The sequence below is a fragment of the Hemiscyllium ocellatum genome, chromosome 21, assembly GCF_020745735.1.
Source record: "Hemiscyllium ocellatum isolate sHemOce1 chromosome 21, sHemOce1.pat.X.cur, whole genome shotgun sequence".
NCBI classification, from domain to species: domain Eukaryota; kingdom Metazoa; phylum Chordata; class Chondrichthyes; order Orectolobiformes; family Hemiscylliidae; genus Hemiscyllium; species Hemiscyllium ocellatum.
Window position 1 is genome coordinate 13,966,284 of NC_083421.1, and position 72,089 is coordinate 14,038,372.

Consider the following 72,089-nt stretch of genomic DNA (forward strand, 5'->3'; position numbering starts at 1 on the left):
GGATGCAGTGTGTTGCTGGGTGAGCAGTGTGAGTGTGGTTATGCAGTGTGTTGCCAGAGGAACATGTGGGTGTGTGGGGATGCAGTGTATTGCTGGGGGAGCAGTGTGGGGTTTTGGGGATGCAGTGTATTTCTGGGGGAGCACTGTAGGATGTGGGGTTGTAGTGTGTTCCTGGGTGAGCATTGTGGGTGTATGGGGATGCGGTGTGTTGCTGGGGGAGCAGTGTGGAGAATTGGGATGCAGTGTATTGATGGGGGAGCAGTTTGGGTGTGGGGATGCAGTGTATTGCTGGGGGAGCAGTGTGGGGTTTTGGGGATGCAGTGTATTTCTGGGGGAGCAGTGTAGGGGTGGGGTTGTGATGTGTTGCTGGGGCAGCATTGTAAAGTAGGGATGCAGTGTGTTCCAGGGGGATCATTGTGGGTGTCGGGATGCAGTGTGTTGCTGGGGGAGCAGTGTGGGGATGCAGTGTGTTGCTGGGGGAGCAGTGTGGGGATGCAGTGTGTCGTTGAGGGAGCAGTGGGCGTCTGGCCATGCAGTTTGTCATTGGGGGAGCAGTGTGAGTGTGGGGATGCAGTGTGTTGCTGGGGGAGCAGTGTGGGTGTGGGGATGCTGTGTGTTACTGAGGGAGGAGTGTGCGGTTGGGGATGAAGCGTGTTGCTGGTGCAGCAGTTTAAAGGGTGGGATGCAGTGTGTTCCTGGGGAATCCATGTTGGTGTGGGGATGCAGTGTGTTGCTGGGGGAGCAGTGAGTGGGTGGGGATGCGGTTTGTTGCTGGGGGAGCAGTGAGTGGGTGGGGATGCGGTTTGTTGCTGGGGGAGCAGTGTGATGTTGGGGACACAGTCTGCTGCTGGGTGAGCAGTGTGGTTGTGGGGATGCAGTGTGTTGCTGAGGGAGCAATGTGTGGGTGGGGATGCAGTGCGTTGCTGGGGGAGCTGTGTGTGGTTATGGGGATGCAGTGTGTTGCTGGGGGAGCAATGTGTGGGTGGGGTTGCAGTGCGTTGCTGGGGGAGCAGTGTGTGGTTATGCGGATGCAGTGTGTTGCTGGGGGAGCAATGTGCGGGTGGGGATGCAGTGCGTTGCTGGGGGAGCTGTGTGTGGTTATGGGGATGCAGTGTGTTGCTGGAGGAGCAATGTGTGGGTGGGGATGCAGAGTGTTGCTGGGGGAGCAGTGTGGGGTTTTGGGGATACAGTGTGTTGCTGGGGGAGTTGTGTGTGGTTGAGGGGATGCAGTGTGTTGCTAGGGGAGCATTGTGTGGGTGGGGATGCAGTGTATTGCTGGGGGAGCAGTGTGGGGTTTTGAGGATGCCGTGTGTTTCTGGGGGAGCAGTGTAGGGGTGGGGATGCGATGTGTTGCTGGGGGAGCAGTGTGGATGTGGGGAAGCAGTGTGTTGGTCTGGGGCAGCAGCGTAAAGGGTGGGGATGCAGAGTGTTGCTGGGGGAGCAGTGTGGGGTTTTGGGTATGCAGTGTGTTGCTGGGGGAGCACTGTAGGGTGTGGGGTTGCGGTGTGTTCCTGGGTGAGCATTGTGGCTGTATGGGATGCGGTGTGTTGCTGGGGCAGCAGTGTGGGGGTGGGGATGCAGTGTGTTGCTGGGGGAGCACTTTGTGGTTGTGGGGATGCAGTGTTGTGCTGGGAGAGCAATGTGGGAGTGTGGGGATGCAGTGTGTCGTTAACGGAACAGTGTCGGGGTCTGGGCATGCAGATTGTCATTGAGACAGCAGTGTGGGAATGTGGATGCAGTGTGTTGCTAGAGGAACATGTGGGCGTGTGGGGATGCAGTGTGTTGCTGGGGGAGTAGTGTGGGGTGGGGATGCTGTGTGTTACTGGGGGAGCAGTGTGGGTATGGGGATGCAGTGTGTTCCAGGGGGATAATTGTGGGTTGGGGATGCAGTGTGTTGCTAGGGGAGCAGTGTCTGGGTGGGGTAGCAGTGTGTTGCTCGGAGAGCAGTGTGGGTGTGGGGTTGCAGTGTGTTGCTGGAGGAGCAGTGTGGGTGTGTGGGGATGCAGTGTGTCGTTAAGGGAGCAGTGTGGGCGTCTGGGCATGCAGTTTGTCATTGTGGGAGCAGTGTGGGTGTGTGGATGCAGTGTGTTGCTGGGGGAGCAGTGTGGGTGTGGGGATGCTTTGTGTTACTGGGGGAGCAGTGTGGGGTTGGGGATGAAGCGTGTTGCTGGTGCAGCAGTTTAAAGGCTGGGGGTGCAGTGTGTTGCTGGGGGAACAGTGTGATGTTGGGGACACAGTCTGCTGCTGGGGGAGCAGTGTGGGTGTGGGGATGCAGTGTGTTGCTGGGGGAGCAATGTGGGTGTGGGGATACAGTGTGTTGCTGGGGGTGCATTGTGAGTGTGTGGGGATGCAGTGTGTGCTGGTGGTGCATTGTGAGTGTGTGGGGATGCAGTGTGTTGCTGGGGGAGCAGTGTGATGTTGGGGACACAGTCTGCTGCTGGGCGAGCAGTGTGGGTGTGTGGATGCAGTGTGTTGCTGGGGGAGCAGTGTGGGGTGTGGGGATGCAGTGTGTTGCTGGGGGAGCAGTGTGGGATAGGCCGGATGCAGTGTGTTGCTGAGGGAGCAGTGTGGGCATGTGAGGATGCAGTGGGTTGCTGGGGGAGCATTGTGGGTGTGGGGTTGCAGTGTGGGGGTCTGGGCAGGCAGTCTGTCATTGGGGAGCAGTTTGGGTGTGGGGATGCAGTGTGTTGCTGGGGAGCAGTGTGGATGTAGGGATGCAGTGTGTTGCTGGGGGAGCAGTGTGGGGGTGGGGATGCAGTGTGTTGCTGAGGGATCAGTGTGCGGGTGGGGATGCAGTGTGTTGCTGAGGGAGCAATGTGGGGGTGAGGATGCAGTGTGTTACTGAGGGAGCTGTGTGGAGAGTGGGGATGCAGTGTGTTGCTGGGGGAGCAGTGCCATGGGTGGGGATGCAGTGTGTTGCTGGGGGAGCAGTGTGAGTGTGGGATGCAGTGTGTTGCTGTGAAGCAGTGTGGGGGTGTGTGGATGCAGTGTGTTGCTGGGGGAACAGTTTGGGTGTGGGGATGCAGTGTGTTGCTGGGGGAGCAGTGTGGGGTATGGGGATGCAGTGTGTTGCTGGGGGAGCAGTGTCGGGGTGGGGATGCTGTGGGTTGCTGGGCTAAGAATCCTCCAACTCTGGCAACATGCTTGTAAATGTTTTCTGAACCCTTTCAAGTTTCACAACATCGTTCTGATAGAAAGGAGACCAGAATTGCTTGCAATATTCCAACAGTGACCTAACCAATGTCCTGTACAGCCGCAACATGACCTCCCAGCTCCTGTACTCAGTACTCTGACCAATAAAGGAAAGCATACCAAACGCCTTCTTCACTATCCTATCTACCTTTGTCTCCACTTTCAAAGAGGTATGAACCTGCACTCCAAGGCCTCTTTGTTTAGCAACGCTCCCTAGGACCTTACCATTAAGTGTATAAGTCCTGCTAAAATTTGCTTTCCCAAAATGCAGTACCTTGCATTTATCTAAATTAAACTACATCTGCCACTTTTCAGCCCATTGACCCATCTGGTCCAGATGCTGTTGTTATCTGAGGTAGCCCTCTTCACTGTCTACTACACCTCCAATGTTGGTGTCATCTGCAAACTTACTAACTGTACCTCTTATGATCACATCCAAATCATTTATGTAAATGACAAAAAGTAGAGGACCCAGTACCGATTCTTGTGGCACTCCACTGGTCATGGCCTCCAGTATGAAAAACAACCCTCCACCACCACCCTCTGTCTTCTACCTTTGAACCAGTTCTGTATCCAAATGGCTAGCTCTCGTTGTATTCCATGAGATCTAACCTTGCTAATCAGTCTCCCATGGAGAACCTTGTTAAACTGAAGTCCATATAGATCATATCTACTGCTCTGCTCTCATCAATCCTCTTTGTAACAGTGGGACTACATTTGCCAACCTCCTGTCTCCGGCACCTCACCTGTGACTATTGCTGATACAAATATCTCTGCGGAAGGCCTAGCAATCACTTCTCTAGCTTCCCACAGTTCTCGGGTACACCTGATCAGTCCTGGGGATTTGTCCACCTTTAACTGTTTCAAGACGTCCAGCACTTCCTCCTCTGTAATATGGACATTTTGTAAGGTGTCACCATCTATTTCTGTACATTCTATATCTTCCATAAACACTAATGCAAAATACTCATTTAGCATCTCCCCGATTTTCTACGGCTGCACACAAATGTGGATGCAGTGTGTTGCTGGGGGAGCAGTGAGGGGGTGGGGATGCAGTGTGCTGCTGGGGTCCAGTGTGGGGGTGAGAATATAGCGTGTTGCTGGGGCAGCAGTGTAAAGGGTGGGGATGCAGTGTGTTCCAGGGGGAGCTGTGTGTGGTTGTGGGGATTCAGTGTGTTGCTGGAGGAGCAGTGTGGGGTTTTGGGGATGCAGTGTGTTGCTGGGGGAGCGCTGTAGGATGTGGGGTTGCGGTGTGTTCCTGGGTGAGCATTGTGGGTGTATGGGGATGCGGTGTGTTGCTGGGGGAGCACTGTGTGGTTGTGGGGATGCAGTGTGTTGCTGGGGGAGCAGTGTGAGAGTGTGGGGATGCAGTGTGTGGTTGAGGGAGCAGTTTAGGGGTCTGGGCATGCAGTTTGTCATTGAGAGAGCAGTGTGGGTGTGTGGATGCAGTGTGTTGCTGGGGGAGCAGTGTGCGTGTAGGATGCAGTGTGTTACTAGAGGAACATGTGGGTGTGTGGGGATGCAGTGTGTTGCTGGGGGAGCAGTGTGGGTGTGGGGATGCAGTGTGCTGCTGGGGTCCAGTGTGGGGGTGAGAATATAGCGTGTTGCTGGGGCAGCAGTGTAATGGGTGGGGATGCAGTGTGTTCTGGGGAATCATTGTGGGTGTGGGGATGCAGTGTGTTGCTAGGGGGGCAGTATCTGGGTGGGGTTACAGTGTGTTGCTCGGAGAGCAGTGTGGGTGTGGGATTGCAGTGTGTTGCTGGAGGAGCAGTGTGGTGTGGGGATGCAGTGTGTTGCTTGGGGAGCACTGTGGGAGTGTGGGGATGCAGTGTGTTGCTGGGGGAGCAGTGTGGATGTGGGGATGCTTTGTGTTACTAGGGGAGCTGTGTGGGGTTGGGGATGAAGCGTGTTGCTGGGGCAGCAGTTTAAAGGGAGGGGATGCAGTGTGTTCCAGGGGAATCAATGTGGGTGTGGGGATGCAGTGTGTTGCTGGAGGTGCATTGTGAGTGTGTGGGGATGCAGTGTGTTGCTGGGGGAGCAGTGTGGGTGTGTGGATGCAGTGTGTTGCTGGGGGAACAGTTTGGATGTGGGGATGCAGTGTGTTGCTGGGGGAGCAGTGTGGGGTGTGGGGATGCAGTGTGCTGGGGGAGCAGTGTGGGAGTGGCCAGATGCAGTGTGTTGCTGGGGGAGCAGTGTGCGTGTGGGGATGCAGTGGGTTGCTGGGGGAGCATTGTGGGTGTGGGGTTGCAGTGTGGGGGTCTGGGCAGACAGTCTATCATTGGAGAGCAGTTGGGTGTGGGGATGCAGTGTGTTGCTGGGCGAGCAGTGTGGGGGTGTGTGGATGCAGTGTGTTGCTGGGGGAACAGTTTGCGTGTGGGGATGCAGTGTGTTGCTGGGGGAGCAGTGTGGGGTGTGGGGATGCAGTGTGTTGCTGGGGGAGCAGTGTGGGGTTTTGGGGATGCAGTGTGTTGCTGGGGGAGCACTGTAGGATGTGGGGTTGTAGTGTGTTCCTGGGTGAGCATTGTGGGTGTATGGGGATGCGGTGTGTTGCTGGGGGAGCAGTGTGGGGGTGGGGATGCAGTGTGTTGCTGGGGGAGCAGTGTGGGGAATTGGGATGCAGTGTATTGATGGGGGAGCAGTTTGGGTGTGGGGATGCAGTGTATTGCTGGGGGAGCAGTGTGGGGTTTTGGGGATGCCGTGTGTTTCTGGGGGAGCAGAGTAGGGGTGGGGATGCGATGTGTTGCTGGGGGAGCAGTGTGAGGGTGGGGGTTATGCAGTGTGTTGCTGGTGGAGCAGTGTGGGTGTGGGGTGCAGTGTGTTTCTGGGTCAGCAGCGTAAAGGGTGGGGATGCAGTGTGTTGCTTGGGGAGCTGTGTGTGGTTGTGGGGATGCAGTGTGTTGCTGGGGGAGCAGTGTGGGGTTTTGGGGATGCAGTGTGTTGCTGGGGGATCGCTGTAGGATGTGGGGTTGCGGTGTGTTCCTGGGTGAGCATTGTGGGTGTATGGGGATGCGGTGTGTTGCTGGGGGAGCAGTGTGCGTGTGGGGATGCAGTGTGGGGGTCTGGGCAGGCAGTTTGTCATTAGGGAGCAGTTTAGGTTTGGAGAAGCAGTGTGTTGCTGGGAGAGCTGTATGGGGGTGGGAATGTAGTGTGTTGATGGGGGTGCAGTGTGGGGAAGTGGGGATGCAGTGTGTTGCAGGGGGAGCAGTATAGGGTGGGGATGCGGTGTGTTGCTGTGGGAGTAGTGTGCGGATAGGGATGCAGTGTGTTGTGGAGCAGTGGGAGTGTGGGGATGCAGTGTGTTGCTGGGGGAGTACTGTGGGAGTGTGGGGATGCAATGTGTCATTGGGGGAGTCCTGTGGGGGTATGAGGATACATTGTGCTGCTGGGAGAGCAGTGTGGATGTGGGGATGCAGTGTGTTGCTGGGGGAGCAGTGTGGGAGGGTAGGGATGCAGTGTGTTTCCAGGGGGTGCAGTGTGAGAGTGGGGATGCTGCGTGTTGCTGGGGGATCAGTGTGGGAGTGTGGGGTTGCAGTGGGTTGCTGGGGGAGCAGTGTGGGTGTGGGGATGCAATGTGTTGCTGGGGGAGCAGTGTGGGGGTGTGTGCATGCAGTGTGTTAAATGGGGGAGGAGTGTAGGCTTGGGGATAATGCAGTGTGTTGCTGGGAAGTAGTGTGGGTGTGTGGGGATGCAGTGTGTTGCTGGGGGAGCATTGTGGCTGTGTGGATGCAGTGTGGGATTCTGGGCAGGCAGTTTGTCATTGGGGAGCATTTTGGGTATGGGGATGCAGTGTGTTGCTGGGAGAGCAGTGTGGGTGTGGAGATGCAGTGTGTCGCTGGGGGAGCAGTATGGGAGTGTGGGGATGCAGTGTGTTGCTGGCGGAGCAGTGTGGGAGTGTGAGGATGCAGTGTGTTGTTGGGGGAGCAGTGTGGGAGTGTGGGGATGCAGTGTGTTGCTGGGGGAGCAGTGTGGGGATGCAGTGTGTTGCTTGCGGAGCAGTGTGGTGGTGTGGGCATGCAATCTGTTGCTGGGGGAACAGTGTGGCAGTGAGGGGATGCAGTGTGTTGCTAGAGGAGCAGTGTGGGATATGGGGTTGCTGTGGGTCGCTGGGCTCAGAATCCTCCAACCCTGGCAACATCCTTGTATATTTTTTCTGAATCCTTTCAAGTTTAACAACATCTTTCTGATAGGAAGGGACCAGAATTGCATGCAATATTCCAACAGTGGCCGAACCAATGTCCTGTACAGCCGCAACATGATCTCCCAACTCCTATACTCAATACTCTGACCAGTAAAGGAAGGCATACCAAAAGCCTTCTTCACTATCCTATCTACCTGTGACTACACTTTTAAGGTGGTAAGAACCACCAAGGTCTCTTTGTTCACAACACTCCCTAGGACCTTACCATTAAGTGTATAAGTCCTGCTAAAATTTGCTTTCCCAAAATGCAGAACCTTGCATTTATCTAAATTAAACTACATCTGCCACTTCTCAGCCCATTGACCCATCTGGTCCAGATCCTGTTGTAATCTGAGGTTGCCGTCTTCGCTGTCCACTACACCTCCAATGTTGGTGTCATCTGCAAACTTACTAACTGTACCTCTTATGCTCTCATCCAAATCATTTATTTAAGTGATAAAAGTAGAGGACCCAGTACCGATTCTTGTGGCACTCCACTGGTCACAGGCCTCCAGTCTGAAAAACAACCCTCCTCCACCACCCTCTGTCTTCTACCTTTGAGCCAGTTCTGTATCCAAATGGCTAGCTCTTGTTGTATTCCATGAGATCTAACCTTGCTAATCAGTCTCCCATGGGGAACCTTGTTAAACTGAAGTCCATATAGATCATATCTACTGCTCTGCCCTCATCAATCCTCTTTGTAACAGTGGCACTATGTTTGCCAACCTCCTGTCTTCTGGCACTTCACCTGTGACTATGGCTGATACAAATATCTCCGCGAAGGGCCCAGCAATCACTTCTCTAGCTTCCCACAGAGTTCTCGGGTACACCTGATCAGTCCTGGGGATTTGTCCACCGTTTACCATTTCAAGACATCCAGCACTTCCTCCTCTGTAATATGGACATTTTATAAGGTGTCACCATCTATTTCCATTTATTCTATATCTTCTATATCCTTTTCTAAAGTAATAACTAATGCAAAATACTCATTTGGTATCTCCCTGATTTTCTATGGCTCCACACAAAGGTGGATGCAGTGTGTTGCTGGGGGAGCAGTGTAGGAGTGGGGATGCAGTGTGTTGCTGGGGGAGCAGTGTGGGAGTGGGGATGCAGTGTGTTGCTGGGGGAGCAGTGTGGGAGTGGGGATGCAGTGTGTTGCTGGGGGAGCAGTGTAGTTGTGGGGATGCAGTGTGTTGCTGGGGGAGCAGTGTGGGAGTGGGGATGCAGTGTGTTGCTGGGGGAACAGTGTGTTGCTGTGGGAGCAGTGTGGGGGTGGGGATGCAGTGTGTTGCTGGGGGAGCAGTGTGAGGGAGTGGATCCAGTGTGTTGGTGAACAGAGTGGATGTGGATTTGCAGGTTGTTGCTGAAGGAACAGAATGGGTGTCTATACAAAGCAATGTTGGGGTTAAGCAGCCAGGTTTTGCCGGAGCAACAGTGTGGCAGGTGAACTGAAAGGCGTTGCTGTAGAACAGTGTGGGGCTTGAGCCAAAGCCTCCTGCTCAGGGAGCAGACTGGGCATGGCTTAGCAGACCATTGCTTGGGGAACAGCTGCGGGTTCGGCCAGAGTTGCCCCTTGGCCAGCAGAATTGTGGGGGAATCTTTTGTGGGGGAAACTGAGTCATGTTACGCCACTGGACATTACTACAGACAAATTGAGGGAGTGGGACCACTGGTCATTCATAGGGAATAGGGAATGATGCACAGGCCATTGCTGAGGGAACAGATTTGGTGTGGGACAACTAGCTGTTGTTCAGAGAAATAATCGGTTTGGGTCCACTGTCTTTTGTCAGGGGAACAGAGGAAGTGGGGCTATTGGGCGTTGCTAGGGGAACAGTGTGGGATTTGGGTGAAATAGTTCCACAGTGAACATAACACCCATACTTTTGGAAAAATCCAAGTCACTCAATAATGCCTGTTAGGGAGGAATTCTGTCATGCTAACCTGATACCTTCACATGTAAAGAAATGTGAGGCTTTGTTCTTTCGTTTTAGCCTTAAAGGTGTTTCGGAATATTGTCAAACGTCTAGATGGATAAAACTAGTCCTACACTTAGAAGTAGCAAGAGGCCTTTCTGCCTATCTACTCCAGCAGTTTCCATTATTATCTTAAACACTTCCATTAATTTTGATAATTCAGGAATATGGTCCTGGGTTGGTGTCATTTCAGGGAGAAAGTGAGGACTGCAGATGTAAAAATGTGTTGCTGGAAAAGTGCAGCATGTCAGGCAGCATCCAAGGAGCAGGAGAATCGACGTTTCGGGCATGAGCCCTTCTTCAGAAATGAGAAAAGTGTGCCAAGCAAGCTAAGATAAAAGGTAGGAAGGAGGGTCTTGGGGGAGGGATATTGGAAATGCGATAGGTGAAAGGAGGTGATAAGGTGAGGGTGATAGGCCGGAGTGGGAGTGGGGGTAGAGAGGTCACGAAGGTTAGGAGGCCACTCCGTAGCTCAACACTTCAACTCCCCCTCCCAATCCACCAAGGACATACAGGTCCTTGGACTCCTCCATCGTCAGACCAAAGCAACACGACGGCTGGAGGAAGAGCACCTCATGTTCTGCCTAGGAACCCTCCAACCACAAGGGATGAACTCAGATCTCTCCAGTTTCTCATTTCCCCTCCCCCCACCTTGTCTCAGTCCCAACCCTCGAACTCAACACCATCTTCCTAACCTGCAATCTTCTTCCTGACCTCTCCGTCCCCCACGCCCACTCCGGCCTCATCTTAACCTCCCTCCAACTATCGCATTTCCAACGCCCCTCCCCCAAGTCCCTCCTCCCTACCTTTTAGCTTTACCTGCTTGGCACACTTTCTCATTCCTGAGGAAGGACTCAAGCTCAAAACGTCGATTCTCCTGCTCCTTGGATGCTGCCTGACCTGCTGCGCTTTTCCAGCAATACATTTTCAGCTTTGGTGTCATTTCACTTCCATACCATTTGCTCCTTGCTGTCCAGCTATTATTCTTGTGAATCTATGTTGCACTCAAGTAGACTTGATCTCCCAAGTCCCCACTCTTTCTTCCCTTTCTCTATTTGAATGTCAGTGAATGTCAATGCTATGCTATGAAATGGCTGCCATGAACAAACCTAAAATGCCTGACTGACTGGAAGGTGAGGGGCATCACAGTACTGTCCCATTTTCTCATCAACATTTCATCAGGAAAATGTGGGAATTATCTGATTAATGCAAATTATGTTACAGATGGTTAAACTCAGGGCAGTGCCAGTTATTACACACAGATAATGTCTGTGTTGTATTTTTGTCTGTCGATCTGCATTTCTGTGTGTTTGCATGTATGTGCATGTGACTGTATATCTGTATGTTTCTATGTGCTTGACTGTGTCAGGGTTTGATTAGAAGTAGCCAGCATGACTTTGTGTGTGGGACATCATGCCTTACAAATTTGTAAGAGTTATTTGATAAAGTGAACATGGCAGGGTGGTAGATGACATCTGTATGGTTTCGGTAAGGCCTTTGATAAGGTTCTACATGTTAGGCTGCTCTGGAAGGTTAGATTGCATGGAATCCAGGGGGAGCTGGCAAATTGGATACACAATTGGCTTCATGCCTGGAAGTAGAGAGTAATAGTGGAAGGATGCTCATTGGACTAGAGGCCTGTGACATATGGAGTGCCTCAGGGTTCAGTGCTGGGTGCATTACTGTTTGTTACCTATATCAATGATTTGGATGAGAATGTACAAGGCATGATTAGTAAGTTTACAGATGACACTAAAATAGGCGGTATCGTGGGGTTCAGTCAGAGAGAGAAAAAAAGAGTAGCTCACGCATGCACGCATACACACACACACACTCACACGCACACACACACTCACACACACAGTGCTGTTATGGAGAGGATTGCAACTGTACTGAAGCTCCTCGGAGTGAAGGATGCTTATCTTCAGAAATGTACCCATTCCCTCTGCAATGTGTAAGTGGTTTGTCTTCGCTAGTGTTCCTGACATTATGTACATGAAACAGAGTATTTCCAATGCAACTGTGGGCAGCATGGTGACACAGTGGTTAGCACTGCTGCCTCACGCCAGAGACCCAGGTTCAATTCCCGACTCAGGCAACTGACTGTATGGAGTTTGCACATTCTCCCCATGTGGGTTTCCTCCGGGTGCTCCGGTTTCCTCCCACAGTCCAAAAATGTGCAGGTTAGGTGAATTGGCCATGCTAAATTGCCTGTAGTGTTAGGTGAAGGGGTAAATGTAGGGGAATGGGTCTGGGTGGGTTGCTCTTCGGAGAGTTGGTGTGGACTTGTTGGGCTGACGAGCCTGTTTCCACACTGTAAGTAATCTAATCTAATCAAAACTGTATCCAGACACTTCTGAGTGGACCGTTTAGTCAGGAGTCTTCTGGGACCTCATCTGGAGCTAACGATGATGCAAAAGCATCAGCCAGGCCCCCACAAATTCTTCTCTAGCCTCTTGCAATAATTCTGGGTATATGTGGTCAGGATAATGAGTTTTATCCACCTTCATATGTTCTAGTACACCCAGCACCTCCTCTAATGCGACATGGACTGTTCCCAGGTTATCACTGCCCACTTCCCCAAGTTCTCAAGTCTTATAGAACATAGAATAGTACAGCTCAGAACAGGCCCTTCAGCCCACAATGTTGTGCCCACCATTGATCCTCATGTATGCACCCTCAAATTTCTGTGTCCATATGCATGTCTCCTAAATGTCCCCAATGACCTTGCTTCCACAACTGCTGCTGGCAATGCATTCCATGCTCTCACAACTCTCTGTGTAAAGAACCCACCTCTGACATGCCCTCTACAATTTCCTCCAATCAGCTTAAAACTATGACCCCTCGTGTTAGCCATTTCTGCCCTGGGAAATAGTCTCTGGCTATCAACTCTATCTATGCCTCTCATTATCTTGTAAACCTCAATTTGGTCCCCCTCTCCCCCTCCTTTTCTCCAATGAGTCTTCATATGGTTTACTATAGTCAACTGTATTGAGGATTTGTTTTTTAAATTTATTAACAGGATGAGGGCATCACTGATCAAGCCAGCACGAATGACCCATGTTAATAGTTAATCACATTGCTGTGGGTGTGCAGTCACATGTCGGCCAGGGTAAGGAATGTAGTTTCCATCGTGAAAAAAGAGTATTGAACCAAATGGGCTTTTCCAACAATCGACAATGGATTCATGGTCATCATGAGACTCTTAATTCGAGATTTTTATTGAAATCAAATTTCATTGCTGAGATTCAAACCTGGGTCCCCAGAACATTCCCTGGGTCCCCAAAACATTACCTGGGTCCCCAAAACATGACCTGGATAAGCAGATCAATAATAATACCACTAGGCTGTCACCTCCCCTAATTGATTGAAAGATCATTGATTGAATGTAAATTAACTCAACAGGACATTTCCTGCCATTTGTGCTCAGGACTTCGCTGGGCAATTGCCCACCTTACTGGGTAGGTGTTAACGTTGTCGATGTACTGGCACAGTTTGGTTTGTGGCCCCATCAGTTCGGGAACATGAACCTTCAGTGTTATTACTGGAATAATGGCAAAGCCAAAAGCTTTTACAATATCCAGCCCCTTTAACCATTTCCTGATATTCCACAGAATGAGTCAAATTAGTCCATGGCTGATACACATGATGCTGCGCTCCTCAGGAAGAGCCCACAATGAGAAGATACAAAAGTTGTGGCTATGTGATCGGCCTGTGTTGCATGCAAAACAAAACTTTTCCCTTTACACAGGTAAACGTGGCAATCGTGAATCCATTCGGAATGATGGGACTGAGAGAAACATTGAAATATGTTCCTGTAACCCTGTGTAGAATAGAATTGGACAAACCAGCATGACCCTCACTCTGTTACTATAGCACCAGGTTGCTTCATTGCTGCAACATTAAACTGAAATAAGAACATCCTGGATGGATTGATTAATAATTGAATTTGATTGATTAATGAATTTGTGTAAAAGGATATTTCAGCATATTCTTTAGCTGCTGTCTGAACTTAGTCTGGGTCACGGCATAAATAGCAGTGTTTGTGCAGCAACTAAGGAGCTGCAGCATGAAGCCCAATTCCTGCACAAAGTAATCTAGATGCACAGAGTAATACCCCAAATACTACATCTGGCTCTGTATTGAATATACCATTAAAGTTGACCATAACAGAATGAAATTGGCTGAGATCACAAACAGTAAAATGATGGATATTTTTGACTTTGCATTTCTGTGTCACACTGACTGCTCCCTTTGTTGTGGGCCTGGAGTCTCCTGTGGACTCTGCTGGTCACTAAAATGTATCTGACAATGAAAACATTGAGCAACAGAATCAGGAGAAATGGGAGAGCCGTGTTTAGAATGTTGTGGAGGAACTTGGTTGTGACCCAGATATGAGAGGATTCAACATCAAGTATGAACTCACAAAACCAGAGTTCCTTCCCCAGCTGATGCCGAGCTGTGAAGAGAAATTACTAGAAAATGTTCTTTAAACAACTCAGCACAGTCACTGTTCCCAGAACCACAGCTTCTGTTTTCTCACTGCAATATTTATTTTTCAGCTTCTGGAATCAAATGGTGTACATGTGCACTTTACCTTTAAGAGAGACCAGAAGCCACCATGGACTTACAGAGGCACGGTGTGTGCTGAAAGAAGTTAAAATATAACATTTGACTGTGAAACAAATAGTGAATTGAGCTGTCATGATACAAAAACAAATTCAAATTTAGCCAATCAGTTTAAATTATGCCTCAGATACCAAAATCCAATCAAATTTGAACTTAATATTTTAACATCAAACCAATGAAATGATCGAATGTTTTGAGGTATAAAATTGGACATTTTGAACATTTGGAGGGAGAACAGCAAAGACAGCCAAGCCAGCACCAACAAATGCAGAGTGCTAGACAGACACTCTCTGGAAGGTGAAGACCTGTGAAGCAGAATACTGAAAAGTAGATGATCTAGAGAAATCTACAGAGAAAGCTTGATGTCTGAAGATGTCAACTGGCTTTGAAAGTGATTTGCCATAAATTTAAGAGGGAATTTATCAGACCAGTAACGTAGAGTGGGGAGAAGAAGTAGGTTTAAGAGAAATGAGTCATAAATAGTTGTTATTTAATTTTCTCTTTTGGACTTAAAGAATAAAATTGTTACTTTTACTAAATAGTGAGATCTAGGATAGTTGACACTCAAAATTTAACAGATTATGGCGCAAGGTGAACATGTTCCTGTGTGGCTGGTTTAAATTAGCAGAGGGGTTCGCCACATGTATCACTTTCAGATATTTTCAGGACACTGAAGAGGATGAGAAACTGTTTGTTGGTTGAAAGTAGCATTTCTTTGGTGAAATCCTCAGGAATATGTGCTTTCACAGTTAGAAAATCTTTACGTTCATCACCATTGAGAAGAGAATGACGTGATCAGTGGCTGTGCCATTTTTAAATGCAGACTTGCACCCATAATTATATAGATTTTACATGCAGTCACAAGAGGAAATATTTTATACAACTGGAATTTCTGATTCAAGGTTCCAGCATTGAAATACAAAATTCACTAAATACGGGTGGTATGGTGGCTCAGTGGTTAGCACTGCTGCCTCACTGCACCAGCAACCCAGGTTCGATTCCTGCCTTGGGTGACTGTCAGTGTGGGGTTTGCACGTTCTCCCTGTGTCTGCGTGGTTTCCTCCGAGTGCTCCGGTTTCCTCCCACAATCCAAAGATGTGCAGGCTAGGTGAATTGGCCATGCTCAATTGCCCATAGAGGTAAATATAGGGGAGGAGAATGGGTCTGGGTGGGTTGCTGTCTGGAAGATTGGTGTGGACTTGTTGGGCCAAAAGGCCTGTTTCCACACTGTAGGGAGTCTAACCTAATATTAGAAACAAACTACTGTAATTACCCAATACATTATTGATAGAATTCGCAGAAGTTGTATTCCCTAAATATTGCTCAATGAGCAACTCATGAGCAATTACAAATCCTAGGGCCTTTGTAAGTACATTCCAGTGAATCCATTGTGATCTGAATATGAAACTATTGGACACAGAATGAGAATAATTCAGGTGTAAATCTACGTTCTCCAGCACATGTAGCATATAATGTAAATGTTTATACCTGTAACCAGGAGACCCAAGTAAGATTCATCATTGTTTTCCCAGAATTTATTATAAACGTAGAACATCTGTTGCTGCAAATCTACAGTAGATCACAAAAATGTATTTTTATTTCATCTGTGATTCTATCCATTTGCTTGATAACTTGTTTGTTACAGAGGGTGGGGTAGCCCGAAATGTCGATTTTCCTGCTCCTCTGATGCTGCCTGAACTGCTGTGCTTTTCCAGCACCACTCTAGTCTAGAATCTGGTTTCCAGCATCTGTACCCCTTGTTTTTACCTAATTTTGTTTATAGGCAAAGTGAATGAGTACAGACTCCATTGCAATAGTGTTGAGACTTTGTGTTGGGTTACAGTTCCTCACACAGTTGATGGGTATTCCCCATGTCTGGCAGATTTCCTGAATGCAATTTAATCAACATCACAAAAGTGCTGCATTTACTAAAATCATTGAATTTTTCAAAGCCAGAATGACAAGATATACACTCCTGTACATCCTGTATTCAATAAAGTTCGTGAATAATGTGTTCTTAGATGTTGTCAGGCTCATTGTCAGTCACAAAAGACTGATAAGCAAATGAAAGGATACTGAGAAATAGTGAACACAAAGGACTCCTGGAGTCATAGAGATGACCAGCAGGGAAACAGACCCTTCGTTCTAAATCGTCATGCCAAGAAGATATCCCAACCTAATTTAGTTTAATTTGCCAGCACTTGGCCCATATCCCTCTAAACCCTTCCTATTCATATAGCAATCCAGATGCCTTTTAACTGTTGCACTTTTGCTGGCAGCTCATTCCATACAAGTACATGAAAATGTTGGCCCTAAGGTCCTTTTATATCTTTTCCCTCTCACCCTAAACCTATGCCCTCTAGTTCTGGACTCCCTGACCCCAGGGAAAAGAATTTGTCTATTTATCCTATCCATGCCCCTCATGATTTTATAAACCTCTATAAAGTCACCCCTCAGCCTCTGACACTCCAGGGAAAACAGCCCGGTTCAGCCTCTCTCTATCGCTCAATCCTCCAACCCTGGCAATATCCTTCTAAATCTTTTCTGAACCCTTTCAAGTTTCACAGCATCCTTCCAATAGAAAGGAGACTAGAATTGCACTCAATATTCCAGCAGAGGCCAAACCAATGTCGTATACAGCCGCAACATTACTTCCCAACTCCTGCACTCAATACTCTGAACAATAAAGTATACCAAATGCCTTCTTCACTATCCTATTTACCTGTGACTCCACTTTCAAGGAGCTATGAACCTGCACTCCTTGTTCAGCAACACTCCCCAGGGCCTTACCATAAAATGTATAAGTCCTGCTCTGATTTCCTTTTTCAAAATATAGCACCTCACATTTATCTACATTAAACTCCATCTGCCACTTCTCAGCCAATTAGCCATCTGACTGAGATTCTGCTGTAACCTGAAGTAATCTTCTGACAGATGTGAATGATATTATTTGTAATTGGGAGGAATGAACTGGAACCAGGGAAATTGAGGTTCCAGGTGCGGCTCAGTGTGAAATGGGAAAGTAAATAGCAGCTGGTCAGGCCCAGCAGAACGTGAGACTCTTCATCTCAGGGTCATGGGCTCGAGCTCCATGCTGGGTACCTTCATCCTAGAACTTCACTTTCCGAGGCGGTGCACAGCTCTCCATTCCCACTGGCAGTGTCACTGCTCAAAACAGGATATCTCTCTGTCTCTCCTTCCTGCTGCTTTTGTTCAGATACCACTTTCTGAGTGAAAACTGTTTCCACTTCACAGGGAGTGCCAGAGACAAGTTTTAGGTGTAGTCAAATATATAGTGAATGATGACTCATTCAAAGGGGCAGGTTCCACTCCAGCCCTGCACCAACCAAACTGTTCAGAATCACAGATTGAGAATGGCCACTTCCTGAGGGGACTGACAGTGTCTACAATTAACTGATTCTGATAGCTCCAGTCAAAAAGGAGGTGTGGGTTCAAATACCACCACTGCCACATGTGCTGATACTTTGTCATGCTTAAGTTTGATAGGGCTGAGCTGTGCTTAAGTTGAATACAACAAAATTTAATTGAATCTTGAAGATCAATCTAAATGAAATGCCTTCTAAAATGAAGGTACCCAATATGGAGCTCGAGCCCATGACCCTGAGATGAAGAGTCTCACACTCTGCTGGGTCTGGCTAGCTGCTATTTCGTTTCCTGTTTCACACTGAGCCACCTCGAACCTCAATTTCCCTGCTTTCAGTTCATTCCTGCCAATGACTAATGTGGGACAGCACAGAGCCTCCAACAGGTCAGTATCCTTGCTGTGTCTCCATAGTACTGCGGCGATCACATACGCTTCACATGCAAAAAGCTCAAGTGGGCTCCACTGCTGCTTCATGTTTCAGACGACTTGTTGTTCACCATTTCATTAAAGGTGAATGGTGATCGTTATTTCACCGCCGTTGTCAAATAAAATCCTGCATTGAATCTACTCGTTGTTATTTGCTGTTGTTAGCAAGTTTTGAGAAGATTTGTAGCTCAGGTTGAGGTTGCTTGCTGAGCTGGAAGATACATTTTCAGACATTTTGTCACCATACTAGGTAACATCTTCAGTGAGCCTCCGAATGAAGAACTGCTGACGATTTCTGCTTTCTATTTGTATGCTTGGTTTTTTTTGGGTTGGAGATGCCATTTCCCGTGATGATGTCATTTCCTGTGGTGATGTCATTTCCTGTTCTTTTTCTCAGGGGGTGGTAAATGGGGTCCAACTCAACGTATTTGTTGATAGAGTTCCGGTTGGAGTGACGTGCTTTAAGGAATTCTCAGGCTTGTCTCTGTTTGGTTTGTCCTAGGATAGATGTATTGTCCCAGTCAAAGTGGTGTTCTTCCTTATCTATATGTGAGAGAGGGTCATGTCATTTTGTGGCTAGTTGATATTCATGTACTCTCGTTGTTAGCATTGTATTACTGTTGTAGTAAATGGGAGGCTGGTGAGTCGCCTTCTCTATCCGCTGCAGATTCAACCGCATTGTGGATTGGAAGGGAGCCCTGATCTAATCAAGATTGTGATTATAATCTTCACTTTTTGTGGGTCATTGTTATTTTGTTTTCTTTTGTCATTTGAGTACTTTTCAGGAAGTAGCGGTGCTCTGAGGCTGCATCATGTTTGGAGGTACAGGTTGGAATTGCCTCTCTGCCAGTTGTAGGAATAGTTTATGACTCAGATCCCTTGGACCATCTCACTGACAAGAATTCATACTTTGGTGTGTCCGGAATTGTGTTGGGCGTGTGATATTTGCTTCTGTTATGCAATAGGAGATGCCTGTTCAGGGATTCGCGCGATACCTGACAAGCTACTTTGGTTTCTGAGCTATGTTTCTTCAGCCAAAACTATCACTCAGAATCTGGGAGTGTGTCACAGAGGGGGCAAAAATAAGGAAGCCCTTCAGCTGCGGGTGGCTTCAAACCACCAACTTTTGGTTGGCAGCTGAACATGCCAACCAATTGCACCACAGATACAGTCACTAATGTGCACTATAAATAATTCATTAAAGCCAGTGTCAATAATTGTAGAATCATAGAGATGCACAGCATAGAAACAGACCCTTCAGTCCAACTCATCCATGCTGACCAGATATCCCAAATTAATTTAACCCCATTTGCCAGCATTTGGGACTTATCCCTATAAACCCTTCCTATTCATAAACACATCCAGATGCCTTTGAAGTGTTGTGATTGTATCAGGCTCCACCACTTCCTCAGGCAGTTCATTCCACGCATGCACCACCTTCTGCATGAAAAAAAAATCCCCTCAGGTCTCTTTTAAATTCTTCCCCTCTCACCTTAAACCAATGCCCTCTAGTTTTGGATTCACCCACCTTGGGAAAAAAAAACCTGATTATTAACCCTTTCCTGGGTGAAAATGCGAGGTGCTAAAGCTGATGCAAGGTCACGGTGGCCGGAAGAGTTGGATGTATTAGAATGTATGAAGTTGGATAAATCTCCTGGTTCTGACCAGATATATCCAAAAACGCTGCAAGAGACTCAAGAAGAAATTGTGGGGGCCCTGGCTGATATTTTTAAATCATTGTTAGCCACAGGTGAGGTCCCAGAATACTGGAGGGCAACACATGTTGTGCTTTTATTAAAGAAGCGCTGCAAAGGAAAGCCTGGGACCTATAGATCAATAAGCCTAACATCCATGGTGGGTAAGTTACTGGAGAAGATTCTGACTGATGAGATATACATGATTAGGAATAGTCAGCATGGCTTTGTGAATGGGAGATCATGCCTCACAAATTTGTTAGAGTTCTTTGATGAAGTGACCAAGAAGGTTGATGCGGGCAGGGGTTCGAATGTAGTCTATATGGATTCCAGTAAGGCCTTTGATAAGATTCCACATGGTAGGCTGCTCTGGAAGGTTAGATCACATGGAATCCAAGACGAACGAGCAAATTTGATGCAAAATTGGTTTGATGGTCGAAAGCAGAGGGTAATAGTGGAAGGATGCTTGTCAAACTGAAGGCCTGTGACTAGTGGAGTACTTCAGGAGTCAGAGCTGGGCCTATTGCTGTTTGTTATCTATATCAATGATTTGGATGAGAATGATTAGTAAGTTTACAGATGACACTAAAATAGGGAGTATCGTGGACAGTGAGGAAGGTTCTCAGAAATTGCGGCAAGACCTTGATCAGCTGGGGAAATGGGCTGAGAAATGACAAATTAAGTTTAATGTAGGTAGGTGTAAGGCCTTGCATTTTGGAAAGTCAAATCAAGACAGGAATCTCATGGTGAATGGTAGGGCCTTAAGGAATGGAACACAGGGATCTTGGAGTTCAGGTGCACAGTTCTCTGAAAGTGGAATCACAGGTAGATAGGGCAGTGAAGGCGGCTTTTGGCACCCTGGCATTGACTATAGAAGTTATGTTGCAGCGTACAGGATTGTGTTGAGTTTGGTCACCTTGTTATAGGAAGGATGTTATTAAACTGGACAGAGTACAGAAGATATTTACAAGGATGTTGCCTGGACTCAATGGTCTGAGTTAGAGGTGGATGTTAGATAAGTTAGGACTTCCTTATTTTGAATGCAGGAAACTGAGGGGGGACCTTGTAGTGGTGTATAAGATCATGAGAGGCATGGATATAGTGGAAAGTTGTGTATGGAGTCAGAGGAGATAGGAGAAGCACTAAATAAATATTTTTCACTATAGAAAACAAAATTGTTGGCAAGGAAGATAGAGAGATACTTACATCTAGACTAGAAGAGATTGAGGTTCACAAGGAAGAGGTATTAGAAATACTGCAAAGTGTGAAAATAGACAAGTCCCCCGGGCCGGATGGGATCTATCCTAGGATCCTCTGGGAAGCAAGGGAAGAGATTGCCAAGCCTTTGGCATTGATCTTCAAATCATCATTTACAGGAATAGTGCCTGAGGACCAGAGGATAGCAAATGTAGTTGCCTTGTTCAAAAAGGGTAGTAGAGACAACCCTGGTAATTATAGAACAGTGAGTCTCACTTCAGTTGTTGGTAAAGTGTTGGAAAAGGTTATAAGAGATAGGATTTATAACCATCTAAAAAAGAATAATCTGATCAGGGATAGTCAGCACGGTTTTGTGAAGGGTAGGTTGTGCCTAACGAATCTCGTTGAGTTTTTTGACAAAGTGACCAAACAGGTAGATGAGAGTAAACTGGTTGATGTGGTGTATATAGATTTCAGCAAGGCGTTCGATAAGATTCCCCACAGTAGGCTATTATACAAATTGCAGAGGAATGGGAGACATAGCAGTTTGGATCAGTAATTGGCTTGCTGAAAGAAAACAGAGGGTTGTAGTTGATGGAACACGTTCATCTTGGTGTCCAGTTACTAGCGGCGTGCTGCAAGGGTCAGTGTTGGGTCCACTGCTGTTCTTCATTTTTATAAATGACCTGGATGAGGGCTTAGAAGGGTGGGTTAGTAAATTTGTGGACGACACTAAGGTCGATGGAGTTTTGGATCATGACGAAGGATGTAGTAGGTTGCAGAGAGACATAGATAGGATGCAGAGCTGGGCTGAGAGGTGGCAAATGGAGTTTAATGTGGACAAGTGTGAGGTGATACACTTTGAACAGAGTAATCGGAATGCAAAGTACTGGGCTAATGGTAAGATTCTTGGGAATGCAGATGAGCAGGGAGATCTCGGTGTCCATGTACACAGATCCCTGAAAGTTGCTACCCAGATTGACAGGGTTGTTAAGGCGGCATGCAGTGTTTTGGCCTTTATTAATAAATAGAGGGATTGAGTTCCGGAACCAGGAGGTTACGCTGCAGCTGTACAAAGCTCTGGAAGGCCACAATTGGAGTAATGTGTACAGTTCTAGTCATCGCATTATAAGTAGGGTGTGGAAGCTTTGGAAAGGGTGTAGAGGAGATTTACTAGGATGTTGCCTGGTATGGAAGGAATGTCTTACAAGGAAAGGTTGAGGGCCTTGAGGCCGTTCTTGTTCGAGAAGAAGGTTGAGAGGTGACTTAATAGAAACATACAAGATAATCAGAGGGTTGATAGGGTGGACAGGGAGAGCCTTTTTCCAAGTATGGGGACGGAAAACACGAGGGGACACAACTTTAAAGTAAGGGGAGATATGTATAAGACAGATGTCAGAGGTAGTTTTTTTACTCAGAGTAGTAAGGGTATGGAATGCTTTGCCTGCAACGGTAGTAGATTCGCCAAGTTTAAGTCGTCAGAGGACAGGCAAATGGACGGATAGGGAATAGTGTAGGTGGGATGGGCTTCAGATTAGTATGACAGGGCGGCGCAACATCGAGGGCCGAAGGGCCTTTACTGCACTGTAATGTACTATAGTTCTCGATTCCACAACCCTGGGAAAAAAAGAACAGAGGGCATCAGTTTAAAGTTAGAGTGGAAAGAATAAAAGGGAACCTGAGGGGCAACGTTTTTACATGCATATGGAAAGAGCTGCTAGCACAAGTGGTTGAGGCGGGTACATTAACAACATTTAAAAGGCATTTGGACAAATATATGGATAGGAAATGGTTAGGAGGATATGGCAGGGAAATGGGGTTAGCATGGACAGGTATTTTGGTCATCATAGCCTGGTTTGGGCTAAAGGTGTATCTCCACGCTGTAGAACTCTATTACTTTTTGTGACATGATTCAAAGTGTTTTCCTGTAGCAAAAGATTAAGGTCTGGAAGACAGTGGCAAAGAGTCTGGTGGAGCCAGATACAATGAAGAAAATAGAATTGAACAATTGTGAAGAGGAAGAATTCTTTTTAGTTAGATTCCCTACAGTATGGAAACAGGCCCTTCAGCCCAACAAGTCCACACTGACCTTCTGAAGAGTAACCCACCTAGCCCCATTCCCCTAACTAATGCATCTAACGCTATGGGCAATTTAGCATGGCCAATTCACCTGAGCATCACATTTTTGGATTGAGAGAGGAAACCCACACAGACACAGGTAGAACATACAAACTCCACACAGACAGTCACCCAATGCAGGAATTGAACCTGGGTCCCTGGTATTGTGAGGCAGCAGTGCTAACCGCTGAGCCAACACGAAGGTTCATGGGGTAAAGGTAGAAGAATAGCGTTCGGTGAGATCATCCTTTGAGCAAAATGGCCTTGTTTTGCAAAGTAACAATTCTGTGAACATTTAATTCTGAGCCCTCTAAGGAAATATCAGGGCAGGGTTCGTAAAGAGATCATACTGAATGAGTATCTCGGTGAACAAAAGATACAGATACAGAGAGGTATTGGGATGGAATCACAAATCTTATGAATTTGCACACACCCCAATATTACCGTAGTTAAAAATGGGAATGGTTAATAGACTGGAATAAGAGTAGCAAATAAATCTTAGAAATTTATGCAGCTGAAGGGGATGCAGGGTAAAGATTGGTGCTTATTACAGTCCAGACAAAACAGCCAGGAGCACATCTTCCTGTATCTGTTCTATTTAGTCCTTTAAGATGTTTGTTCATTTGAAAGGTTTCATTTTCAGTTACACCAGAGCAGACAGCTCTATTCTCCTCAATCTCTCCTCAATGCTGCTATTAAAATTAAAATCACTGGTGTATGCTACTGTCTGGCTAATGGATTGGAATTGGCCAATGAAACTGTAAGCTTACTGTATAAAATGTCTGCAATTGTATTGCCAGACATATGAGAGGTTTAAGAAAAAAATCTTAACATGTGGTCAGGTGAATGTCAGAGCATCCACTGGTCAGATACAATCTACTGATAATTGGTAGAATTGACTTAAAACTGATTGGCAGCAACACAGTGGTCAGAGCATCATAATTGTCAAAGAAGCTGGGAAAAGTTTCCCATGGGTTAAGAGTTGTAAATAATACAGGTGGTGCCAGTCTTGCTGGTAAGGTGTACAAAGTTGTTTGAAATGTTGCTCACTTACTTTCAGAAACATGATGACAGAAGGGCACATTACTAAAATATTTGCATTAACCAAGGTTGAAATTTTCAGGAGAATTGAAGGGAGAGCTGGAGTTGAGAGTTATGGTAGGAGCTGGTAGTCAGAAGGAGAGAAAACTAGAAGAGGTTGCTAAAGAACTTAGTCCCAGTTCTTTCGCTTCATACCATTCTGTTGGTGACACTAGAGCACAGGTACAACTTTAGCCTGCTTATTTGAGCCATTGGAGCATGTGCAGAGGTCAGCTGTTTAAAGGAACACTGTCCCTCTTTGCTGTTCTCATTTAAAGGGACAGACACATTGTGTGAGAAAGACTAAAGTCAACCTGGACAGCAGGGAAATCTGATCTTGAGCAACAAATAACAATATAGTGAGCTAGAAATTATTTTGAATTCCTCTTGCAAGTTTATTATTGTAATAATTGAGTTAATCTTGTTTTACAGGGAGAGGGTTCAGAATGGGAAACTCAGATGTGACATCAAATCAATCTGAGAGTCACTCAATTCAGCAGGTCCTGATCATTATTGGTAATATGGAAGGGGAAAGCAGCATTCCCAGCCCAGAAAAACCATTCCCATGTTGTGCGTGTGGTCAAGGATGCAACCAGTCATGTGATCTGGGAAGACACAAATGTAACTGAATGAGGGCCAGAAATATGCCCAAATCCCAGCTGGAATCTCACTGACAGAGTCACATTGGGGAGATGTCATTCATCTGCCCCGTGTATGAGAAGGGATTTACTCGATCTTGCAACTTGCTGTGGCACCAGAGAGTTCACAGTGGATTTTGACCCTTTACCTGCTCTGTGTGAGAGAAAGAATTCATTCAAATCTCCCATCTGCAGAAACGTCAGTGCATTCACACTGGGGAGAGGCCATTCACCTGCTCTGAATGTGGGAAAGGATGCACTCAGTCCTCTGACCTGCTGAAACACCAGGGAGCTCACTCTGGGAAAAGGCCGTTTACTTGCTCCGAGTGTGGGGAGGGATTCACTCAAATCTATCACTTACTGAAGCACCAATGAGCCCACACAGGGTAGAGGTTATTCAAATGCTCCATCTGTGAGGAGAGATTCAGTGATTCATTTCACCTACTGAGACACCAGCGGGTTCACACTGGATCGAAACCGTTTACCTCTCAATGTGAAAAGGGATTTGCTGAGTCTTCAACATGACTGAGACACCAGCAAGTGCGCAGTGGCTGTGGTTAGCACTGCTGCCTCACGGTGCCAGGGACCTGGGTTTGATTCCAGCCTTGGGTGACTGTCTGTATATTCCTCCCTGCATCTCCAGTTTCCTCCCACAACCAAAAGATATGCAGGTTCGGTCAATTGGCCATGTTAAATTGCCCATAGTGTTCTGGGATATGTTGGTTAGGTGTATTAGTCAGGGTATGGCGAGTAAAGGGTGGGGGGGGGGGGGTGGGGGGGGGGAGGGTAATGGAGCTGGGTGGGTTACTCTTTGGAGGGTCAGTGTGGACTTGTTAGACTAAATAGGTAAAAACAATGACTGCAGATGCTAGAAACCAGATTCTGGATCAGTGGTGCTGGAAGAGCACAGCAGTTCAGGCAGCATCCAACGAGCAGCGAAATCGACGTTTCAGGCAAAAGCCCTTCACATCAGGATGTTAGATTAAAGAGCCTGTGTAGGGATTCTATGGAGGTTTATTTCAGCCACATCATCTTGAAAACCTTAACCTGATCTTCCCTCATTCTTCTAATTTCCAGAGTGTCTAGGCCTAAACTCTTTAATCTCTCTTCATACGACAAACCCCTCATCTCTGGGATCAGTCTAGTGAACCTCCTCTGAACTGCTTCCAAAGCCACTACATCTTTCCTCAAATAAGGGGACCAAAACTGTGCACAATACTTCAGGTGCAGTCTCACCAATACCTGTATAGTTGCAACAATGCTTCCTTCCCTTTATATTCTATGCCTTTTAGCTATAAAAGTGAACATTCCATTTGCTTTCTTATCTGTTGAACATGCATGCTAGTTTTCTGTGATTCATGAACGAGTACACCTAGATTTCTCCGCATTGGAGCACCCCAAAGTCCCTCCCCATCAAGATGCCAGACTTCTCACTTACCCAAGTTAAACTCCATCTGCCACATTTTGGTCAATTCTCCAAACCTATCTATATCCAGTTGTAAGGTTCTTACTTCCTCCATGCAATTTACTGTATTGCCTATTTTTGTGTCGTCTGCAAACTTAGCAACAGAATCTTCTATCCCTGTATCCAAGTCATTAATGTAAATTGCAAATAACTGGGGTCCAAGGACTGAATCCTGTGGCAGCCCACTAGTTACATCTTACCATCCAGAAAAAAACATTTATCTCGACTCTGTCTTCTGTCCATCAACCAGTCATCTATCCAGTCTAATAAATTATCCCGAATCCCATATGATCCAACCTTGTGAATTCATCTTTTGTGCGGCACCTTATCAAATGCCTTCCTGAAGTCCAGATAAATTACATCTACAGAATCCCCATTATCCCCCATGCTTGTTACATCTTCGAAGAGCTCCAGCAAATTAGTCATATATGATTTATCCTTCATTAAACCATGCTGACTCTGATAGATAGCACTTTGCCTATCCAAATGTCCTGATATTGCCTCCCTTGGCAATTGATACTGGCACTTTCCCAACAACAGATGTTAAACCAACTGCTCTGTGATTTCCGACATTTGGCTCTCATCCTTTTTGAATAGGGCATTATATTAGCCATTTTCCAATCCACTGGAAGTTTTGTTGAGTCCAGGAAACTGTGGAATATTGTAACCAATGGATCTATTATCTCTGCTGTTACTTCCTTTCCTACCCCCAGACGTAGGCCATCAGGCCCAGGGCACTTGTCTGTCCTCAATCCTAATAGTTTGCTTAGTACCTTTCCCCTAATGCCTTCACCATCTCTTCCAAAGTTCATGTCAGCCCCAGGATAGAAATTAAGAATAAACAATGATTCTTATAATTTTGATTAGTGTATAACTCTTCGCCTCCTAACCTCATGTCAAAGGAGTTTCTGAGAAACCTCACTGTCAGCCCTGGAGAGAAATTCAGATATCACAAACATGGTTTGAGTTTAGTGTGTGCGCATGCATGCGTGTGTGAATTTATACCTTCCGACAAAATAAAATCCGAAAGAACCGTAAATCAGGAACAAAAACAGAAGTTGCTGGAAAAGCTCAGCAGGTCTGGCAGCATCTGTGAAGAGAAATCAGTTAATATTTCAGATCCAATGACCCTTCCTCAGAATGTTCAGGTGGATTACTGTTAATTCCAATATCGTATGACAGTTCACAATCACTACCATATATGTAGATAGAAACTACCCATTTTATTCCATGAGTTCTAACTTTGCTCACAATCTTGTGAATCACACTGTCAAATGCCTTTTGGATGTTCGGTACATTATATCAATAGCATAGGGTTGATTAATCTTCTTGGTTATCCCTTTGACAATGCCAAGAATTTAGCGAGATACAATATCCCCTTAAGGTTATGCTGGCTTTTCTTAATTAGCAGTTGCCCATTTGTTTAACATAAATCGTTTCTAAGTTTCAATACCAATGAAACTAAGCTGATTTAATCCCACTGTAATGTTTAGAACATAGAACAACGCAGCGCAGGACAGGCCCTTTGGTCTTTGATGTTATGCCGACCTGTGAAACCAATCTGAAGCCCATCTAACCTACACTATTCCATTTTCATCCATGTTTATCCAATGACCATTTAAATGCCCTTAAAGGTGGCGAGTCTACTACTGTTGCAGGCAGGCCATTCTATGCCCTTACTACTCTAAGAAGCTACCTCTGACATCTGTCCTATATCTATCACCCCTCAGTTTAAAACTATGTCCCCTTGTGCTAAGCCATCATCATCCGAGGAAAAAAGGCACTCATTGTCCAACCTATCTAATCTTCTGATCATCTTATACGTCTGTTAACTCTACCCTTAACCTTTTTCTCTCTAACAAAAAACAGCCTCAAGTCCCTCAACCTTTCCTCATAAGACCTTCCTCTTTACCAGACAGTATCATGGTAAATCTCCTCTGCACCCTTTCCAATGCTTCCACTTCCTTCCTATAATGCGGTGACCAGAACTGTATGCAATACTCAAAGTGTGGCCACGCCAGAGTTTTGTACAGCTGCAACATGACCTTATGGTTCCAAATCTCAATCCCTCTGCTAATAAAAGGTAACACACTGTGTGCCTCCTTAACAATCCTATTAACTTGGGTGCCAACTTTCAGGGATTCATGTACATGGACACAGACCTCTCTGCCATTCCACACTGCCATGAATTTTACTATTACGCCAATACTCTGTATTGCTGTTACTCCTTCCAAAGTGAATCGCCTCACACTTTTTCGCATTTAAACTCCATTTGACACCTCTCAGCCCAGCTCTACAGCTTATGCCTGAAGAAGGGCTTATACCCGAAACGTCGATTCTCCTGCTCCTCGGATGCTGCCTGGCCTGCTGTGTTTTTCCAGCATCACATTTTTCAACTCCGGTCTCCAGCATCTGCAGTCCTCACTTTCTCCTAGCTTATCTATTTCCTTCTTGTAACCTACCTTTGTCACTATCGACAACTCCATTGACCTTAGTGTCATCTGCAAATTTACTAACCCATCCTTCTATGCCCTCATCCAGGTCACTTATAAAAATGACAAATAGCAGCGGACCCAAAACAGATCCTTGTGGTACACCATCCAAACCGCTAAATCACCCTCAATTCCATTCCTTGGTGTTTTGTGCAATAGCCTACCATGGGCAACTGTATCAAATGTCTTACTAAAATCCATGTACACCACATCAACCATTTTACCCTCATCCACCTGCTTGGTCACCTTCTCAAAGAACGCAATGTTTGTGAGGCATGACCTACGCTTTACAAAACAATGTTGACTATCCCTTATCAACTTATTCCTCTCTAGATGATTATAAATCCTAATCTCTTCTAACCCTTCCCAACACTTTATCCGGAACTGAGGTAAGGCTTATTGGTCCAAAACCAGCAGGACTGTCTCTATTCCCCTTCTAGAATAAGGGGACAACATTTGCTATCCTCCAGTTTTCTAGCCCTATTCCTGTAGACAATGACGACATTAAGGATCAAAAGCTTTTGCAATCTCCTCCCTACCTTCCCAGAGAATCCTAGGATAAATCTGGCGATTATCTATTTTCATACTCTCCAGAATTGCTAACAACTACTCCTCAATCCCACCTAGTCTAATAACCTGTAACTCAGTATTCTCCTTAACAATAGTCTTTTTCCAGTGTGAATACTGACAAAAAAGAATTCATTTTGTGCCTCTCCGATCTTCTCAGACTCCATGCACAACTTCCCACTATTATCCTTGATTGCCCCTAATCTTATTTTAGTCATTCTTTAATTCCTGATATACCTATAGAAAACTTTAGGTTTTTTTTAGATTAGATTACTTACAGTGTGGAAACAGGCCCTTTGGCCCAACAAGTCCACACCAACCCGCCGAAGCGCAACCCACCCATACCCCTACATTTACCTCTTACCTAACACTACTGGCAATTTAGCATGGCCAAGTTTTCCTTGAACTTACCTGCCAATGACTTCTCATGTCATCTCCTGGCTCTTCTAAGCCGTCTCTGTAGGTCCATCCTGGCTAACTTGAAACTTCAAGCACCTTCACTGAGCCTTCATGTCTCATTCTCACATAAGCCTCCTTCTTCCTCTTGACCAGAGATTCAACTTCTTTAGTAAACCACGGTTCCCTTGATCAACCATTTCCTCCCTGTCTGACAGCTTCATGTTTATCAAGAACACACAGAAGCTGTTCCTTCAAAAAGCTCCACATTTCAATTGTGTTACCTCTTGCAGCTTCCTTCCCCATTCTATGCATCCTAAATCTTGCCTAATTGCATCGTAATTGCCTTTCCCCCAGCTATAACTCTTGCCCTGGCATATATACCTGTCCTTTTCTATCGCTAAAGTAAATGTCACTGAAATGGGATCACTTTCACCAAAGTGCTCACCTACCTCCAAATCTAACACCTGGTCTAGTTCACTACCCAATACCAAATCCAATGTGGCCTCACCCCTTGTTGGCCTGTCTACATAGTGTATCAGGAAACCCTTTTGCACACATTGGACAAAAGCTAATCCATCTAAAATACTGGAACTATAGTATTTCCAGTCAATACACTACCGTTACTCTCGCTCCTATCCAGAATCATCTTTGCTATCCTTTCCTCAACATCACTGGAACATTTGGGAGGACTACAGGAAACTCCCAACAGGGTGACCTCTCCTTTCCTGTTTCTAACCTCAGCCCACACTATCTCAGGAGATGAGTCCTCATCAAACACCCTTTCAGCCATTGTAATACCGTCCTTGACTAACATCGCCACAGCTTCCCTCTTTTACCATCTTTCCTGTCCTCAATGAAACATCTAAATCCCAGAACCTGTAACAACCATTCCTGTCCCTGCTGAATCCATGTCTTCGAAACAGCCACAACATCGAAGTCTCAGGTACCAACCCATACTGCAAATTCACCCACCTTATTCTGGATGCTCCTGGCATCGAAGTAGACACACTTCAAACCACCGTCCTGCCTGCTGGTACACCATTGTGACATTGAAACATTATTTATGATGTCACTTCTCAACCTCCTGGTCACTCGAACTACAATTTAGGTTCCCATCCTCCTGATGAATTAGTTTAAACCCTCCCGAAGAGTATAAGCAAGCCCCCACCCCCAAGAATATTGGTATCCTTCTGGTTCAGGTGTCGACCATCCTGTTTACAGAGGTCCCACTTACTCCCAATTATCCAAGTATTTGAAACTCTTCTTCCTGCACCATTCCTGTAGCCACGTGTTCAATGCCTCTCTCTCCCCTATTCCTTGTCTAGTTAGCATGTGGCACGGGTAACAAACCAGAGATAAAAACTTTGTTTGTTCTAGCTCTAAGCTTCTTAGCTCCCTAAATTTCTGCCTAAAATCCCCATCCCTTTTCTTATATATGTCATTGATACCTATGTCGACCACAATTTGGGGCTGCTCCCTCCCACTCCCCAAAATCCCAAAACACGATCAGAGATATCCCGAATCCTGGATCCTAAGAGGCAACACACCAACTGTGAGTCTCTCTCATTCCCACAGAACCTGTCTGTCCCCCTAACTAAGGAGTCCCCAGCGACTAATGCTCTGCTCCTTTCCCTTCTTTCCCATTTGAGCAACAGGGACAGATTCTGTGCAAGAGACCTGTACCCCATGGCTTACCCCTGATAAGTCACCCCTGCCAAACAGTATCCAAAACAATATAACTGTTATTAAAGGAATGGCCACAGGGGAACCATGCACTATCTGCTGATTCCCTTTCCGTCCCCTGACTGTAACCCATCTGCTTTTTATTTGTACCTGAGGTGTGGCTACTTTCCCTGTAACTCTTCTCAATTAAAAACTCTTCAATTCTCTACTATCCTTATATAGTATTAGAATTGAAAAAATATTGACAACTGATTCTGCAATTTCCATTCTTATGTCCCTGATTTGAATGCATCTTCTACAGTCTCAGTTGATAATTAACTTTAATAATAGACAACATTCCATACCTCCTCCTTACCAACCATTAACAAAATCCAAAGTTTGTAGTCACTTTTCAACTCGCTAGTGTTTCAACAAATGGGATAACTGAGGGTATCACTTCTTGCACTGGGAACAATGAAATGTCCTCTCTCCAGTGTGAAATCGCTGGTGTACTATGGAGTTGAGATGATCGTTTTAACCAGGCCCCAGTTAGAGCATTTAAATAGTCTTTTGTCAGTGTGAACACATTGATGGGACATCAGGTCCCCAGAAGTATTACAGCACTTCAGGTCCCTCTTCGTTGTGGACACGCTGGTGTGTTAGCAGGTCAGATGAGACAGCAAATCTCCTCCCACACTCAGAGCAGGCAAATGGCCTCTCCCCAATGTGGACTCGCTGGTGTGACAGCAAACTGGATAACTGAGTGAATCCTTTCCCACACACAGAGCAGATGAATGGCCTCTCTCCAGTGTGAACTCGTTTATGTTTTAGCAGGTTGGATGAGTGAGTGAAGCCCTTCCCACACTCAGTGCAAATAAATGGCCTCTCCCCAGTGTGAACACGGTGATGTCCCAGCAGGTGAGTTGACTGAGTGAATCCTTTCCCACACTGAGAGCAGGTAAATGGTCTCTCCCCTGTGTGGATTCGCTGGTGTTTCAGGAGATGAGTTGATTGAGTGAATCCTTTCCCACATCTGGTGCAGGTGAATGGCCTCTCCCCAGTGTGACTGCGTCTGTGCATTTCCAGCTTTGAAGGTGATTTAAATCCCTTCCCACAGTCCCCGCATTTCCATGGTTTCTCCCCAGCATGATTGCACTTATGTTTTGACAGACCAGATGATTGCCTGAAACCTCGTCCACACAAAGAACACACATATGGTTTCTCCTGACACTGAATGGTTCTTTTTCTTTCCATGCTCAAAATTCAATGATATTCAGGTACTGGTAAATTGGACAACTCTGTCAGATCCTGATGGGATGTTTGGTTTCAGACTCCAAACTGTGGAGATCTCTTCTTAGTACCCTGTGAAACTGATTTAAATAGAAAGAGTGAATGAGACAAAGCCATAAAAACACAAAGGTAGATTGTGAAATTGAGCTGAACAAAACAGACAATTTGGAAGGTCCACCCTTCGGGGATAAAAAGTGACCATGAAAGCTGCTGATTGATAAAAACCCAAATGATTCATTTAGATCCATTAGGGAAAGGAGCTTGCCACCTGTCTGTTCCTATGTAAGCCTCTGGTGGCTCTGGGAGGAGATGAAGTGATTACAAGTAATGGATCTTACATATCTACAACTTGATCAGATCTTTGACAGAACATCCCAAACTCCCAATGCCCATCGACAAGTATCAGAGTGCAGTTGGAGATGATGGTGTTCAAGGAACAAGTTAATGTCCAAATCCAAATTTCCATCTCACCCGACTTCATGCTCTGTTGCTCACCCATTCCTTTCTTACCTCTCAAATACATTAACACACTCTTGGCAGGCCTCGCTGTTGCTACCACTCTAACTTTGAGTGCATCCAAATCTCTGTTGCCCATGTGTAGACTCACAATAAGCCCAGTTAATCTACCATCCCTGTAATCAGCGAACAACAAAAGCTATTGTTTTAAAAAGTACCAATATTTTTATATTGTTGTGCTCATTTTCCTTCCTGGTAATGGTTATATCTGTTTTTCTGTGCTCCCTTTCAGTCACAGAACCCTTAGATATTCCCTCTTTTAGGAGTATTGGAGGACATGCCACTGAATTTTTCAGAGTAGAAATAGACCCTTTCTGGTGATAAGGATATTAACTGGGATGACATCAGACAGGGAAGTGGGATTAAGACCACAACCAGATTTGAATGATCTTATTGAATATTCAGTGAAACTAATCTTTTACACCAATGTGTTACTCACTGCCTTAATATTTACTTCTGTTTCTCAGTGCCAGATGTTGCAATATTTTGTTACATAAACAATTCATTATAAATTCAAACTAGTGATACTGACATAGACATGATGAATATACACCCACTATTAGAAACACGAGAAGTTCAAAAATGGTGGAGAGGACTCAAAAGAGGGAAGAGGTGTTACAGAGTTATGAATGGACATGGATTTAGATCCACAATAATGGAGTTACACTTGCCCAGAGTCAAGGAATTTTTCAGAGATAACAGACCAGAGTGCTAAAACTTCCAAATTCTAGATGAATGGTCAGAAATACATTCTTCTGAAACAGTATCAATTTTCAATTTTGAAACCTCTTCTTGGAGCCAGTAGCTTTAAAAAAAACATCAGAAACAACTGGAGTCACAGAAAAATCTCACAGCTAAGGAAATCCCCAGGGAGGGAGTGATGTCCCTATGCAATTATCACTGTGTGATGATATCACAGTGAAAGTTACTCCCTGAAGGATGAGACTGAGGAGTTGACAGTGGTAAATACTGAAATAACAGACAATGAATCAATATTTTGCCTAATTTCTCATGGGGGAAGGACACTAACATCAATAGTTCCAGGTAATGCAGATGTTATAGAAAAGGGAGCATTTTAGAACAATCACCATGAGGGAAAAAGTACTGAGCAAACTATTGGGATTGAAGGCAGACAAATGGGTGGCACAGCAGCTCAGTGGTTAGCACTGCTGCCTCACAGTGCCAGGGACCCATGTTTGATTCCCTCCTAGGGTGACTGTGTGTTTGGAGTTTGCACATTCTCCCCGTGTCTCATGGGTTTCCTCCCACAATCTAAAGACGTGCAGGTCAGGTGAATTGGCCATGCTAAATTGCCCATAGTGTAAGGTGCATTAGTCGGGTAAATATAGGGTAGGGGAATGGGTCTGGGTGGGTTGCTCTTCAGAGGTTCAGTGTGGACTTGTGGGGCCAAAAGGCCTGTTTCCATACTGAACGGAATCTAATCTAATGAAATTTGCTGGGGCCTGATGGCTGACATCTTGGGGGAAGTGACAGGAGAGACACTGGATCCATTGGTTATAAATTTCTAAAATTTCCTGGATATGGAAATGTCCCAGAGGAACGGAAAAATGCTAATATAACACCCTTATTCAAAAAGAGGAGAAGGCAGAAATTGGCAAACAAAAGACCAGTTAGATTACTTAGTCTTTTGGGAAATAGTTGGAATCCAAAATGATGGAAGTCATAACAGGACATCTGGAAAGTCAAAACGCAGTTCAGAGTCAGCATGGTTTTACCAAGATCGAATTGAGTTTGACTAATCTGCAAGAGATTTTCAAAGATGTACCAAGCAAACTGGATAATGGATATCCTGTGGATGTTGTACATCAAGACTTCCAGAATGCACTAAGGTATCAAGCAATAGGTTAATACATAAGGTAAGATCACATGGGGTTAGTGATTGTCTTGGATGGAAGATTGGCTAATGAACAGAAAGTTGTATAGAATAGTTTTAGATTAGATTAGATTTAGATTACTTACAGTGTGGCAACAGGCCCTTCGGCCCTACAAGTCCACACCGACCCTCCGAACAGCAACCCACCCAGACCCATTCCCCGACATTTACCCCTTCACCTAACACTATGGGCAATTTAGCATGGCCAATTCACCTAACCTGCACATCTTTGGACTGTGGGAGGAAACCGGAGCACCCAGAGGAAACCCACGCAGAAATACGGGCTTTTGCCTGAAACATCGATTTTATTGCTCCTCGGATGCTGCCTGAACTGCTGTGTTCTTCCAGCACCACTAATCCAGAATCTGGTTTCCAGCATCTGCAGTCATTGTTTTTATCTAGGGGATGATAAATGATTTTAGCTCAGGAAAAACAATTCCTGATCTTGGGAAGATCAAGGTGGTGAATCAGCAGCATTTAATCAGGAGATGGACAGCAAAGGAAAGCTCATTTAATCACATTTGGTCATAATAACAATATAATACCAGATAAGGTCAAAAGACACATTGTATTAAAGTACAGTAACATAGACAATGGCAAAGAGATGATCATGATAAGAGAAGTAAAACAAAACAACAGGCTCAGAGCGATACAATGAGAGAACAGCACAAAATCCTGAAATTGTGATGGACACTCAATAATACTCACTTCTGAAACAACTTCATTGATTTCAAATTTAAAATATCCTGCTTGATGTTGCAGCTGAAAAAGGTAGAAAAACTGAAGCAAAAGAAAAATCTCCAAGTTTTCAAAGATATTCAGCTCCCTGTAAAATAAGATTACAAAAATCAAAAGTGTCAATTAAATTTTAAAAATTTAGAGGAGACAACTTCTCTTTTGGCTGGAGTCTGCTATAAGTAAATCTTTACTTCCTAATCTCCATTGAAAGGAGTTTCCAAAATCCATCACTGTCATCCCAAATTAGATATACACAGCATTATTTTACAGACAAGGAAGTTTAATTGCAAGCTTAGGTTGGGACACTGTGGTGGCAGAAAGATTTGAGAGAGGAGTTCAAGTTTAGAATACATTGTGGAAAGTACAATATATAAGCTACAGGATGAAGTGTGTTCCTGCTACGTGATCCTTCTCCTGGAATGACCAGTGAAGCTTTTGTACTGCACTGAGGTCGAGAGTGATGTTGTATCAATGTAAATTTTTCAGTTTTTTTTAAGTTGACAACAATCCTCACTGTTCCTGCTATACTATTCTCTGGCGATCTGGTCTTATGCACATTCTCAGATCACTTTGCGCGACTAAAAGGAGGAATAGTCCCATGACATTTGTGTTCTCATTTTACAACTGTGTAAAATCAGCAGCACAACTATTCCATTCATTAACATCACATGTCCTCTAAGGCACTTTACTGAAGTTACATGTCTTCTTGGAAATGATGCACTTCTGTCACTGTTCCAAATTTTTTCCTGAACTTTCAAAAACAATAATCACTGCAGAATTGACCAAAATCCATCTGCCTCTAGTTTCCAATTCAAATCCCAAGGATAGTATATGTTACACACCTCTATCACAACAAAAGGTCAGGTGAATTGGCTATGTTAAGCTAAATTGCCCATAGCGTTAGATGCTTTAGTCAGGGAACGTGTGGAAATGGCTCTGGGTGAGTTACTTTTCGGAGGGTTGGTGTGGACATGTTGGGGCAAATGGCTCGTTTGGGCAATAAAAGCTGGCCCAGCCAGCAAGGCCCAGATTTTCCATCGGAATAAAAAAACTACAGAACATTTTCCAGAAAACATTTTTAGTGTTCGTACCGTTCTCTGTCCTTTAAGCAAATATTAACACACATTTTCCCCCTATTTTACTGATTGTTATTCCCAATCGAAATCATATCTTTACCCACCATCCCCGAACGTGGTGAATGCCCCGGATCCAGGCCGCAGTATTGCTGCGCATGCGCAGTCCCACCCGACATCTGACACATGCGCAGTGAGTAATAACAATGGACGGAGACGCTTCTTTTCCTCGACTATCGGCGGTGAGGATGTGAAACATTGGAGAAAGCGCTAGAATGGACGGGTGGCTAGGGAAGGTTTATAAATACTTATTAAATATCTCGAACTCGATTCGCAACCTGTAAGTCTCAGATTTCCAATTCTGGTGCCTTTTCCTGGGAGGAACTGTCTGTTAACGGCTGCCACTATTGATTCGCGCTTGCGTGATTAACGCCGTGACGCACATTGTTGGTGGATCTTCAGCGTCACCGGTTCTCACTGGGTCCTAGTGCCCACAGAGCTTTTTACAATCCACGTGATATTTTCCACTTACTACCTTGAGTAAGGAATGTCTCATATTTTTTGGAAATAACACTCTGGCTTAGTTAGGCAGGGTATTGTTACTTTTCTGGAAGTCTTGTTGCTAATTTTGACTTCATTTGGTTTGAGTAGATTTTTTTGGGGGGAGGAGGGGAAAAAAGTTCCAGACAGACTGGAATTGTCTGTTCTTTCTATTCTGGACTGACAGTGAGAGCGTTTGTAATCTCCTTTTACAAGCTTTTGTTAGATGATATGTCGACTGGAAAATCAAATTTCGGACAGAGTCACTCAATTCGTTCAAACATGAATATCATCAGCCTCTGAATATAGAAGAAGTGGTTGAAATGGTTTCTGTTTTTTCTAAAAGAGACAATATTAAATGACACTATGTCTGGAAAAACAACATAGACAGATCTGTGCGAGAAAGTTCTGAGAAAGAATCACAGCATTTGCAGTAGAGACAAACTGTACACGTGCATCACCTGATCATCTAAACTGGAGACAGAAGGACACCTATCCTATCGAGAAACCATGTGGGAAAGGATTCAATTACCATCTTAACTGTACAATCAGAGGTGTAGTCACACAGGAGGAACCAATTCACCTGCCCCTGTGTGCAGTCAAGGATGTGCTCTATTATTGCACACTGTGACTCACCAACATGTTTTCTGATAGCAAACGGTTAATTGTTCTGACTGTACAAAGTGCTTTAAAACAAAAAAAAAGTCTGCTGCCACAGCAATATACTCACATGGGGAGAGGCCATTCACTTGGGCTAAGTAGGAAGAGATTCACTTGTCCATCTGGTCTACTTTATGGGGGAAGGGATTCATTAATACATCCAACCTTCTGATACACCAGAAAATTCTCTGGGGAGATAATTCATCTACTGTGTTTGTCGGAAGGGATTTACCCGTTCGTGTAACCTTCTGACTCGTGCAGTTTCACACTGGAGTCAGGCCATTCACCTGTTCTATCATTTTTCCAACCTGCAGACTAAAGGATTCACACTCAGGAAAGGCTGTTTACCTGCTCAGTGTTGGAAGGAATATTCACACTGCTCAGTGTTGGAAGGAATATTCAGCCCTCCGCGAGCTGAAACTGGAGAGAGGTTGTTCACCTATAATATGTGTAGCAAGGGATTCACTCAGTCATCACACTTGCTAACACACCAGCAAATATGCATGCAGCTGCAAGATCTGTTGAAGATATTTTTGGAATCTTTTGACTTTCCAAGCTGAATGTTTAATCTCACCTGGCTGGAGTCTGAAAGGACAATTTGAGAGGAGGAACGTATGTCAGAAACAGGTCTTCAACCTGGACACAGTTCACCAGGGCCATACAGAGGGACTTGTGGTCTTTCTCATTTGTTTTCACTCAGTTAAGTCCTCACCTTTAATCTTGAGGTGTGCAATGTTGTGGAGTTGAAGACATGTACTGTACCTTGAAGAGAGAGTGTAAGTGAAAAGTTTGTAAGTCTGTCATGTGACTGACTGCATGCAGAGTATGCTGGATAATTTGAAGTTGTAAGATTTACCTGTGAAACAAATAACTGAGTTTGTTGCTTTGGTTTCACAATAATTCAAATTTAACCAATAACCAGTTAAAATTATGCCCCAAGATACTAAAATCCTATCAAATTTGATTTTCTACTGCTTTGACAACTTCCACGCCTCCAACCTCATAGTCTCATCCACCGCTTCCAACCTCATAGTCCCATCCACCGCCTCCAACCTCATAGTCCCATCCACCGCCTCCAACCTCATAGTCCCATCCACCGCCTCCAACCTCATAGTCCCATCCACTGCCTCCAACCTCATAGTCCCATCCACCGCCTCCAACCTCATAGTCCCATCCACCGCCTCCAACCTCATAGTCCCATCCACCGCCTCCAACCTCATAGTCCCATCCACCGCCTTCAACCTCATAGTCCCATCCACCGCCTCCAACCTCATAGTCCCACAACCCCGCACCACCTGGTTCTACCTCCTGCCCAAAATCCACAAACCTGACTGCCCCGGCCGACCCATTGTCTCAGCCTGCTCCTGCCCCACCGAACTCATCTCCGCGTACCTCAACACGGGTCTGTCCCCCTTAGTCCAAGAACTCCCCACCTATGTTCGGGACACCACCCACGCCCTCCACCTCCTCCATGATTTTCGATTCCCCGGTCCCCAACGCCTTATCTTCACGATGGACATCCAGTCCCTGTACACCTCCATCCCCCATCACGAAGGAGTCAAAGCCCTCCGCTTCTTCCTTTCCCGCCGCACCAACCAGTACCCTTCCACTGACACCCTCCTTCGACTGACTGAACTGGTCCTCACCCTAAATAACTTCTCTTTCCAATCCTCCCAGTTCCTCCAAACTAAAGGAGTTGCCATGAGCACCTGCATGGGCCCCAGCTATGCCTGTCTCTTCGTAGGATATGTGGAACAGTCCATCTTCCGCAACTACACTGGCACCAACCCCCACCTTTTCCTCTGCTACATCGATGACTGTATCGGCGCTGCCTCATGCTCCCACGAGGAGGTTGAACAGTTCATCAACTTTACCAACACCTTCCATCCCGACCTCAAATTCACCTGGACTGTCTCAGACTCCTCCCTCCCCTTCCTAGACCTTTCCATTTCTATCTTGGGCGACCGAATCAACACAGACATCTACTATAAACCGACTGACTCCCACAGCTACCTGGACTACACCTCCTCCCACCCTGCCCCCTGTAAAAACGCCAACCCATATTCCCAATTCCTTCGTCTCCGTCGCATCTGCTTCCAGGTGGGCCAGTTCCAATACCGTACAGCCCAGATGGCCTCCTTCTTCAAGGACCGCAGATTCCCCCAGACGTGATCGACGATGCCCTCCACCGCATCTCCTCCACTTCCCGCTCCTCCGCCCTTGAGCCCTGCCCCCCCAACCGCCACCAGGACAGAACCCCACTTGTTCTCACTTACCACCCCACCAACCTCCGTATACAGCGTATCATCCGCTGTCATTTCCGCCACCTCCAAATGGACCCCACCACCAGGGATATATTTCCCTCCCCTCCCCTATCAGCGTTCCGCAAAGACCACTCCTTTCATGACTCCCTCATCAGGTCCACACCCCCCACCAACCCAACCTCCACTCCCGGCACCTTCCCCTGCAACCGCAGGAAATGCAAAACTTGCGCCCACACTTCCTCCCTTACCTCTCTCCAAGGCCCCAAGGGATCCTTCCATATCCACCACAAATTCACCTCCAGCTCCACACACATCATCTATTGCATCCGCTGCACCTGATGTGGCCTCCTCTATATTGGGGAGACGGGCTGCCTACTTGCTGAATGCTTCAGGGAACACCTCTAGGACGCCTGGACCAACCAACCCAACCACCCCGTGGCTCAACACTTTAACTCTCCCTCCCACTCCACCAAGGACATGCAGTTCCTTGGACTCCTCCATCGCCAGAACATAACAACACGACGGTTGGAGGAAGAGCGCCTCATCTTCCGCCTGGGAACCCTCCAACCACAAGGGATGAACTCAGATTTCTCCAGTTTCCTCATTTCCCCTCCCCCCACCTTGTCTCAGTCGATTCCCTCAAACTCAGCACCGCCCTCCTAACCTGCAATTTTCTTCCTGACCTCTCCGCCCCCACCCCACTCCGGCCTATCACCCTCACCTTGACCTCCTTCCACCTATCACATCTCCATCACCCCTCCCCCAAGTCCCTCCTCCCTACCTTTTATCTTAGCCTGCTGGACACACTTTCCTCATTCTTGATGAAGGGCTTTTGCCAGAAACGTCAAATCTCCTGTTCCTTGGATGCTGCCTCACCTGCTGCGCTTTAACCAGCAACACCTTTTCAGCTCACCCCCAACATCAAACCAATGAGACAATCTGATGTTTTTGGATGTAAAAAGCAAGCATTTTGAGCAGTTAGCCAGAGAGAGATTAAGAGACTGCCATACAGACTGCCCACTGACTATCTCTCTAAAAAGGTACCTTTTCAAATGAAAAATCTGTGCAGCAGAAGACTGAAGACGACCCAGGAAGATACAGAGAAGGATTGACACTGCTTGCTTGTTTTGAAAATTGATGTTTTTGTAAACTGAATAGAGGTGTTATCGGATCAGTATATTGTTGTAGATTGGGAGGTAGGTAAATCCTTAAGACAAAGGCGTGTAGATAGTTGTTGTTTAATGTTCTATTTTGGAGCTAAAGAAGAAATTGTTAATTTTTCTTAACTGGTGGAATTTGGATAGATCTCTGTCACTCATACTTTAGTTAAAAATCACACAACACCAGGTTATAGTCCAACAGGTTTAATTGGAAGCACACTAGCTTTCGGAGCTACGCTCCTTCATCAGGTGGTAGTCTATCACCTGATGAAGGAGCTTTGCTCCGAAAGTTAGTGTGCTTCCAATTCAACCTGTTGGACTATAACCTGGTGTTGTGTGATTTTTAACTTTGTACATCCCAGTCCAACACCAGCATCTCCAAATCACTCATACTTTAAGAGATTACGAGGTGTGGTGAGCTTTTCTCTGTGTCTGGTTAAATTTGCAGAAGAATTTACCCAATGTGGTAACAGTAGTCAATTTGGCATAGTCACTCTCACCTGTGGTTCAGTGATTCGAGGCATGGAATGGCTCATTTCCAAATGTGTTGATAGTCAGAAAGAATGGTGATGAATTTTGGAAACGTGCTGAAAAATCAGATTAGCGTCAAACTGCGATCTGATTCAAAATATATTTAAAAAAAGCAATGGAAGGTGGAGATCTGACACAGATTTGTGTAAACACCGAAAGAACTGCAGGTGCTGTAAATAAGGAACAAAATCAATTGCTTAAAAAGTTCAGCAGGTCGAGCAGCATCTGTGGAGATGGGTTCTGAGGAAGGATCACCGGACCCGAAATGTTAACTCTGATTTTTCTTAAGATGCTGTCAGACTTCCTGAGTTTTACCAACAACTTCTATTTTTGTTTGTGACATAGATTTGAATGTTTGTGACCTGTTCCTCACTGAAAGCGAACAGCAGACTTATGTTTCCAGTCTGAAAATAGTACTGGATCCTTTTTGAACATTTGAACCTGTTTGTGTTACAAGTCTGATTTATTGACCAGAAACCCACTAAAAATACAATAGTTAAAATCTCTAGTAACATTGCAAATGGAGAAATTTACATGCATCTGTGTGGTTCTTTGACACTGATAATGCTTTTATTGTCAGGTAAGGAAGAACTCACATTGTGCCCAAGAATTTCTTCTTGAATTGATATGTTTACAGCACACTGTCCTTCTAAATATTTCTCCCCCCTACTGAGGAGTTAATATCAGCTGACATTCCCTGAAAGGCTGATGCAAACAGATTCAAAAGTAACTGTCAAATATATTTGAAAAGGAAGTATGCTAACAGCTTTGGAGAAAGAAAGATTACAAATTGTTTCAAACAGCTGACACAATAGGCCAAATGGCCTTGTTCTCCTTTCAAATTCCATTACTGCCGAATTTTCACTCAAATCAATCCAAATCAATGCAATTACACGCGAAGTAGCTGTTTGAGCTATCAGCATTTGGAAATTTAACAGCAGCCGTGTTATCCAATGCTGTAGATACGGAAGGTCACCTTTTCATGATTTGAATCTGATTTCAGACCCATTAGGTTTCAGAACTGACTTCTGCTTCAGAACCTGATCACAGTTATCAGTTGTTCAGTTGCTGCGTTGCTGAAAAACATATGATCTTCTGGCCACCATGTGAGCTAATAAAATTAGGAGGAAGAGTGCCTCATCTTCAGCTTGGGAACCCTCAACCACAAGGGATGAACTCAGATTTCTCCAGTTTCCCCATTTCCCCTCCCCCCACCTTGTCTCAGTCGATTCCCTCGAACTCAGCACCGCCCTCCTAACCTGCAATCTTCTTCCTGACCTCTCCGCCCCCACCCCACTCCAGCCTATCACCCTCACCTTGACCTCCTTCCACCTATCACATCTCCATCACCCCTCCCCCAAGTCCCTCCTCCCTACCTTTTATCTTAGCCTGCTGGACACACTTTCCTCATTCCTGATGAAGGGCTTATGCCCAAAACGTGGAATTTCCTGTTCCTTGGATGATGCCTGACCTGCTGCGCTTTAACCAGCAACACATTTTCAACACTATACTTGGTCCCCAACTCAAAATCATCCCTGTAAGTTGTAAACAATTGTAGTCCCAACACTGATCCCTCAGGCACACCATGGGCTACTGATCGCCAACCAGAAAAACACCCATTTATCCCCGAGATTTGCTTTGTTATTTTAAAAAATTCATCTATTCTCATTAATACATTACCCGTAACATCATGCATAAATATGTAGCAACACCTTGTTGAATGCCTTCTGAAAATCCATAACAAATCACTTACCCAAATTAACAAAAAACACATTTAAAATTTCATACACTAGATACCATTTTATTTATCTACCTATCTATCAAGGCTATTATTATAAGTCAAATACTCCATTCACCTAAATATCCTGCTAATTTTTTTCTGAACCGTCTTCAGTTTTAATAATATCCTTTCTATAACAGGGGCACCTAGACTAAGCACTGTACTCCAGAAGAAGCCTCACCAATGTCCTGTTGAACCTCAGTATACTCTCTCAACTTCTATACTCAAAATGGCTGAGCAATATAGGAAAGTATGCTAAACACCTTGACCACCCTGTCTACCTGGTGATACAAATTTCAAAGAATTATGTGGTTAGCACTGCTGCCTCACAGCGCCAGAGACCGGGTTCAATTCCCGACTCAGGTCAGGTAAATTGGCCATGCTAAATTGCCCGCAGTGTTAGGTAAAGGGCTAAATGTAGGGGTATGGGTGGGTTGTGCTTTGACAGGTCGGTGTGGACATGTTGGGCCGAAGGGCCTGTTTCCACACTGTAAGTAATCTAATCTAATCCACTTGATCACTGCACCAGTCAAACTGGATCCCTTCCCTCGCTGGACTTGATCCCAGGGATCACTGAACTAGATCCCTGAGACATTGTACTGGATCCCTGCACTAGATCCCCTTGATTAAAAAAATTTTTAAAAAGTGAGTGGCACAGTGGTTAGCACTGCTGCCTCACAGCGCCAGAGACGCGGGTTCAATTCCCGCCTCAGATGACTGACTGTGTGGCGTTTGCACATTCTCCTCGTGTCTGCGTGGGTTTCCTCCGGGTGCTCCGGTTTCCTCCCACAGTCCAAAGATGTGTAGGTCAGGTGAATTGGCCATGCTAAATTGCCCGTAGTGTTAGGTGCAGGGGTCAATGTAGGGGAATGGGTCTGAGTGGGTGCGCTTCAGCGGGTCGGTGTGGACTTGTTGGGCCGAAGGGCCTGTTTCTACACTGTAAGTAATCTAATCTAATCTAATCTAATCTATGTACCGGAACTCCTAGGTGCCTCTATTCTACAATACTACCCAGGACTCTCTAAGTTCTGTCTCTATTTGCTTTACCAACATGCAATATCTCACCTTTATCCAAATTAAACTGCATCTACCACTCCTGACCTCACTGACCCAATTGATCAACATCTCTTTGTAATCTTAACTAATCTTCTTCGTTGTCCGTCACACCACCAATTTTTATTCCTCCATAAACTTATTAACCAAACCTCTTATATTCTCATCCAAATCATTTATATAAATGCCAAACAAAAGTGGACCCAGTAACAATTCCTGTGGAATATGGCTGGTCAGAGGCCTCCAGTCTGAAAAACAACCCTCCATCACCACCCTCTGACCCTGTACTGTAAAACCAATTTTGTATGGAGTTTGCAAGCTCACGCTGAATGCCATGTGATCTAACTTTACTAATTAGTCTACTCTGTGGAACTTTATCAAAGGCTTCACTAAAACCTAAACAGACAATGTCTACCTGTCTGCCCTCAATTTTCTTTTGGTTACTTCCTGAAAAAACTCAGAGCAGCCCCAGAGGGGCCCAAGCTATTCCCAATTCATATGATACCCTACTAGTTGCTGCCTGCCACTCAGAAAATTGTGCATAGTCCAGGTGCCCCTGTTATAGAAAGGATATTATTAAACTGGAGACAGTTCAGAAAAAGTTTGGCAGGATATTTAGCTGAATGGAGTATTTGAGTTTTCTGCTGACTCTTTCTCAGTTGTCATCCAGTTCTCAATCTATTTCAGTACACTATCTCTAATCCTATGTGCACTGATATTGCACACACAGATTTTATTTGCAAAAGCCTTCTGAATGTTCAAGTAATCCACATCAACTGGGCACCCTCTTATCCATTCACTAGTTACATCCTCAGGAAAATTCAGCAGAATTCCTCAAGTGCAGTTGCCTCTTTCTAAATCCATGCTGACTCTGTTTTGGCACCATCTTCCAAATGGTTTGCTCTTATCTCTTTTATTGTGGTCTCTAGCATTCTTCCCATCACCAATACCACACTAATTCTCTAGTTTCTCTTTCCCACCCCTTTTAAATGGTTATGTTAGTTACTGTCCAATCCACAGGAAATCTTCCAGTGGGTAACCACTGCTATTTCTAAGGTCACTTCCTGAGGTATTCAGATGAATGTTATCAGGCTCAGGGGATTTATTTGCCTTTAATCCCACTCGTTTCCCTAATATCATTTCTCTATAATTTCTTTCAATTTCTCATTCCCAATAAATGTTGTAATTCTCCATGTTTTTGGGATGTTAGTTTCGTTTTTCCTTTGTGAAGACATAACTAAACTACATCTTTAATTGGTCTGCCATCTGTTTGACCATATATTCTTTACTGAAAATGTGTTGCTGGTTAAAGCGCAGCAGGTCAGGCAGCATCCAAGGAACAGGAAATTCAACGTTTCGGGCATAAGCCCTTCATCAGGAATGAGGAAAGTGTGTCCAGCAGGCTAAGATAAAAGGTAGGGAGGAGGGACTTGGGGGAGGGGCGATGGAGATGTGATAGGTGGAAGGAGGTCAAGGTGAGGGTGATAGGCCGGGGCCCCCACCCCACTCTGGCCTAGAATCCTGATAGAGTGGAAACAGGCCCTTAGGCCCAACAAGTCCACACTGATCCTCCAAACAGTAACCCACCCAGACCCATTCCCCTACTCTATCATCCTATATTTATCCCTGACTAATGCACCTAACCAACACATTCCTGAACACTATGGGCAATTTAGCATGGCCAATTCACCCGACCTGCACATCTTTGGATTGTGGGAGGAAACCCGAGCACCTGGAGGAACCCATGGAGACACTGGGAGCTATGTGCAAGATCCACACAGTCACCTGAGGCTAGAATTGAACCCAGGACCTTGATGCTCTGAGGCAGAATTGCTAACCACTGAGCCACCATGGTACCACGTTTTCTTTTAAAAACAAAGATTTATATGGTGTCTTTAAGCTTGTTGTTATATTCTGTTCCCCCCTACCCTTCAACAATTTAAGAAAGGGGGAAAGAAAGCCAGGAAACAATAGATCAGTGAGCCTGACAATCAGTGGTAAGTAAATTGTTGGAGGGGTTCCTGAGGGATGCGATTTACAATTATTTGGAAAGGCAAGGACTGATTAGGAAGAGTAAATATGGCTTTGTATGTGGGAATTCATGTCCCACAAACTTGATTGAGTTTTTTTAAAGTAACAAAGAAGACTGATGAAGGAAGAACAATACATGCAATCTATATGGACCTCAGTAAGGCATTTGATACGGTTCCTCATAGTAGACTAGTTAGCAAGGGTAACTCAGATGGAATACAGGAAGATTCATCCATTTGGATATAGATATGGTTCAAAGATAGGAGACTGAGAGTGATTGTGGAGGGTTGCTTTTCAGATTGGAGGGCTGTGACCAGCGGTGTGCCACAAGGATTGGTGCTGGATCCACTACGTTTTGTGATTTATATAAATGATTTAGATCACATGGAATGTATGGTAGTGAGCTTGCAGATGACACCAAAATTGGAGGTGTATTGGACAGTGAAGAATGTTATCTCAGAGTACATTGATCATATGGGCTGATAGGCCAAGGGACAGATAGAATTTAATTTAGATAAATTTTGGAAAGGCAAATCAGACCTGGACTTATACAGTTAATGGTAAGGTCCTGGGGAGCGTTACTGAATAAAGGGACCTTAAAGTGCAGGTTCATAGTTCCTTGAAAGTAGAGGTGCAGATAGATAAGATAGTGAAGAAGGCATTTGGTATGCTTTCCTTTATTGGTCAGAGCATTGAGTATAGCAGTTGGGAGGTCATGTTGAGGCTGTTCAGGACATTAGTTAGGCCACTTTTGGAATACTGCATTCAATTTTGGTCTCCCTGCTATAGGAAGTGTTATGAATGTGTGGGTATAAAAGCTAGTAGACAGCACCAAGTCTTCTCAATAAGACACAGCATGTGTTCCAGCTACTGAGGTAGCTGGTTGCCTGGAAACAATAAATCAAATTTGAATTAGGCCAATCAGTTTAAATTATACCCTGAAAAATTCCAATGAAGTTTGAATTGACTATACTGACAATCTTAAAAGCCATTGTCACAATCCGATGCTTTTGGGAATAAGACTGGATAATTGAACAGTTGGAGGAGAACTGCCACTAGACCAACAGATGTAGACTGCTAGTCAGAACTCTGCGAGGTACCTCTAGAGAAGGAGTTTGCACAGAGAAAAGTCTCAACACTGACCTGGAAAGCCAATCTACCGATGAAGATAAAGAGAAGATTCGACTGCTGGCTGGTTTTAAAAAGTGAATTTTTTTTTGTAAATCTCAATTGGGAATTTTATCAGACAAGTATTATAGAGGTGAAGGTAAAAGATAGGTTAGAGGAAAGAATTGTAAATAGTTGTTAGTTAATTATTCTCTGTTATACTTTAAGAAATAAAGTACTTTAAATAGTTATTGGCCACTCAAAGTTTTACAGATTACTGCACTGGATAAATCTTTTCTGTGTTGCTGGTTTTAAATTAAGCAGGAGGGTTTACCCCAAGTCGTAACGCAAGGATGTTATGAAACTTGAAAAGGTTCAGAAAATATTAACAAGGATGTTGGATGATTTAAACCATAGGGAGAGGCTAAATAGGTTGGAGAATGTAGAGAGCATAGGTTTAAGGTGAAATGGCAAAGACTTAAAAGGAACCCATGGCACAACTTTTTCCTAGAGGATGGTGCATCAGGATGAGCTGCCGCAGGAATTGGTGGAAGCTCATACAATTCCAAAATTTAAAAAGCATCTGGATGGGTATATGAATAGCAAGGATTTAGAGGGATATGGGCCAAATATAAGACTAGATTAATTTAGGATATCTGGTCAGCACTGATGAGTTAGACTGAAGGGTCTGTTTCCATGTTGTTCGACTCTATGACTCTAATCCCTTTCTCTATCTTTGCAGAAATCTAAACTGTTCTAAGTCCTCAGGTCTATTATGTTATTTTGCTAATTTGTATGCTTCTTCGTTAGATTTAATACCGACCATAATTTCCCTTATCTGCCATGGTCTGGCCATATTTCAGGTATGGTTCTTAACTCAGTCTGAGATAAGAACTTTTTAAATCTCAATTGGGAATTTTATCAGATGAGTATTATAGAAGTAGCTTATCCATACACCCTTTTAATGTTTGCCATTACCTATTTCTCATCATGCATTGAAATACTGATGTAAAATTTATCACAGCAAGCTTATGCCTCATACCATTATAATTTCAATTAGTGAGTTTTGAGAGGAATTGTAGCTCAAGTTGAGGTTCTGGATGTAAGTTTGCTCGCTAAGCTGGAAGGTTCGTTTTCAGACGTTTTTTCACTGTACTAGGTAAATCATCAGTGAGCCTCTGGTGAAGTGCTGGTGTTATGTCCTGTTTTCTCTTCGCATGTTTAGGTTTCCCTTGGGTTGGTGATGTCATTTTCAGTTATTTTTGTTAGAGGGTGGTAAATGGGGTCCAAATCAATATGTTTGTCCATAAAGTTACGTTTGGAATGCCCATGCTTCTAGGAATTCTCATGCATGTCTTCGTTTGGCTTGTCATAGGATGGATGTGTTGACCCAGTTGAAGTGGTGTCCTCCTTCATCTGTATGTAAGGATACTAGTGAGGGTGGTTCATGACTTGTGGCTAGTTGATGTTCATGTACCCTGGTGGCTAGTGTTTTGCTTGTCTGTCCAATGTAGTGTTTGTCACAGTTCTTGAAGGATATTTTGTAAATGACGTTCGTTTTGCTTGTTGTCTGTCTAAGGTCTTTTAAGTTCATTAGCTGCTGTTTCCATGTGTTGGTGGGTTTGTGGGCTACCATGATGCCAAGAGGTCTGAGTAGTCTGGCAGTCATTTGAAATATCATTGAGGAGAGCGGCTAGGGTTTCTGGGTGTGTTTTGTCTGCTTGTTTAGGTTTGTTGCTGAGAAATTGGCATTCATGTGTTAATTGGGTTCCCTTTCATTTTGAATATGCTGTACAGGTGATTTTCCTCTGCTCTTTGTAGTTCCTCTGTGCTGCAGTGTGTGGTAGTTCATTGAAGTAATGTCCTAATGCAGTTTTGTGGGTTCATTCTCAATTAGATTGCCAATTATACCTTTCTCATTACCCAATACTTAGTTGCTTCCTCAATGCATTATTTCACAAAATGATTTTTTTTCCAGTCTATGAATTCCTCCTTTATTGTATATCTACCAATTTGATTTGCCCAATTTTTATGCTGATTAAAGTAACCCATAATTACAGCTATGTCCTTATTACTTACATCACTAAATTTCATTCTAATGTCTTTCCCAATATTACTACTGCAGCTTGGCTTATATTTACAATCTTACTAATAGACCATAGACAATAGGTGCAGGAGTAGGCCATTCAGCCCTTCAAGCCTGCACTGCCATTCAATATGATCATGGCTGATCATTCCTAATCAGTATCCACTTCCTGCCTTATTTCCATAACCCTTGATTCCACTATCTTTGAGAGCTCTATCCAACTCTTTCTTAAATGAATCCAGAGACTGGGCCTCCACTGCCCTATTTTCTGCCTAGTGTTTCCAAGCTCCCTCCATACAGGTTCCACTTCACTAGAGCCCATATCCTTGCTCACATTAACACCCTTTTCTAATAAGCAGTTCTACGCATGGTAGCTCAGTGGTTAGCACTGCTGCCTTACAGCGCCAGGGACCAGGGTTCAATTCCCACCTGTGTAGAGCTTGCACTTTCTCACCGTGTCTGTGTGGGTTCCTTCCGGGAGTTCCAGTTTCCTACCACAATCACAAAGATGTGCATGTTAGGTGAATTGGCCATGCTACATTGCCCATAGTGTTAGGTACATTAGTCAGGGGTAAATGTAGGGGAAGGGTCTGGGTGGGTTGCTCTTCAGAGGAACTTGTTGGGCTGAAGGGCCTGTTTCCATACTGTAGGTAATCTAATCTCACCTGCTTCACTTTGTTTCTGTACAGCCTGGCCTCCTTAGGCATTCAACTGATTCCAGATATCAATCCAGTGCACCTCTTTGAGCTATCTCCAATAAATGTATACACTTGCTGAAAATGAAGAAAATTCCATACAATATGAAAGGTGCAGTCTTTCAAATGAACATCCTTTTAGATTAGATTAGATTAGACTTACAGTGTGGAAACAGGCCCTTCGGCCCAACAAGTCCACACCGACCCGCCGAAGCGAAACCCACCCATACCCTTACATTTACCCCTTACCTAACACTACGGGCCTTTTGTTTATGTTCAATTCCTGTCTTAAAAGGGGTAGCAGTCCATTAGGTTTCTTGTTTACATGCTGTATCTGTACCTAGATTAGAGTGGTGCTGGAAAAGCACAGCAGGTCAGGCAGCATCCGAGGAGCAGGAAAATCGACGTTTCAGGCAAAGAGCCCTTCGTCAAGAATCATTCTTGACAAAGGGCTTTTGCCCAAAACGTCGACTTCCTTGCTCCTTGGTTGCTGCCTGACCTGCTGTGCTTTTCCAGCACCATACTAATCTAGACTCTGACCTCCAACATCTGCAATCCTCGCTTTCGCCTTGCTGTATCTGTATGCTAACTCTTTATGACTCTTGATTTAAATCCCTCTGAACATTAGAATTTTATAGTCATTCTCCCAATTCAGTAATATTCTGCTCTGAGTTATTCTTCCTGCTAAAGTGAACAACTTCACATTTTCCCACATTATATTCCATCTAAAACATATTTTGCCCATTCATTAAACCAATCTATATTTGACCTTAACCTTCTTATGTCTTAACCATAGCAAGTTTTACATCTTTAGTTACTGTACCTTCAATCCCCTCATTCTGTATTGTGTAAATTCTTTGTAGATTAATGTAAATTCTAAAAGATTGAAAATTACACAAAACCAGATTATAGTTCAACAGGTTTATTTGAAAGCACTAGTTTTCAGAGCACTGCTCCTTCATCAGGTGGTGTGTGATTTTTAATTTTACACATCCCAGTCCAACACCAGCTCCTCCAAATCTAAAGGTTTTGTTTAGATTCAATCATTTACAAGACAGGTAAAAAACACAGGTGTAATAATTTTTTTTTCTCTCAAAATGTGTGGTACTACACAGTCCTCTCTGCTTATGGGTGGAAACTAAGAAAAGCAATGACTATAAAGGAAAATTAGACCAGTCTTTCTGTGAAATAAGTTTTGGGGAAGGAGTACGGGAATGAAGCATACTGCACGGAAAGCTGATAGGCCAAATTACCTCTTTTCCAGACCATAATGAATTGAAGACTGATTTCTGCAGCTTCTACTCATAATATAAGCTAGGAATCAATGGGGCAAATCCCCCAAGAATGTCCACAGTCGCTCCTTCCTCAGGTGTCGGGCCCAAGCCTGGACACATCCTCCAGGGCTGCTCCACACATGATTTCAAATCTCTTGCAGGTTTTTCCAGTGAAACCGATGGCAGAAATCTTTTCCAGCAGACCCAACAGCTTTCACAGTTCATAGTCACAGGAGTGACTCTGCTATATCTTTCTGTGATATACGCTTGGAATGGACGATCTGGATAATGCTTCCCATTCAATGCGCTATCAAAAGCGTGAACAGAAAATCATCCTCCCGTTCGTGCAAGAATCAACATAATAGCTATTTTGAAACACTCACAGGAGTGCCTTTTTCGAGTCTTTACATCACTCATCGATGTTTTGGACTCTCTAGCATCACCACAGGCCAAGGGCCGGGATGGTACTGATGTTATATGAGGTTCGGCTGCTCGTGGTCTTTCGTCAGTCTCGGTCCTCCACTTGTATGGAGTCAGCCCTATCGTGGTGTGGGTGGATCAGTGCTCCATTTTTTTACTTTTATTTTTATTTCTTTTTTTTAGTGGGGGTTGGCCGATCCTTGTCTTGTGGTCATTTGCCTATTTGTCACTGAAGAGATATAATAATTCGAGTGTCAGTGATAACGTGAATCTTGATGTCATTTGGGCAAAGGTATCGAATCGTTCAATGCTGAGGAATTTCATTAGGCTGTTAGTCATGTCTCGTGCGCTCATCATGAAACCAAAGTGTTTGGGTTCTGAGCCTCCCCTGTCAGTTCTGTTATCTCAGCATTCAGGTGTTTATATTTGTCACTTTTCTCACGCCAAGCCATTTCCAGTGCCTTAATGTCGTTCCCGTACTGCACTGTGACATCTACTACCACGATCTTTTGATCTTTCTTAAATATAAGATCGGGTTTCCACAGTGAGCCATCTGTTGCGAACAATCTGGGCTCCACGTACGATGTCCAGCCATACTTACTGACATGTTTTTGCAATTGGTCAGCGATCTTGTTATGGTGTTTTATACGAGCGTTCTTTACAAATATCCTGAGATATGTGAGATTGTCTCGACTGCCATCTCATATCTTTGGCAGATTTTGTTTTGAGCTGGTTTTCCTCTAGATAGTGTAACTCTTGTCGAGTATAGATTACACTGCAGGAGTAAGCTATTTATAAACCTACAGGATTTTTGTTGGTTTGCTGTTTTTAACCAAGAGTTAGAGATGCCTGCCCCTTATCATCCCAGCTTTTGCCACTTTTCAAATTCCCCCTCTCTCCAACCTGCATACCTGTTGGGCAGTTTCTGTCACCCAGCGTCTGCCTCCTGGAGTGCAGGCATGATGGCCTGGGTGTGGGTCATCGGGTCCATCTCCTCTTCGCCTCCGTTACGGCTGCTAAGTAGGAAATCTTCAATTTCTTTTAGGACCTTGAGCTCATGCAGTCCCACAATGGTATCTGTGTTGCTCTCTCCTTTACATTGAAAGGAAGCTCGAATGACCATATCACTGGACATCTCCAGTGTCTCGCATTTGTGAACAACCACGGATAGAATTTGCACCTCCAGTTTTGGGATGCCTAGACTGCCGTTCCTGTAGCTGGCATACAGGACTCCATCAGCGGGATGAGGTGGGAGCTGTAGGAATTCTTTAGTGGCGTTACGGATTATTTGGTCCAGTTTTATGAGGGTAGTCTAAGATGCTTCGGTAAGGATCAAGTGGAAATACAGTCTGGGGATGTCATGTGTTTTAAGGATTTCTAACCGTTGTTGTGGTCGGAGTGGTGCTGCCTGTATTCCTTTAACCCAAAACTTAAGCTTCTCCTCCCACTCCCCTTCTGCCACACCTGCCCTCGGATTGATACGGGCACCCAGGTACCTCTCTGTGTTGCCTGGGGGTATGTAGGTTATGGATTCATTTCACAGTTTTCGAAGTGATTGTATAAGAAGGGTTCCTTTTAAATGTAAAGTGGAGGCCCTCCATCTTCGCTATGTTAATATTGAGGCCTGTATGGTCACAGTATGACTGGAGCAGCTTCAGATTCCTTTCCATTCCAGTGTGGGAGTCTGGTGAAGGGCAATGTCATTCATGAAGGTCAAAGTCGAGCAGTTGACTCTTCTGCTCCCCAGGGGCAATGAAACCCCTGAGTTGGCCTTCTCCAGAGAACATACCTGAGGATCCAAAACCATGTTAAATAAAATTGGTGAGAGTGGGTCACTCTGTTTTACACCCCTCTCAATGTTTTTTGGGGTGATACAGTTATCATTCCCTTCCACACTGTTGTGTTGTCAGTGTAGAGATCTCTGATCAGACCTATAAAAGCTTTGGGAAGTTGTACTCTTTGTAAGGCTTTGCGTAGTAGTTCGTGCCCAACAGAGTCAAACGCTTTTGCCAGATCGACAAAGACAACTGCGAGGTCCTTGCGGTTATGTTTTGCTCCCTTAATGATGTTTTCGAGGATGACAATGTTTTCATTGCATCCGGGAGTGGCTGGGAACCCCTTTTGCCTGGAGTTAGTTTTGACTGTTTAACTAAGGCGTTTTGCCATGAACAGTCATCCTCCTTTTTGTGAATTGCTCTTATGTCCTACAGTTTCAGGCCATCTGGTCCAGCGGCACTACACTCGTCTATCTCCTTGATGGCCGCTTCAACCTCTTCTACCTCTATGGGTTTCACCAAGGATCCGTCATCAACTTTGCCAGTGTATGGGGCATACTTATTGATGTTTGATTTGTGATTTGGTGTGGACAGTTTCTCACGGAAACATGTCTCCACTTCCACTTTTGAGAGAGGACAAGTGGATGAGGTCAGCGCCCCCATGATCTCGCGAGCTAGTTAGTGCTGGTTGGTTTTGTAGAGCTGCTGTGTTGCTGTAAACAGCACTCTATGTGCTGTCCATCTTTTCTTGGCCCCGGTATTGCTACCAGTCTTTCTGTGTTTTTTTGCCTGGTCTTTTTGAGGCTCCTTACTTTTTTGGTCTTTCCCTACTGTTCATTGGTAAGTCAGTAATACTTTCCATCAGTCCTACCCCGAGGGCAAGAGTGTCCGGGTCATTCTTCGCACTCAAGAGCTCCTCAGCTTGTGTTAGCTGGTTGGCAGTGTCCCTGTGTTTAGGGATCAAAGCCGGTGTTATTCAGCTGGCTCTTTGGCGCGGGTTTTCATCATTAGGATTTTCCTGGACACTCTCCGCCTCTGATTCGTGCGAGTCGTTAGTTGTGATTGACTTGTTTGGGGTTTGGACCTCCATCAGGATGCTTCCAAGGAGTCTGTGTTTATCTGAGATTTGTTTAGATGTTTTTTGTTTTAAAGATGCTAGCAATTGATTTTATTTATGAATTTGCATCCTGCAAATCTCACTTCTAGCTCCCACAGGAGTGCCACCTCCTCCTGTGACCATACGCGATCACTTCACACCTCCCAGGTTTGCCCTTGACTTTGGGTGCAGGAATCCCAACTGAGTAGTAAATCATTGGTCACACGCTCTGCATGCAAAGTCCCCTGTTGGGGTTTTTTTTTGCCTTTGCATTTTGGATAGTGGCAGGAGATTGCACGATATTCTTCTGCTTTGTTGCAGCATGAATATTTTGTTCGGATGTTCTTTATTTTGGGCACCTTAGTCATATGAGTCTTAATCAGGCTCACCATGGGGAAGAGGGTGTTGATCAGTGGGGTAGTGGATAATTACCTCTGGGACAGATGTTCTGTTGTACACTGGCTTGATCACAACTCCTTCCATGAAGGCAGTTGTCTCGGTTGTCCCATCACCAGTCTCGGTTACTGTCTCTTTATACTATGTGCCCTGTATCGAGTTTTGATAACTCTTGTGGTAGAAGGTCTGGGAAGTTATGCTTACCCATCCATCAGGTGGGCCGCCCTCACGGTCCTTTCTACAATGTTATCTACGGAAAGACCACGGAACGAGGATATGCCACAACCAAAAGGACTAGCCACACTACCATACATCAAGAACGTTTCAGAACTGACTGCCAGACTACTGCGACCCTTAGGACTCATAACGGCACACAAACCAACAGCCACGCTCAGACAACAACTCACTAGAACGAAGGACCCGATACCCAACATGAGCAAAACTAATGTAGTGTACAAAATACCATGCAAGGACTGCACAAAACACTATATTGGACAAACAGGAAGACAGCTAACAATCCGCATACACGAACATCAACTAGCCACGAAACGACACGACCAGCTATCCCTAGTAGCCACACACGCAGACAACAAGCAACATGAATTCGACTGGGACAACACTACTATCATAGGGCAAGCCAGACAGAGAACAGCCAGGGAATTCCTAGAGGCATGGCATTCATCCACAAACTCCATCAACAAACGCATCGACCTGGACCCAATATACCAACCACTACAGCGGACAGCTGAAACTGACAACCGGAAGCGGCAAGGACAGACCACTATAAATACCGGAAGAAACATCAAAGAAGCGCTTCGCAGGAGGCTCCAAAGCACTGATGATGTCGCCTAGCCAGGGGACGAAACGTTTGCAACAAAAACTTCCAGCTCGGCGAACAGAACCACAACAGACCTGAAAGGATTTAAAGTAGGCCCTGGCATCCAATATTTCTTTTGACATTTGGATGGAACAGATGGTGTCAGACGGTTTCTTTCTGTGAATGTACGTGTGAGAATGAGTGTGCGTACTGTTGGAATGTCAATGCTAGTTTTGAATCTTTAATCTCCCTTGACCCTCCCTGAATCTCCCGGCTGAAGCAGACTCCAGGAACAGGGTCTATCCTTCATGGGAGAAAGGGAGCATGAGAAACCATCGAGAGTGCTGGGAACCACTGCGATGGTGACTATCCCTTATGAGTTTCCATGTTTTTCCTTAACTGCAGTCTATCTGTCTAACCCATTATGATACTTTCTATCAATTTTCTTGCTCTCTCTCTGTCTCTTTTTCAGTCTCTGCATTTCCCTGGCTCTGTCTCTGTCTAGGTCTGTATGTGTGTCTCTCTCACTCTCTGTCTTTACCTCTAAGTCTCTTTTCTTTGTCACTGTCTCATTTTTCTCATCTCAGCACCACCCCCCCACCCCCCAACCTTGCACCAGCACAATCTCTTCCTCTCCGGTCTCTTTTTCTGTGGTCCTTTCTCATGTATTTCTGGCTCTTGCCTCTTCTTTCTACCTTTTACCTCTGTTCTTTCCCACTTCCTTTCTTTTTTGTTCCCTTTCTCCCCTATCTTGTTTCCCCTGTCCCTTCTCTTCCCACCTTTGTTTTCCCCATCTCTAATTTTCCTGCTATTCTTTCCAGTCTTTTCACCCTCCCCCTCCCCCCACCAACCCTCTTTGACCCCTGTCATAGAGATGTACAACACAGAAACAGATCCTTTTGTCCAGCCCGTCCATGCCCATCAGATATTCCAACGCAATCTAGTCCCACCTGCCAGCACCCGACTCATATCCCTCCAAACCCTGCCTATTCATATACCCATCCAAATGTCTTTTAAATGTTGTAATTGTACTGGCCTCCACCACTTCCTCTGGCAGCTCATTCCATACATGTACCACCCTCTATGTGAAAGAATTGCCCCTCAGGTCTCTTTTATATCTTTCCCCTCTCAACCTAAACCTATGCCTCTAGTTCTGGACTCCCCCACCCCAGGGAAAAGACTTGTCTATTTATCCTATCCATGCCCCTCATGATTTTATAAACTTCTATGACGTCAGCCCTCAGCCTCTGACGTTCCAGGGAAAACAGCCCCAGTCTATTCAGTCTCTCCCTCTAGCTCAAATCCTCCAACCCTGGTGACATCCTTGTCAATATTTACTGAATCCTTTCAAGTTTCACAATATCTTTCCGATAGGAAGGAGACCAGAATTGCACGCAATATTCCAAAAGTGGCTTCGCCAATGTCCTGTACTCAATACTCTGACCAATAAAGGAAAGCATGCCAAATGCCTTCTTCACTTTCCTATCTACCCGCGACTCCGTTTTCAAGGTCCTGCACTCCAAGGTCTGTTTGTTCAGCAACACTCCCTAGGAGCTTACCATTAAGTGTATAAGTCCTGCTAAGATTTGCTTTCCTAAAATGCACTCCTCACATTTATCTAAATTAAACAGAACATAAACCATTGAAGTTTGTGGAGAAATTTAAGGATAAAAATGCCAGACTGTTTAGATGGAGCTTGTTGTTACAGCCATTCAATTTGCAAATTGTGCATGTTGCAGGACTAGAAAAAGTGATTACTGATGCATTGTATGAGAAACAGAGATGTTTGGTGGCAGGAGTAAAACAGACTGAAACAGAATGTAGTAGTGCAGGTTTGCATGGTTATAGTCAATGTAATGTACATGGGTGTTGGAGTGATTTAACCATTTAGGATTAAGGCGTTTCAAAATGAAACCATTTTTGATTATTGATTGTTCCTTTTTTTTAAGGGGAGGAAGTGTGGCGATGCTGTTCCTTTAACAAGGTTATGCTGTCCTTGGCATTTTTTTCCCGGAGAGGTTGTAACAGCTGTGATTCCGAAAGGGTTTGAGGGCCAATGTGGTTGTAGCTAACAGATACCAGAAAAGGTTTTCAAGTTCTAATAAGAAAACTTGTACAATGAAATGGGAGTGATGAGTCCTCCCCAGCTCAGCTCTCCTCTGGTTTGATTCGGTTTTAGCAAATAGTGTGAAGTTGCTGGACCCAAAGAAGCAGGCCCATGCTGATCGTCCCTCTCTCTGACAGCTCTCCTGGGTTGAGTTTTCTTTTTTTGCCAAAGGGGTTTTTGTGGGGATTGTTGCAAGTATTTGGAACATCATCATTAAATTGGGAAAATTTGTTGGGTTTTCAGATTGGTTAAGTTATTCTGTATTCTGTTCTCTTTTGTTTGCCTTTCATTTCGTAATCTTGCAAATAAATTCTGTTTTTGTTTTGGGCCAGCTCATTATTTTTGGAACGTCAGTGTTACACCTGTTTAAAACAGCGAGCAAAGTTAGGGTCTGGGCTAATTTCTTGAATGTGCGTTCTTCAGAAATGAAGGAGACACAGGTGCTGACCCACATACAGACACACATAGCCGTTTATAATCCAAAGGGGGTCTGGTCTGGTCCATGACAGGTTATGAACAGGTTGCATCAAATGAGCTGCTCCTTGATCTATAGCTTAAGAATGATCAACGTTACCTGGGGAGCTTTTAGTTTTCCTCTGGACTGTGAACAGATAATTTTGTGTGTGGAGTTAGTTTAATTTATCTGTGGGGAACTGAGTTTATTCTTCAGATTGTAAATGGCTATGTGAGTTCGAACCTGTGCCTCTCTGTCATTTCAGAAGAACACCATTTTCTGCACTGATGCTGCTAGACCTTCTTACTTTTTACACCAATTTCAGTTGTGTTTCAGATCATCAGCTTCTGCAGTTCTTTAGCTGAAAGTGAGGACTGCAGATGCTAGAGATTAGAGTCGAGAGTGTGATGCTGGAAAAGCACAGCAGGTCAGGCAGCATCAGAGGACCAGGAGAATCGATGTTTTGGGCAAAAGCCCGATGAAGGGCTTTTGCCTGAAACATCGATTCTCCTGCTCCTCAGATGCTGCCTGACTTGCTGCACTTTTCCTGCATTAACCTCTCGGCTTCTGCAGTTCTTTGTTTCATTTAGCCTATGAGGACATAGGGCAGCACAGACAGGAACAGGCCCTCCTGCCCACCATGATGACCATGTTGCTGTTCTAAACTAATCCCACCTGCCTGCATATGCCCATATCCCTCTATTCCCTGCCTGTTCATGTATCTGTCTAAATGCCCCTTAAACATTGCTTATGTCTCTGCTTCTACCACCTCCCCTGGCAGCACGTTCCAGGCACCTACTGACATAGAACATAGAACAATACAGCGCAATACAGGCCCTTCGGCCCTCGATGTTACGCCGACCAAAGCCTACCTAACCTACACTAGCCCAATAACCTCCATATGCTTATCCAATGCCCGCTTAAATGACCATAAAGAGGGAGAGTCCACCACTGCTACTGGCAGGGCATTCCATGAACTCACAACCCGCTGAGTAAAGAATCTACCCCTAACATCTGTCCTATACCTACCACCCCTTAATTTAAAGCTGTGTCCCCTAGTAACAGCTGACTCCATTAGCGGAAAAAGGTTCTCACTGTCAACCCTATCTAAACCCCTAATCATCTTGTACACCTCTATCAAATCTCCCCTAAACCTTCTTTTCTCCAATGAGAACAGCCCCAAGTGCCTCAGCCTTTCCTCATACGATCTTCCTACCATGCCAGGCAACATCCTGGTAAACCTCCTCTGCACTCGTTCCAATGCCTCCACGTCCTTCCTATAGTATGGCGACCAAAACTGCACACAATACTCCAGATGAGGCCACACCAGAGTCTCATACAACTGTAACATGACCTCAGGACTCCGGAACGCAATTCCTCTACCAATAAAGCCCAGTACGCCATATGCCTTCTTCACAGCACTATTTATCTGGGTGGCAACTTTCAGAGATCTGTGTACATGGACACCAAGATCCCTCTGCTCATCCACACTACCAAGTAGCCTACCATTAGCCCAGTAATCCATCTTCTTGTTACTCCTACCAAAGTGAATGACCCCTGGTAAAAACTCACACATCTGCTTTAAACTTGCCTGGTCTCACCCTAAACCTATACCCCCTTATATTTGACATTTCCAACCTGGGAAAGATTACTCACTGTACCCTCGACCCTCAATTTAATATATTTTAATAGGTCACCCCCTCAGCCTCTGACACTTGAGCAAAAACAGTCCAAGTCTGTCCAACCTGTTGTTATCGCTGATACATTCTCATCCAGGTAACATCTTGGTAAACCTTTCCTGCACCCTCTTTAAAGCTTCCACATCGTTTCTATACTGCAAATAGGGAATTCTCTGTGAGGTGCTGGTTCATATGCTGTGACTTCCAAATGGTCAATGATCTGTGGGGAGCTTATATTTATTGTAAGATTATTTTAATGAAATGAATTGTAAATAGTCAATCTTGATATGGAGAGCAAGTTTTTTATCCCATGGAGTTTGAGTAGTAATATCACACACAACTGACACGAATGTGGAGATGATCTTTATTGTGATTATTCAGGCATGTAGTCTTTGTGTGCTCTGTGAATGTTTGTTCTGTTCGCAAGTGGTGGCATCTCTTCTTCAAAGAAGAAATCCCTCCCTGATCATGGTCTCTTTGTCCAATCCTTGCTGCATTCCTTATGTCTGCATCTGCCCAAAAACCCAAACACCCTCTTGACCCTACAACACCTCACAATGTAGAATCTGCTTAATCATCAATCCTGTTGATCTCTGCTACGCCTCATACCCCTTTGAGATTTTCCATTTTTTAAAGCAGACTTCGATCACACAATGTGGTCTGCATTTGTAATGCTCTCCATGTCCTGTAAAACTCAGAATCTCCTGAAACAACTCACGATAATACCACTAGGCCATTCATCCAGAGACACAGATAGTGTTCTGGGAACCTGGGTTTGAATCATGCTATGGCAGATAGTGGAATTTGAATTAAATAAACAATAATCTGTAATGAAGTGTCCAATGTTGATCATCAGGAAAAAAAATACTCATCTCTCTCATGAATGCCGTTTAGGGAAGGACATCTGACCAGGTCAGGCTGACATGTAACTATAAACTGTAAACAATGTGGTTGACTCTTAACCGTACTTTGGCAGTTGCCCAATGCCACAAGCAGTGGAGCAATGAATGCTAGTCCAGCCGGTGATGCCCTTATCCCAGGAATGAATAAATAAAAGTACATACTTTCCTCTCTACCATTGCAAACACCACCAGCTGCAACAAATCGTATTGCCTTTGTAACATCTGTGACACTCAAACCAACTCCAGCACGTTTAACTCTCTCTGTTCCCATCATCTCATTAAACCTTGACAATGTTTCCTCTTCCTATTGCACATCTCTTGCTAGAAGACCCTGTGCCAACCCTTTAACACCAATTTCCATATTTTGGTAGCCCTTTGCCATTTTCTCCAAAATGGTTTCTTTTCGGAATTGTTGGGTATTTTTGGTGGTCTTTTAAGCACTTAATCAAATATGATTCTTTACATTCTGAGTGAGGGCCAGGTGGGAATTTCTTTCTGTTTCAATGGAATGTCTTTTGTTGAGTATTTTACACTTTCCTTCAAATCTTTTCACTGCTCCTTTACAGCCATCCATTTCAGTCTGTTGACCCTGTTTACCTTGGTCAGTTCCCCTCTCAAACACACGGCATTGACTTTGGTTCTGTTTCTGATTGTTGTTTGCCTTTTGTGTGGTGACTTTAAAAAATCAGAATCCCTTTCAATTCCACTTTATCACAATTTCCTGGAGAATCTCTTAGTGTGACATTACTCATTCTCCTCATTTTCACTGTACGCAGCAGTCGCTCTGAGGTAGTTAGTCCCTAGACAATTGCACAATATGCTATTCAAAGAAACACTGACCAAAACTTTTTCCGAACCCCTCTTCAAATATCACCCTTGTCAGTGTGATTGTCCTAGATTATACCTTTTATTACAAATTCTAATAAATTCCCATTTAATGCAGTGATGATCAATGAATTGCTGATTCTGCTTCATAATCTGAGGCCCAATGCTTTCTCTGTAATGCTTTTGTTATCTATTATTGTCAGGATTACCTATTCTGCTTTCCTATTCTGCCCTACTCTCTGCAAGGTTGTGGACTGTTGAATATTTATGTTTCACCTGTAAATTGTGTGATCAAATCTCTGGTGATCAAATCTCATTTATACCTATGTCATAATTCCATATATCTTATTGCATTCAAAATCAGAACAGAATAATTTACTCTTTCCACAATTTCCTTTCACATCCTATTCATGATGTACAGTTCTGGTTAAATTCTGTCCCTTCCTGTTGCTTTCTGCTTGTCTTTAGCCACATCCTCATGCAGTTCCAATGCATCAACTTTTCTCTTTGGATTTGGAAATCTCCTTTCACCTGAACCCTGCCCTGCACCTGTCTGTCCGTTTAAAGCCTTGTCCATAAACCTACTGACATGATTGGCCAGGACACTGGTCCCAGTAAGGATCCAGTTAATTTTTTATTCACTCTTGGAATGTGGGTGTCTCTGGGTGGCTAGCATTTCTTGTCCACCCGTAGCTGTTCTGGAACTGAGTGGGTTGCAAGGCCACTTCAGAGGGCAGTTAAGAGTTAACCACATTGCTCTGGGTCGGAAGTCATATATCTGACAGACTAGGTGAGCGCGTAGATTTCCTTCCCTGAAGAACATTTGGTAGTCAGATGGGTATTTCTGACATTGGCGTTAGTTTCTGGATTAAAAGTCCAGTGAGAATAACACTAGGCTAGTCATAGTTCGTTCATCCTGACTACTGATACCAGTGCACCATGAATCAAAATCCCTTCTTCCTGAAACCTTCCTGAACTCTGGTGATATCACCCAGTGCTATCTGTCACTGTGTGGGTCTAATTGCTGCCTCTGACTGCACCTTTTACAGCTACTGTGAGATCCTGTGCCAGCAGGATTCTCCACTTCAGGGAGAAGAGGTAGCACAGGCATGCGACGCAGAACTGAATTTTCCAGAACTCTGTGGGACTCAGTCTCATTCTACCTGTATAAAGCCCACTGTATCAGTCTAATTTCTCACCCTGTCTATTTTACTGTCCCTTTCAGCTACTCAGGAAGTTCCTGACTCAGTAGAATTCCTGTCTCATCCATCACCACATTGAAGATGATTGGTAAGGCAGAGAGTAAAAAGAGCAAGGAGATCTTGAATCCTTCATTAACTTCTGCAGTGAGGTAAGATGATTCAGTGAACAGAGCAGTCAGAGGGCTAGAAACATTGGCCCACAGGTCTGACATAGATTCAGAACAGAAAGCATAAAGAACATAGAACATAAAACATTGCAGCACAGTACAGGCCCTACCACTCTCAATGTTGCGCTGACCTGTGGAATCAATCTGAAACTTTTCTATCCAAACTGTTCCATTTTCATCCATTTGTTAATCCAATGGCAATTTAAAGTTGGCGAGTCTACTACTGTTGCAGTTAGGGCGTTGCACGTACCTACTGCTCTATGAGAAAAGAAACCACCTCTGACATCTGCCGTATATCTGTCACTCCTAATTTAAAGCTCTGTCCCACCATTGCTATTCAAGGAAAAAGGCTCTTACTGACCACCCTATCTGACCCTCTAATTATCTTACATGTCTCAATTAAGTCACCTGTCAACCTTCTTTCTAACGAAAATGGCCTAAAGTCCTTCAGGATTTCCTCATACTAGACAACATCCTTGTAAATCTTCTCTGAATCCTTTCCAATGCTTCTCCATCTTCCCTATAATGTGGTGACCAGAACTGTACACAATACTACAAATATGGTCACATCAGTGTTTTGTACAGTTGCAGCATGACCTCATGGCTCCAAAACTCAATCCCTCAACCAATAAAATCTAACACACTGTATGCCTTCCTAACAACCCTATCAACCTGGGTGGCAACTTTCAGGGATCTATGTACATAGACACCGAGATCTCTCTGCTCAGCAAGGCTACCAAGAACTTTACCGTTAGTCCAGTAGTCTTTATTCCTGTTGCTCCTTCCAAAGTAAATCACAGCCACATTAAATTCCATTTGTCACTCTCAGCCCAGCTCTGCAGCTTGTCCGTGTCCCCCTGTAACCTGCAACATCCTTCATCACTATCACAACTTTACCGACCTTAGTGTCATCCGCAAATTTACTAGCCCATCCTTCTAAGTCCTCATCCAGGTCATTTCTAAAAATGACAAACAGCAGAGGACCCAAAACAGATCCTTGCAGTACCCTACTATTAACTGAACTCCAGGATGAACATTTCCCATCAATCATCACCCTCTGTCTTCTTTCAGTTTGCCAATTTCTGATCCAAACTGCTAAATCACTCTCAATCCTATGCCTCCGTAGTTTTTGCATTATCTGACAGTGGGGAACCTGTGATCAAACTAATGATCAAACGCCATACTGAAATCCATGTACACAACATCAACTGCTTTCCCTCATCCACCTGTTTGGTCACCTTCTAAATGAACTCAATAAGGTTTGTGAGGCACGACCTTCCTCTCATAAAACTGTGTTGAATATACCTACTCAACTTATTCCGTTCTAGATGATTCTAAAACCTGTCTCTTATAACCTTTTCCATCACTTTTACTCCCAAGACCTCACTTGTCTATAATTACCACGGTAGTCTCTATTCCCCTCTTGAACAAGGGGGCAGCTCTTCAACCATGTTCTGAAACAGACCCGCTACTCTTTGCTACCTTCCCCCATCCTCCTCTTTAAATCTATCATCTTCATCTCTTCATCCCCACCCCCAGTCACCTATTGTACTCTTTGCTACCTTCTCCCCACCCTGACCCCACTCCTATTTATATCTCCACCCTGGAGGCTCCCTGACTCCATCCCTGATGAAAGGCTTTTGCCCAAAACGTTGATTTTCCTGCTTCTCGGATGCTACCTGACTTGCTGTGCTTTTCCAGCACCACTCTAATCTCGACTCTGATATCCAGCATCTGCAGCCCTTACTTTTGCCAGTGTACCGAATAGCCTCCATCTGCCCCTCTTTCCTATGTTTCTATCTAACACTCCCTGTCTCCATAAACTCTTTCTTTCCATGCTATCCTCCCTATCTGATGAAGGGCTCTTGCCTGAAACGTCGATTCTTCTGCTCCTCAAATGCTGCCTGACCTGCTGTGCTTTTCCAGCACCACATTCTCGACTCTGATCTCCACCATCTGCAATCCTCACTTTCTCCTATCCTCCCTATCAGCGTAACCTACACAAACTCCAATCACTGTAACTTTCTTATATTGCAGAATACTCTCTCTGTCATACCTCCTCCAGTCCCTCCAACCCTCTCAATCTGTTTCTTCTTCCAGCTTAAAAACCTTTCCGTTAGCTGTTGCTGTCTTACTTATATCTGTAACAACATATTGTTCAGGGCCCCTACCTTTTCTATGCTGTGTCACCTCTACAGCCTCTCCCCGTCCACAACCTCCTGCCTCTGTGACTTTGTCTCCCACACTGAAACCTTTTCTGAAACTGCAACAGTGACAGTAATAATCCGGGAAGTGCTGGAATAATGAACAGATACGCCAGATATGATAACTTAAAAATCAAAGGAATAAGCATAGTCCATAAAATGTAGGAATAGAATGAGGCCATTTGGTCCATCACATCTACTCCACCATTTAATTATGGTTAATTTGTTTCTTAACCTGATTCTCTCACCTATTCCCTTGATCTCCTTATTCAACAAGAATCTGTTTAATCTGTCATCAAATCATTCAAACACTTAGCTTCTGCAGCACTGGGTTGCATAAATTCACCACCCTCTAGCTGAAGGAATTCCTCTACGTCTTAGTTCTAACGGGCTGTCCCTTCACTCTGCAGCTGTGCACTTCAGTTCAGTCCCTCCTACTCATGGAAACATCTGCTTCATGTCCACTCTATCCAGGCCTCTCAATATGCTGTAAGTTTGAACATGATCCCTCCCTCCTTCTAAACTCTACCAAGTATAAATCCAGAGACCTCAACTACTCCTTATATGACAAGCCCTTCATCGCTGGGATCTGTCTTGTGAACCTCCTCTGTAGCTCCTCCAAGGCCCAGCACATTCTTCCTTAGGTACAAGGGCCAAGACACCACACAATATTCCAAAAGTGACAGAGGCTGGCCCTCTTGAAATGAATGCTAACATTTCACTTGCTCGTTTGAATCAAATTGAACTTCCATGTTAACCTGAAGAGAATCATGAACTAAATCTCCCAAGTCCTTCTGTGCTTCAGATATTTCATTATTTAGAAAATAGTCTGTGCTTCTATTCTTTTGATCAAAGTGCATAACCCCAAACTTTCTGGCATTGTATTCCATCCACCAATTTCTTTGCCCACTGCCTGAGTTCATCTTTTTGCAGCCTTCCAGCTTCCTGTCATTCCACCTCTCTTTACAAATGACACAAAGTTAGCAACATTACCATCAGTTCCTTTGTCCATACTAGTAATATTTAATGTGTAGAGTATGGTCCCAACACTGACTCTTTTAGAACTCCACTCATCACCAGTTGCCATCCTGAAAAAGAACCATTTATTCCCACTCTCTGTCTTCTGTCAACCAGCAAATCCTATATCCTCACCAAGTATGTTTTGTGGAAAACGAGATTTTGATTTCCAAACCCTGTTGGATTTGTTTTATTTTGTCTGGCTGTACACAGAAAAGTAATAAGGAAAGGAATGGGTTATCCGGATCCTCAGAAATTTTTCACTAAGTTGCCATTGAAGAGGTGAGTAAGTGGTACAGGTGGGATTGGAGATAATGTACTGACATGGATTGAGAATTCTTTAACAGACAGAAAACTTGTGGTAATAAATGAATTTTTGCATGGGCCACAGCTATTCACTCTGTATCAATGAATTATATGAAGGGAAAACCTAATTTTTCCATGTTTGTTGATGACACAAAATTAGAGGGGAATGTGAGATGTGTGGAGGGACTGAAGGGAACATGAACAGTCTGCAAGTTTTTCTTATATAATGCATTGATGGGATGTGGCCATCATTTCTTTCCTATCTGTAGTTATCTGGGGAAGATGGTGGTGAGCTGCTTTCCTGACCCACTGCAATCCTTTGGGTGTAGGGACAGACACTGTACTGGAAGGATGGTGGTAGTTTGGAAATGTTGGTGTTCCCATGTGCTTGTAACTCCGGTCTTTCCAGTTTATCATTGTTCTGAGTTTGTGAAGTGATGTTGCAAGAGTCTTCCTCAGAGATCTCAGTGCTGCTTGTTGATCTTCCTTTATTTATCTATTCATTCATGGGACATGGACATTTCTGGCTGGGCCTGCATTTCTCGTTGATTTTGAGTTGTAACCACACCGACCCTATACAGTTCAATAAAATCCTCCATTTGAAATCTGCCCAATCCTGTACGGTCCATTAATAGCCTCCATCTGTAACCTCACAGATCCTGTATGGTTCAATCGTATCCCCCATCATAACCACACCAATCCTGTTTGATTCAATAATATCCTCCTTACTGATCCCCTATGATCCATTTCTAACTCTGCAGCCTCCATCAGCCACTGCAGCTCTCCTTGTCTCTGTAACTCATACAGCAATATAAACCTTCTTTCTCTGACATCTCTTCAAGCCCCTACAATGCTCATTCTTTATGTAATAATTCTCAAGACCTTACAACTCTCCGTTCCTCCGTCTTGCTGATTCATAGAAACCTCCCCATTTTTGCAACCATCAAGACATCAATGTCACTAACTCCCACCTGCCCTGACAAATCATATTATCACTATCATCTTCAGCCACTACAGTTTCATTATATCTGCAACTTTCTCCAGCAACTACAACTCTGCCTATCTCTTAATCTTCCTTGAGTTTCTGCTATTTGCCTTATTGTGTAACCTGTTCCAATGTGTAATCAGCTGTGTAACATTATCTAGTCCCTACAGCACTTCTCAATTCTGTAACCAACTTCTCACCCTACACAGCATCCTATCTCTGCAACCTCCACATTCTAAATCCATGCCCATCATTGAAACACCCCCAACCCTCCCTATCCCTGTAATCTCCACCAGATGTAAAACCGTCCACGTATCTCTCACCTACGTTAACTCCTACAAATTTCCAAAACCACCTCCAGCTACTACAACCCTCTATTTCACTTCAAGGGAAGTCATGTCCTTTACACTAGAGCTTCCTCTTGAGGATGTTATGAATGTACAGATGTTTGCAGAAGCTAGAGGCTTTACAGAGGTGGGAAGGGTTATAGAACATGAAGGATGTTATAGAGACTGAAAACTATCAGCACAGAGGGAATAATCCACGATTTGCCTGGTTGGCAGTCGGTTTGAAGGAAGAAATACTGTAGAGCTGCAAATGCACAGGCCCATTATTGAGCTGTGATTTTCCTGTTCTATCAGTGATATTCGGGACTGAAATAAGTGCCAGCAGCTGACTGCACCGGCTGGGGGGAGAGGCTGTGATTTTCCTGATCGAATTTTGCAGCTCAGTTCCAGGGTAGGTGAGAGCAGCTCACCATGTTCGGGTGAGAGAGGGAGCCTCGGGATCTGCCTGATCTCACTGTGGGACTCATTCCCAGAATGGATTTGAGTAACTATAAATGCCTAATGCACTGGGACTTGTTCAGTTCTGAATGTATATTGCTATTTTGTGCCTATATCTGCACATGATTCTGAACTGAACCTCTTAGATCAAAAATGACACTCCATAGACAACAGCTCCCAGGTGTCAATTCCTGACCAGTAGCCAACTCAATAGAATCTCCAATAGAATCAGTTGTCACTTGCTGAAATATTGCAACTGGTAAATATTTTTGTGAGAACAAAATTTGTTTCAACTGGTGTGAATTACATCTGCTTCGTTGGCCAGGATCTGTGTTAGGAGAGTCCAAGTTCACTGGTCAGTGTGGGCTACACCAACAAGCCTTGTGTGCCTGACAACACCCCACAGCTGTGCCCGATGAGGATTGGAAAATGATAGTTAGAACACAAAAGGCGAGGGATTTTCTTTCTCTCAATTGGTAAAAAAACTCTGCTGAAGATTGCCTTGATGTTTCTTGCCAGCATCATTTCACGCACACTATTTGCTTTCTAATTTCCTTTTAGATTAACGCCCTCCACATTCCATACATCTCTTAGTTTTCTATAGTGATGAGTTCCCACTGTTCGACATCAGCTTTCCTGTTCTTTATGTATGCTCCTGGATTTTCAAGGAGCTTTGGATTTAGCAGCTTGACCCGATTCACTTTGTCAGAACACATTTTCTTGGAACCACTTTGATCTCCCCTCAGAATACCTGCCACTGCTCTGATTCTGATTTCTTTTTTCCAGTTCATATTAATTAAACCTCTTCTCAGCTTATTAAAATTATACTGATTCAAATTAAGATCCCACCTTTTTGTCTATCTTTGTTGTTTGCGATACTTATGTTAAACACAACTGAATTATGATCACCATTCCCAAAATGCTGCCCTTTCTTTCCAAATGGTTGTGGTAATGAGTGGGCAAGGTGCTGTCTAAGGAGTTTATGATGCTCACACTTGCTGCTGAGTATCAGTGGTGGAGGAAGGGAGTGATTGTGGATGGGGACCTATGAAGTGCGCTGCTTGGTCCTTGATCATGTCAAACTGTTTGAATGCTGTTGCAGCTGTATTCATTCAGAGAAGTGGGGAGTATTCCATCACACATCTGACTTGAACCTCAGAGATTGTGGACAGGCTTTGGTGAGACAGGAGAAAAGTTATTAGCTGCAGGATTCCTAGCTTCTGATCTGATGTTCTAACCATAGCAGTTATATGGTCTTGGAACCACCTGAGAAAGTTAGTGCCAAAGCATTCAGCAATGGTGATACCATTCAATGTCCAGTGGTGATGGTGAGATGATTTATGATGGTTGTTACCTAGCATTTGTGTGGCACAGATGTTACATGTCACTTGTCAGCCAAGCCTGCACATTGTCCAGATCTTGCTGCATTTTGACATGCAATGCTTCAGTATCTGAGGAGCTACATACACTGCTGAACATTGTATGGTCATCAGCAAGCATCCCCACTCCTGGACGTATAGTGGAGGGAAGGTCATTGATAAAGCAACTGAAGCCATTTGGACCTCGGACATAAACACACAGAAGTCCAGCTGATTTGACCTGAAGCTGAGAAAAGGGACTTCTAACAGCCACAACCATCATCTTTCATGCCGGATGACACTCCAACCAACAGAGATATTTCCACTGATTCCCAAAAGACAACAAGTATCAATAGGAGACCATTCTGGCCTCAAGTGTGCTCAATCATTCACTGGGATAATCTCTGATCTGTCAGTTAATCTGAATTCCCCTACTGTGCAAGAATTGATGGATCTCAGCTGTCAATAAACACAGCTCTCTGCCCCAAGGTAATCCAAACATACTCTAATCTCTGAGAGAAGAAATTCACCTGCATCTCAGCCAGAAATTAGTGCCCCTGTATGATGGTGCTGTTCCCTCAGGTCCTAGACTCTCCTATGAGATCAGCCATCCACTGAGCATCTACCCTGTCACACCCCTGAAGAATTCAAACATTCTGTCTTTCATGTAGAAGAACATGAAAGCGTTGCCTCCCAGGTGCCAGTGATGTCTCAGATCATGTTTTTGGGATCCTTAACAGGGAGGAGGAGCAGCCCCAAGTTGTGGTCCACATAGGCACTAACGACATAGGTAGGAAAAGGGATGGGGATTTAAGGCAGCAATTCAGGGAGCTAAGGTGCAAGCTTAGAGCTAGGACAAACAGAGTTGTTATCTCTGGTTTGTTACCCATGTCACATGCTATTGAATCGAGGAATAGAGAAAGAGAGGAGTTGAACACGTGGTTACAGGGATGGTGCAGGAGGGAGGGTTTTGGATTCCTGGATAATTGGGGCTCATTCTGGAGGAGCTGGGACGTCTACAGACAGAATAGTCTATACCTGAACCAGAGGGGTACCAATATCCTGGAAGGAAAATTTCCTAATGCTCTTCGGGATGGTTTAAACTAATTCAGCAGGAGGATGAGAACTGAAATTGTAGTTCCACTGTCCAGGAGGTTGTCAGTAGTCAGGTCAGAAATATGGCTTCAAGGTCACAAGAGTTCACCAGCAAGCAGGAAGGTGGTTTGAAGTGTGTATACTTCAGCTCCAGGAGCATCCAGAATAAGGTGGGTGAACTTGCAGGTTGGTACCTGGGACTTTGAAGTTGTGGCCATTTCAGGGACATGGATAGAGCAGGGACAGGAATAGTTTTTGCAGATTCTGGGATTTAGATGTTTCAGTAAGAACAGAGAAGGTGGTAAGGTGGGGGGGTGGGGGGGGGGGAGGAAAGGTGTGGCATTGTTCATCAATGACAGTATAATGGTGGAAGAGGACTCATACTGAGGCAGGATCTACTGAGGTTAGAAAGAGGGAAGGAGAGGCCACCCTGTTGGGAGTTTTCTGTAGGCCTCCAAAATGTTCCAGTGATGGAGAGGAAAATAGAGCAAAGGAATTTCTGGACAAGAGTGAGAATAACAGGGTAGTTACTTTGGGGGGCTTTAACTTTCCAAATATTGACTGGAAATGTGATAGTTTGAGTACTTTAGATAGGTCAGTTTTTGTCCACTGTGTGCAAGAGGGTTTCCTGACACAGTATGTAGACAGGCCAACAAGGGGCAAGGCCATATTGGATTTGGTACTGGGTGATGAATCTGGCTAGGTGTTAGATT

General features: G+C 44.6%; 1 long non-coding RNA gene across 1 annotated transcript; it reads right to left on the reverse strand.

Moving 5' to 3' along the window:
* Positions 1-27,200: 27,200 nt before the first annotated feature.
* LOC132825748 (uncharacterized) lies at positions 27,201-37,032 on the reverse strand. The gene is made up of 3 exons (XR_009645814.1): positions 36,713-37,032; positions 35,503-35,620; positions 27,201-32,464 (listed from the first exon to the last, which is right to left on the reverse strand). It is a non-coding gene; the product is annotated as an uncharacterized LOC132825748 (long non-coding RNA).
* Between the last annotated feature and the right edge of the window lie 35,057 nt (positions 37,033-72,089).